Genomic DNA, 70,523 nt, shown 5'->3' with positions numbered 1-70,523 from the left:
ACACACACACACACACACACACACATCTCTCTCTCTCACACACACACACATGCACACACACAGGTGCACACATATATACAGATGGATACACTGGCACACACAGACCACACAGACACAGACATGATGTGTGCATGTGTGCACACATACATACACAACATCCAGACTTACACAGAGACATGGGCCTGACCTGGAATACAGAGACATACAGAGGCTCCCTGGGATTGGAGAGCAGGGCTGGCTTTTCTGGTGCCCTCACGCCCAGAGGACTTAGTTTCCCTCCCTCCCACCCATCTTTCACAGGAGCACAGCTGTGTCATCAACATTGGGGTTGGCAAGAACTTAGACATGCTCAACAACCTGATCAGCTTCCTAGACCCTGTGTTTGCTAAGCACCTAAGTGAGTGGACAGGGTTCATCTCAGTGGGGTTGGAACCTGGACAGTTGCAAATCCACCACAAACCGTCTCCAAGGGCTGCTGGGAAAATGACAGCCAAACACACCCTGTGTTTCCCAAGTGTGTAGTATGCTCTGGTGTCTGGCTGTCTGTTTCAGCTCCCTTGTGTGTGTCATCCATTTTCTCTGATATAGCCTTCTGCCTGGCACCCCACTTCTCTCCCCACAGAAGGAAAGGGTGCGGGGGCTGTGCAGTCCCTCTTCCCCTGGTTCTGCCTCTGCTTCCAGCGTGCTTTCAAGTCCTTTGATGATGTCTGGAGGCTCTGGGAGGTGAGGTGCTCTGCTGGGGGATGGCCCCTCCCCTCAGGCAGGCAGCAGGAGAGCTCTTTGGCTTTGTTGTGGCTTTAGATGGAGTCCAGGTGCTCGGGGTTTATTAGGTCAGTGACCCTGCTCCTGCCCAATAAGGAGGAAGCTAGAGCATCAGTTCATCCATCTGTTCATGAAGTCCCACCAACTTCACCTTTCTGGGCAGTCAGGGCAGAAGAAGGGGACTTACAGCCTATGCTGTGGACACCTGGCCTGCAGCTCACTTCCCTGCCTCCTGCCAAGTGCCTCACTCTGCTCTCATTCCCTCATCTCCCCGTTCCTCCGTCTTCCCATCCACCTGGGTGCTAGCTCCTTACTGAGCCTTCCCTCTGGAGGAGGTGGGTCCCCACAGACAGGTTGCACCTGCAGTTCTTTGATCCCAGTCCCCGTGGCAGATTAACCTCCCCTAAACACACCCACCACTCATCACTGCCCTGTCCAGTGGCCTCCACTGTCTACAGGACCCAGCCCAACGTTTAGCCTGGAAGGTTTAGCCCTATGACTCAACCCTGCTTCCCCCTCCCTCCTGACCGGCTGGTCTCCATGCCCAAGTTGATGACCACCCACAGGACCTTGGTGACACCTGTATTGTTGACAACCATTGTTTTGCTGAAGCTCCACTCAAATGTTACCTCGTTTTTCTCTTCCCTCTCTCTATCTCCCTCTCCCCTACTCATCCCTCTCCCCAATTTCTCTCTTCCTCCTTCCCTCCCCTCTCTCATTTTCTCTCTTCCTCCTCCCTGCATCTAATGAATTCCATGAAGGCTCTTTTTCTGATTCCCCCAGGAGCCTAGAACCCCAGCACAATGCCTAGAACCCCAGAGGTAGCTGTGAGCACTTGTCTGAGTGACTGAGTGACTGAGTGAGTGAGTCAGCAGTGAGGCCCAGGAATGTCTGACCCTGGGCATGTGGGTGGTGGGTACCTCACCATCTTAAGGGCAGTGCAATATCAGGCCACAGGGCACAGACCAAGACTTGCCCGCCCGAACAGGTTCTGCTGACGGGGAAGCCCTGCAGAAACTTCCAGGTGCTGGTGGCCTACAGCCTGCTGCAAATGGTGCGTGAGCAGGTCCTGAAGGAAAGCATGGCTGGTGATGACATCCTCCTGGTGAGAGCACCCTCTGGTCAAGCCTAGCCCCACGGCTCCTGGGGACCTCCCACCCCGCGCTTTCCCGGCTGAAGGCCCCAGGCTCATGGGGAGCTGGGCTTCCGTGCCCTCTTTGCCCTGGGAAGGATCATGATGGCAGCTGACATGTCCCGAGCACCACTCTGAGTGCTTTACAGATGCGCTCCTTTGAGCTTCACAACAAGCCTGACCCAGAGGGGTGATGCCCATCATCATCTTCACCCCTATGTTTCATGAGGAGTCCAAGGCCTTGAATGGTACTTAACCACTAGGCTTGACTGCTTCACAGTTAATTTCTTGGCTTTATCGTCCTCCTGTGGCAAAAGACCTACAGTTTCCCAAAATTTCTAACTAGTGCTGAAGTCTTTATTCAAAAACATCTTAGGTGGCACCCCAATTATAAAACAAGTCCTACTTGGTAACCTGTGAGATCCTCAGTAGAACCCCAGAACTCTCTAGACCTCAGTATGAAAACTACAATTACCATCTCCCCAAAATATAAATTTCCAGTGTTGGAATTTCAAGCACTGTGCCAGGTGGGTTAGGAAAAGATCCGGTGGCCCCAGTGACATCCATAAGTAGCGGCGTTGTCCCCTCAGCCTATGCCTGCTTCCTCCACCTTCTCCCGGCACAGGCCTGCAACAACCTGGTCGACCTTGATGCCGACGAGCTGATCTCTGCTGCCTGCTTGGTTTATGCGGAGCTCATCCAGAAGGATGTAAGTTGCCCCAGTTATTTGTCCTTCTCCTCTTCCTTTTCCAACCCCAGCCCATGCAGTTATATTCAGCTTCAGAGACAGTTTGTGCCACATTATCTATCCCCAACCCACAGGGGTTCTCTGGCGTGGTCTTTTCGCTGTTTTCACATGTAACTCACCTCCTCTAGCAGACTGCGCTTCCCAAAAGCACAGCCCTCACCCGTCATTCCCTGTGTCCATCCCCGTGGATCTGGGCCTAGCACTGAGCACCCAGGGACTCGAGAATGTCACTGGCTGGATGAACTGAAATATGAGAGCAGCAGACCAATGTCTGTTTCCCTCAACCTGCCAGACGCTCCTCTTCCCAGGTTCCAAAGCCATTAAAGGATTTCTTTCTCTGAGGACACACACAATGGACAGATGCCCTCAGTGGACAAGACAAAGGTGGTGCGTCAGCCATGAGGTCAGGATCAAGTCCGCTGGGGTGTTAGGGTGAGGGCATAGTTAATACAGGTGCAATACAAACAGCCTTCTGGAGTCAGTCTGTGGTGGGCAGTGTGTGCTAGGTGCTGAGGGTAGACAGGATTGTCCAATGAGAAAAGAGGCCTAGGAGGGGAGAAGAGAGATTGCAAGGCTGGAGGCATAAATGCTGGGAAGAGGTTGGATGGGTTGGGTCAGCAACTCCTCTGTGGCTACGAGTTTTCCAAAAGTGACAACAGTTCTGCACTGGGAAGCAAGTGGTTAAGGGTCTAACCAACTCTAGGAGCCTTTCCACCTCCTGTGAAAGAGAGTTGAATGGTCTAATAGGCTTGTCCAATCCATTGGACTCAGTCCTGAGAGGGGTTGGCATCTCTCATTCCTCCCTTTACTCCCAACACACCAATCCCACATTAAGCTGTTTCTCCAGAGCTTCCCCAGCAGTTTGTAGGACAAAGCCCAAATCTCTGGATAGCAGGTGATTCTGCTCCTGGTTACAAAGCCTCCTTCACAATTGCATCTTCATTTATCAGTCTGAAAATATCTCCTCAAATTGAACTATCCTTTTCAGCTTTATTCAATCTCCCCAGAGAATGCCACCTTTTCCCTGGCCAGGCAGTTCAGTTTCTCCCTGGGGCAGAGACTCAGCCACCCATGCTCCCCAGGTGAGGCCAAAGCTTAGAGCCTCCTGCCAGCCTGCCCATGCCTTGAGGGGTACCTGAGGGTAGACATGAATATTGACCAGAAAGGGCTGGGGTTGGTCAGTGCCCCCATAGCTGCTCGGTGTGTGCACATGTGTACACACACACACACTCACAACACACACAGCCCTGCCCAGGGGCTACCATTTTCAGAGAGGACTGATGAATAAGCAGAGGGATCCATTGGTTTTACTGTGGATCCTGGCCCTTGCGGGTGAGAGATAACCATCCTCCCACTCTTCGGCCAGCTGCCCCACCCTTCTACTCCCATCCTATCACTCTCAGTGACCATAACTCCAAAGGCACAATGCTGCCAATTCTGTCTGGTCTCCTCCCCTCGGGTGACAATCTCCCAGAATTCATTGGGAAGGTTCATATACTGTGCTTCTCCTTAGGTTTATGTTCCCAAGACAAGTTATTTAAATAAAGATTCCTGCATGGAATACAGTGCTCCAAGAACAATACTGTGTTTTTATTCTACCAAAGAACCAGAGTAAAAGACATCATGGGGAGCTAACTGTAGCCTTGGAAAGAGAAAGTCCACAGAAACATCAGATAAGCACTTTCTAGTGCTTCTTTTGGCCTGGTGGCATTAGTTGTTCTGTGGTTTTTGGTTGGGACATCCACTAAAAATTGGGACATCCACATAAACTAAAAATTGAAAGCACTCACTTTCTAGGCCAATAGTTTTAAAACCTGTTTCTAAAATCACTGATACCCCATTATAACACAGTCTTTCCCAGAAACCCAGTAGTTGATGTTGGGATGGGGAGCCCAGAGCCCTCCTTTCTGGGATCCCCATCAGACCCCTGCTCAAACTCACATCATTAGCTCCAAGGAACCTCTGTCCTACTGGGAGCATGAAAGCCTCTGTTGGTCTTAAAGATGAACTGGATTAAGTCTCAACACCAAATCATTCCAGATTCAGATAAATTCCAGGTGGTATAATGATGGACATAAATATCTTAGAACCAAACTTCTGTTAGCTCATCTGCAGCACTCCTGGCTGTGGACTTCTCACCATGGCTGAGCATATCATGGAGCCAGAACAGGCTTCTCCTCACTTGTTTATCAGTTATATAACCCAGTGGTATTTTTTCTAGGTCCAGTCAGGAGATAGAATTATAGGAAGAATTGAAATCCTAATCCTAAATTGCCTTTAATGTAGGGGCTGTACTAGTCTAAATAATATGTTAATTCAACACTTTCATTGAGTCCTTACTGTGAGCTGCCCATTGTCCAGGCACTGAGAATGTAGCAGTGGGGAAAAGAGATACAATCCCTGTTTCCATGACACTTAGAGCTGAATGAGGGCCACTCAACATTAAAGAATGTGTGATCACAAATTTCTTTTTGTGCTCTGAAAGACAGAAACACAGTTCCAGGAGAGAAGATACAAATTAGTGGTGGTGGCAGTGACATTAGTGATAATAGTGGTGATGTCCATGATGGTAGTGATGGTGGTAGCTGGGAGGAGTTGTGATGTCAATAATAATGGTGGTGAGTGATTGTTATAGAAATATCAGTGAGGACAATAGTAGAAATGTCAATGATGATGGTGGTGGTGCTAATGGTGACTTCAGCAATGGTGTAGTGTTGGCGGCAGAGATGGCCATGTAAATCTTGGTGATGATAATGGTGATGTCAGTGAGGGTGGTGGTTATCAGTGATGTTAGTGTCAATGGCATGGTAGGGTTGGCGGCAGGGTTGATGTAGTGTAGTGTGATGGTGGTAGAAGCTACTGGAATGTCAGTGATGACAGTGGCTATTGTTGGTGGTGTCATCAATGATGCATAGATTTGGTGGAGGTGGTGGTTGTGGTGATGTCAATGGCAGAGGTGTGATACCGAGTCTGCAATGTTAGAGATGAAGATGGTGGTGATTATGGTGGTACTTTGATCCAGTCATGGCCATCTCTGTATTGATATTGATGATGATGTTGGTGGTGATGGCAATCATGGTAGAGGTGGGAACAGTGATAAATTCATTCTGGAAAAACTAGTGCCTGACACATTTCCGATACAATATTTTTAAATGAGTCATAATGGCCATGAGCATAGAGATAAAGAAAATGGAGGCACACAGGCCTTGTCTAAGCTTTCTAAAACTTGGTCCTGAGCCTGATGTGAAAGCTTGGATAGGCTGTGTGCCTTCTGTGACCTCCCCCCACCTCTCCTCCTTTCACTCTTGTTCCAAGCCTCTGCCCTAGGGGTCATTTGCTCCCTTTTCTCTGGCCACCTTGAATGATGCCAAGCTCGTCTCATTCCTGGAGCCAGGATAATGGCTCTCTAGCTTCACAGAGGCGCATGAATGAAGATCCAAGTTCTCTGGGCCCCAGAGTCTGTGTTTTAGACTCAGAGGGAGGGAAAGGAGGAAGGCTCTGCGTGCACCCTCAGGCTGGCCAGACCTTAATCCACTGAGGGGGAAGGACTCCTCCCGCCTTTCAGGAGAAGGACACACCAGCAGGGAGGCCTCCACTGCCCCGCACCCAACCCCATTGATACGGCCATGCTTGGGGTAGAGCACTGGCCTCTCAAGAGGACGAGGAGGGAAGAAGAGGTGGATTTTTAAAAGGTGAAGGAAGAAAAGTGGGAAGTTTTAGAAAATGGGGGGCGGAATGAAATGGGAAGACATGTAAGCTTCCTTCTTCACCTAACTAAAGGCCATCACTTACATTAGGGACCATCAACAGAGCTATGAGTTCTGGTTGAACATGGCAAAGTGACTAATGGTGCTTCGGCCCTGATCCTCAGGGCTGATGCTTCTCAGTAATGAATTTCCCAGACCACCCTTTACCCAGCCCAACACAGACAGGTGTGCACATATATACTCCACACAGTCATGCAGCCCAGGCGTCCCTGGCGGTATTTTGTTAACCTGAGATGTAGCTATGCTAGAAAGATCTTTTTGTTTGCCTTTCAGAAGAGTCAGGATGTTCAGACCCATTTAGACCAAAGAAACTATCTTCTCTCTTACTGCATAACACATTCACACTGCCATGCACAAATACATACTCATACATACACACACTCATACCCACTCACACAAATACACACACACACACTCACATACCCAGACACACATACACACTCACAATACACACATACTCACACCCACATATACACTCATACACACACACACTCACATACACACACATACACACAGAAATACACAACACGCATACATACTCATACACACATATACTCACCCACACATACACACATACTCACACAAATACATTCTCACACATGCTCACACATGGGTGCACATACACTCACACATCCATTCACACACATACACACATGCACGCAGATACACCTTTATGCTGTCACCAAGTCCTACCGCTTCTACCTCTACATAGACTATTTGTTCAATTCTGCAACTGCTGGGAGAGGGAAGGTGGCTTCACCATGCTCTCTGGCCCCTTTCCCTCCACGTCTACACAGGCCGGGCTCTGTAGTCCAGAGCTCATTAGTGAGCTAGTCCCAAGGGGGCTCCCTGGCTCCTGCTCCTGCTACTGTCTCCACCAATCCCAGAGAGATAATCTGGAACTGCAGCTCCTACCCCTAAAGGCAGCAAGTTTTCCCCAATCCTACCATCCCACTGACCCTTTAGGGACCTGAGGGAGGGGACTGTGACAATGAGGAGTGGGCTGGAGTCCCAGGAGGTCAGGAATAAGGGCACTGTGGCCCCAACCCTCACAATAATTATAGCTGCATTTGCTGAGTAATCCCTGTCCCAAGGCCTGTGCCAAGCACTCTTTTTATTGGTGGGGACCTTGAATCACAGGGGTACACAGCCAGTGATGGCCAAGTCAGACTTTGAACACCGATGGTGAATCCCAGCGCCTTCACTCTTAACACGGCAGTATTAGTTCTGTGGCAACTCCTGTGTTCACCTGCCCGATGCCTGTAATGACCTTAGAACGTCTGGAGAAGGTCAAATTACAGCCAAGTTTACTGCATTTTGTTTTGAAACAAAGTTCAGGATGCTCTGGACAATCCTTCTCCAGTATGGGGCTCAGCTGGGGCTTTGTGGTTACAAGGAAGTCAGTGTGCAGAGGTGAGAGTAAGGAGTCCAGGAGGGACTACCACGCCTCTCTCCCAGGCACGGCAATGGCAGCAGCAAAGCTGGGAGGCTGGAGTGGGAGAGGAGGCTAGAGGATGGCTGCCCAGGAGCTGACTCCTCCCCATACCCGCCCCTGCAGACCCCTCTCTGGACCAGCCCCAGGTGTCTGGTAGATGGGATGGAGTAAGACCAAGGCAGAGACAGGAAAACTCCCCACCAGTGCCAAGTGCTCCTCGGCTACATGGGAGCCACCAGCCTCACTGCCCACGAGGGGAAAGGATTTATTTCTGAGAAGTCTCCTAAAGCACTAGCATCCAAACTGTCCTGCAGCCCCGGGGCTAGGCGAGCCTGCACTGCTGAAAAGAGGAGGAAGGTAGCAGCACAGAGGGCGGGGAGAGCCACAGCAGAAGCTTTTTAATCTCAGCTGCACATTAGGACCACCAGGGAGCGTTTTAAAAATAACCCAGGCCCGTGGCTCACCTGTGAAACCAGAGTCTCTGGGGGAGGGGGGAGCACAGGCACGTTTCAAAAGCTCCACAGGCGGTTCCAGTGTGCAATCAGGAGTGAACACCCTGCACTTAGAGCAGGTGTCTGACGGAGGGCGTGAGTGGCCTAACACTTCTCTTCTGCACAGGATGGGGTGGGGGACTAGCCCCAGGTCACACAGCAGAAGGGCCATGGTCTGCAAAGGGCAGAAGTGGCTGTGCAGGACACTATCTGAACTGATACTGAGGACCAGAGCTCATCACTGCAGCCAACCCCCCTCCATCAGTTCCACTCTAGACCACACCAAAGTTTCAGGCTGCCCTCTCCTCACTGGCTCTTAAAGAACCTCCCCACCTTCCCACCTTGAGTCTTCACCTGAATGACTCTAGAATTAAGCATTCCAAATTCTTTTCTAAAATATCACATTAAAGAGTCTCTTTAGGAAATTAATAAGTGATTTATTAGCCCAACCCTCACCTGCAGTGATATGCAAACAGCACCTGAACACCCACAGTACAGCACTCAGAAGCTGGGAAGAAATGGAAGGCAAATGTATGCAACCACTATGCAAACAAGGGCAGCCCCGGACTAAGGGCTTCAGTCTTTAACCAGACAGCAGCTGTCTCTTTCAGTACAGGCATGGCTGACAGAAGGGCTGAGCTGACGCCTGTCAAAAGCATCCTGAGGAAGGGTCAAGATGAGGGTGTATTCTGATATCTGGCTTGCTGATGGTCTCATCTGAGAAACCTAGGAAGGGTGTCTGCAGGCAGGATAATGTTCTCTGACTAGGCTCCTTGTCCAAGTCCCAGGTTCAATGCCAGGTGGAGAAAAGGTGATGGTGACAGGGATGGTGGAGGCCCTGGGAGAGATGATGTGGAACTGATAGGGTTGGAAATGGCTGAGAAGATGGCAGAGGTAGAGGTGAGAATGAGGAAGTCCCTGGTAACGATGGTGATGACAGGGGTGAAATGGGGTTAGAGGAGATGGTAGCATGGCAGTAAAGAAGGTAGGTATGTATAGTGGAGGTCATGGTAGTGGTGGTGGTCATGGCAGAGGCAACATCAGATGTGATGATGTGGATGAAGTGGAGATGACAGAGGTAATGCTAACAGCAGTCACAGTGGGAAGAATGGGGGAAGGATGGCAATGAGGAGGTGAGGGTGTTAGAAATTAGGAAGAGAATTGGCAGTGGCAGGGAGGTGGGGTATGAAGATCACTGTGGTGACCAATAAGAGGTGAGGGTGATGAAAAAGATGATGAAAGGGAGTTGGTGAAGATGGTTTCTCAAAACTCTTAAGCTCCTTGGGGAAGAGTGTTAGAGAACCATCATAACAAAAGCAGGGAGGAAGGGGGAAGGAATCTGAAGAGACAATGTCTGCTGTGATGGGAGGAGCAGGAGGTTCCCAACCATGGACCTAAAGGAAACTCAGAGACAACTTCTGGCTTCTCTTCAGCAACATCTCAGCTACATCCAGTTCCATTCGGTGAGGGTGGCAGACTTGAGGACTGCAAGTGGCCAGTGGGGTGACTGACCCGGGGTTGGAGAAATCATAGCCACTGGGCCTCAGTTTCCTCTTCTGTGAAGTTGGAGGAAGTATGAAAACCAAGTGAATAAGTGAGTTTGGTCTCTTGCTGGGGCAGCAGGCCCTTATCCACAGAGGTCCCTGGGCCGACCAGCTGTGCGCGTGCAGCGGCAGGAAGCTGCCTGTGGGAGGCAGGGAAGGAAGAGGTGAGTGTCAGAAACCAGAGAGCACGTGGTAACCAGGACTGGGGAGACATTGGCAAATGTCTTCTCCAGAGAACAGGCAATTGCCTGCTATCACTCCTCCATGGCCCAGGTCCTCTTCACTCTTCTGTCACCCTCACCTCACTTGGTTACTACATGAAGGTTGCCAGAGCTGTATCCCTAACACTCTCCTCACAGTTCACGTTCCCTCTGGGGAGGTCACACCCTAAGCCAGCTACAGAGTGAACTGGGTTAGTCCACATGCTCTGGAGTCAGACTCCAGATAATAGTTGTGTGACCCTGGACAATATGCTTAACCTCTTTGAGGCTCTGTTTTCTCATCTATAAATTAGGAATAAAAATATCTACCATACAGGTTGTAGTACGGGTGTCTATAACATGTTTAGTCCAGCTAACTTCAACTCAAAGAACTGGTAACTGTTCTGAGTCACGCAGGCACAGGGCAGACACTTCAGGAGTCGAGTGCACCAATATAATTTGTTCTTTAACCTAAGAAGCAGTAGCCACAGGAGAGAGCGCCTCTCCAAGACCTGTGGCTTCTGACAGCTGCAAGGTACAGCAGAGCCATCTGCTCCTTCCGGTGGAACCTACACTTGCACATATTTTCCTGTAGAGGGCGCACCTCCTCCACAAGCCAGGGCTCCATGGAAGACCAGGCTGCCCCAGGGAGAAAACACCCTGCCCAGATTGTGAGTCACTCTGCAATCCCTGTGCTCCACTGGGGTGAAGGGGTGAAAGAGGAGGAAGCCTAGACCTCTGGCCAGAGCTGCTTTGGGAGGCTGGAAGAGGGGCAGAGAGATGGAATCAGTTGTTGTTTGTGGCGCTTAGAGGTCCTAAGTCTTTCACTCTGGCTGCAGATTTGCTGAGGACTGGCCATTAGCTTAGGGCAGAAGAGCCATCAGGGTTCCCCTGAAAGCATCTCTGGGCAATTCCACACCCCTTTCTTTGTTTGGAATCCCTCCCCACACATACACACTGTGGTCCAGCATGATTCACGGTGAGCGGCCCAGCCGGTGGCCCATGTTTGCCTAGGGTGGCCTGAAGAGAGTGGGACTTGGCAGTCACCTCTCCTATCTGTCTATCAGCCTCCTCCCTAGGCCCACAAACCATACAGGCGCACACCAGGATGCCGCTGTTCCCATCAGCAGAGGCTCTGCTCTGAGCCACGCAGGCAGGGAGCAGTGACATGAGCCGTGCCCTCCTGCTACAGGGCCAGCGTCAGGGCCAGCAGGGCCATTTAGGACGCACACTAAATGCCTATCTGAACAAGGAGGAACCATGGACATGACTGAGCCAGGGAAGGAATGCAATGAAGTCTGGGTTGGAGGGTTCTGTGTGGGGCTGGAATTGGAGGCTGCCTCTGTTTTTCCTAGCCAATAGAACTATACTGTGTGCCACAAATGTGGTTTTTAATATTTTAGTAATTTTAAAAGTAAAATATTTATTTTACTAATATATTCATTGTTGCTTCAACATGTAATCAATACGAAGATATTGAGGTTTTTACATTCTTATTTTGGTATAAGTCTTTAAAATAAGTGTATATTTTATACTTTCAGCACATCTGAGTGTGACAAGCTACATTTCAAGGGCTCAGTAGCCACATGGAGCTAGTGGCTCCCATATGGGACAGTGTGAGACAGTCACTCACCCTTGTTGCCTCTGGTCCCCAGCCGCAGTAAGTGTGTGTGGACTGTCTGGCTCACAGGCTGGTGGTCTTCTGGGATCCTGAGCAGCAGTGGCTGAGGGATCTAATGAGCTTCAGGCTCTGTCCCTTTGATTACCTCCACAAGGGCAGCCCATGGAGCCTTCTGGAGAACCGGAACCTGCTCATAGCTGGATGGGCCATCCACCCTTGCCAGGGAGCTCCCTTGCCACAGGAGGCTGCCAACTGGGGCAAGCTCCACAGGATAGACACCCCAGAAGCCCTCTTCAAACCAGCCCTCGGGGCACTCAAGGCACAAGGCTGCACTACCAGAGCTCCCTGCCCGGCCCACAGCCCCACGTGAGGCTGGGGATGGCCCTCTGCCCTACTTGAGGGGAGGGACTTGGTGCAACTATAAGGGAAGTTAACAGTACCTGCAGAGTAAAAGAAGAGAGTACGGAAAGAGGTCCAGGAAGGCAACAGTCTGGGAAAAGGTCTGAACGTGGGATCTAGGGGACAGGCGATGACAGGGAGCCAAAGGAAAATTAGGGGAGAAAGAGAAAGGAGCAGCTGTTGGCCTTGGAGGTGTGTGTGCATGTGCGTGTGCGTGTGTGTGTGCATGTGCGTGCGTGTGTGTGTGTGTGTGTGCGTGCGTGTGTGTGTGATGCATGCTAAATGCCAATCTAAACAAGGTGGAATGGACGTTCTGAGCCAGGGAAGGAATGCAATGAAGTCTGGGTTGGAGGCATGCTAACTGGAGCCCATACAGAAAGGACCAGGAAGGAAGAGCTGAGTAAGGAAGTAACCACTCTGGGGTGATTATACATGGGATGAAAGGCACTTGTGACCTCCTGTGTTTGGCTCTAGTGAGCTCAGCCTAGGTTGGGGCCTCCGTGCAGAGTCTTCAGAGAAAACGGGTCAGAGGCTTTAAGGTGGGCAACCCAGGAGTTTCCAGGCTTCCTCTGCATGTCTCTAGGAGGGCCTGCCAGCTTCCACTGAGGGATTCCAATGGCTACTGTGGCTGTGAGTTGGGTAGGGTTTTGCTTCTCACTCACCTTCTACTCTGGACTCCAGAGTCTGAGGGCTAAGCAGTGAGCCCTGGGTTTCTGCAAAGCCAACATATTCACAGCCCACTGCAGACCATGCAGGGCATGTGTGAGCATTTTAAAAGGCTGTCCCTCTGGGAAGATGCATCCCTTTGGCAGATAGTGCCTTGTGCTAAAATGTGCCCAGAATGGGCTGGATTTCTCTCCCACCTCTCCCGTGGCTGAGACCCAGCACGTAAACTACATGGCCATGCATTGCAGTCCTGTATGATTCCCAGCGTTGAGGGAAACTGTGCCAAAGTGGTAAGTCACACCTGAAAAGCACAAGGAGACTTTCCCCCACCTCCCTTAGATCAGGGGCTCAGAGCTATGAGGGGACAGGATGGTGGGGAGGTTCAGGCAGGGTGAACTTGCTGAGCCCAGGGAATCAGAGCAGCAGTGTGCCAGGCTCCAAAGATGGCTACGTCTTGTCTCCTTGGAGCCAAGTGAACACAACTCTAGGAGACAGGCAGGGCAGAGAGTAGTTCTACTGAAAACACACACACACACACACACACACACACACAGGCCAAAGAGGTGAAGTGCCTCAACTGGCACAGTTAATAACAACATGGTGGGGCTGAGAAGCCAAGTCACAGGGCAGGGAAGGGGCACCAAGCAAACCCAGGGACTGTCCTGGCCCTGGTCTTGGGCACTCTTCACCTTTCCGAGTTTGTTTATCTGAGTTAACGTGGAGACAACCAGGGCTCTTCCCCAGGTTAAAGATGACACTGCACAGAGAGTGTTTAGTGAGTTACAGAAACTGGGACTAAGACCCCAATTTCCTGCAGGGAGAGATGTGGACACTCCTTAAAGGCCCACAATAGATGAGGAAGTCTAGGATGTGAGAGAGTTGTCAAAGTACCAGACCCGCAGACCAAAAGAAGGTGGCTCAGAAAGCTGTGCCCAGCCCCCTTCAGGACCAGGTGAGCACGGCCTGCTGAGAGCTCCCAGGGCAGCCCGGCCAATGACTCCATGTGGGTCCTGGGTCGGATCTCTCCCCCCACTTGGGGCAGCTCTGCAGGGCCACCTGGAGCCATCTGTGCCTTCTCAGCAGTGCAGCTGCCCCTCTGCCCACCTCTGCTTCCTTCACTGTGAGAGGCAACCCCACTCAAATCCCTGAGCGTAAACCTCCATCCCCGAGTGCTTCCCAGGTATAGTATTCCTCTCTTCTGGCCGCTGTAACAGATCAGCACACTTTGTGGCTTCAAACACACTCATTTCTCGTCTCAGTTCTGGAGGCCAAACGTCTGACTCAGCCTCCAACGTGGCCGCGGGGTTGGCTCCTTTGGGGGCTCTAAGGGAGAATCTGTTTCCTCACTTTTTCTCGCTTCTGGGGGCCTCCTGCATTCCTTGGCTCGTGGCCCCTTCTTACATCACCCCAACCTTTGCTTCCATTGTCATATCTCCTACTTCCTCCTCTGAAATTCTCGTCTTCCTCTTGTAAGGACCCTTATGGTTAAATTTAGGGCTCACCCAAATAATCCAGAATAAACTCTCCAGCTCCTGATCCCTAACTTTATCACATATGCAAAGTCCCCTTTGCCATTGAAGGTAACATCCCCAGGTTCTGAGGATTAGCATGTGGACATTTTAAAGGGATGGGGAGAGCTATTCAGCTTACAACACCAAGGAGCCAAACCAAAGAAAGCGGCCTTCTAAAGCTGGAAGGCCAGATGACAGTCTGATTCCATCAAAGAACAGTGGGAGGGTCTGGCTATGAAAGGACTGCCTCTGGAGGCAGTGAGACCTAGGTCACGAGATAACTAGCTACCAGGAGGCTGACGCAGGCCTAGAAGTCTTTGAAATCCAGGAATGCCTGCATTCTTTTTTCTCTACCCCTAAATGTCCCTCATTTTTGAAGGCTTGGCTGCTCCAGCCCACTCAGAACAGCTGCCTGCTCTCTGGCCTCCACCATGCTCCCTGTGCCTCCGTTGGTGCCTGCCCCCAGCCTGCTGCACGAGTGTCTGCAACTTCCTTCTCATTTTCTCACCCTTTGATGCCCACCATGGGGGTCTGTGCCCTGGAGAGCAGAAGCCTCGTCTGCTTCCAATAAATCACATAAATGCTCGCAGAACTGGGTCACCCTGAGCTAATCCATGACTCCCAGGGAGAAAGATGAAGTGCAAGGCGTCAGCCCAGTGGCCTGGCAGCTCAGTCGGAATGGGTACAGGCTGGGATGCTCTAGGGAGCCCACCTACACTTCCATCCATCTAGTGGTATTCTGCTGCTGCTACAGGCCCACCCGGTGGCTCTCCCTGGCTCTGAGCAACTCCCCAATCTGCTAGTAGCCCCCTTTGCCCAGCCCCAGGTGCCTTCCAATAGCTTTCCCATTTCCATATTTTTCAGAGTAGTTTACATCCTCTGTATTATCTCCCATAAGTCAGTCCCGTCTGGCTTCTGCTCCTTTCCCCCACAACACTGCCCTCCCCAGAGTCCCCAACAACCTTGGTGCTGTCCAATCCAAAGGCTCCAGCAAGGGCTGGCTTCTCTGCTGCTCTCCATCCTGCCCACCCTTTGGCTTCTTGGTTTCTCTTCAAAAGGCCATTCTATGGCCCTGGACTGGACTTGGCCCCCACATGGGTCAGACTGGAATGCTAGGGGCATGAATGTCCCGGGAACTATCTATAACCGACCAGAGGTGGGAGTTGGTAGACAAATACTGCTTCCTTGTCCCTCCATGGAACAGTTCTGAGGCATGTTTTGCATACTAGGGGGTCCCCACTGGGACTGGGCCAGGAGTTGCCCACAGCTGTGGCCTGATCATTAACACATCTTTTATTGACTTGCCTCTCTACCCAGGCTCACTTCCCTGCCTTCTCCTCTGCTTCCTGGAACCACCACCCAAACAAGTGAACAAGTGGCTTCACCCTAATCCTTGTCAAAACGCCTGTTTTCAACCTGGCCGGTGCACGCCAAAGGGTCTTGGGTTCCATTCCTGGTCAAAAGGTCATGTACCTGGGTTGCAGGTTCTATCCCCGCCCCAGCTGGGGCTCATTCAGGAGGCAACCAATATCTCTCTCTCTCTCTCTCTCTCTCTCTCTCTCTCTCTCTCTCTCTCTCTCTCTCTCTCCTCTCTCTCTCTCTCTCTCTCCCTCTCTCTCTCTCCCCCCTCCCTCCCTCCCTCCCTTCCTCCTTCCCTCTCTCCCTCCTCCCCATCCTCCCACTCTCTCTAAAGGAAATAGGGGAAAAGATCCTCTGATGAGGATTAACAAAAACAAAAAATAATAAAATAAAACAAAAACACACGCCTGTTTTCGTGGAAACCAAACTAAGGCAGCAACAGATCATGTTACTCTTTCCACTGCCAACCGAAAGAGACCAGGCTCCTTCCCTCAGTCTCCAAGACCCTTGATGGTCCTAATGTGTCTGCCTCTTCTGTATCACTTACCCCCTTTCCAGCCTAGTGGTCACCAGCACCATGCACCACCCACAGCAGCTGTGTCCCCCATATACACTCTGGCCCCTGCCTGCCCTAGAGTGCCCTTGTACTTTTCTACTTTATGCTCAATCAGCATTTTGTCTTGGCGGCCTTCCTTTGTGACTAGGGAGACAAATCTTGGACTTCCTGCCTAGTCAGCATACTGTGAAGTCAGCTACAAGGAAGAAGTAGCCAGGGTGGAATAGACTGTTGGCCCAGAGTGAGACCTTGTCCTGGAGAGGCTGCTGTGCCTGCAGCTCCCCTCCGTCCAAGGCCCTGCAGGCAGGCAGGAAGCCCCTTCCCCTTGCCCGGTGATCAGCTTGCACTGTGTTAACCTAAAAAATAAAAAGTTCTTTCAAAGTGAGAGGCAAACAAGCATTTATTTGAGATCAATAAGAACAGCTATCCTGCGCCATGGCTGGTGTGGCTAAGTAGATAGAGCATTGGCCCATGCACCAAAGGATTGCAGGTTCAAACCCTGGCCCTAGTCAGGGCGCATGCAGGAGGCAACCAATCAATGTGTCTCTCACATCGATGTTTCTCTCTCTCTCCCACTTCCTCCCTCCCTTCTACTCTCTCTAATAATCAATAGAAATTCTCCAGTGAGGATTTTTTAAAAAGCTATTCTGAGATGCAATGAATCAGCAGAAGCCCAAATAGTGCTGTGTTTAGGAGATGAATATTTATGAGAGGAGAAGGGGAACAATACATCAGTAGAAGGAAGATATTTTTTTTGTGTGTGCAAATAACATACATACTGATGTTAATTCTAAGCAATGTTGCTGATTTTTAGTCCAGAAATTATCAGATAGTCATAATAACTGTTTTTCTTTGCAAAAATTTTAAATATATTTATTGTTGATAGTATTACAGATATCTCCCATCCCACCCTTCCCCCTGCCTCTTTCTTCCCCCTTCTCTCAGCCCCTCACCCTGAAAAAAATTTTTGGACACAGTATTTCCCTAAGCCCCGTCAAAAGGTTATTTTGTCCTGTTTTAACATTCCAAGGTTTGAGGTATCCAGCTCCATTTTAAAGTGGCTCCATTTATATTATTGTTTACAACTGGCTCAAAAAAATGAAACTTGCATCTCTTCCCAATTCTACATTCACTGACATCAAGTTGGTATCTTGAAATCAGCTATGGTGAGAGTATTTACATCATGGAAATTGGCAAATACTACAAATCAAAGATTTAGTTTTCTTCAGGGAGCCACTACTGCTTTTGTCCCCATCCCTGCTCCCCACAACATGTGGCTCTGGATGTGATGAAATCCACACGATGTTTGCGGGTTCATAGCACAGATCCCAGCTCTAAGCTTCCTCTAGAATCAGGGCAGAACCAGCTTGGGGGAGGGATGTCAATTGGGCAGGACGATGCCAAGATGGATGTGGATGGAGCAGGGACCAGCGTGCAGCTAGGTGAGGTGGAAATCAGAGCAGGAAGGAACTGGGAGACCAGGGCTGTGTGTGTATGTGTGTGTGTGTGTGTGTGTGTGTGTGTGTGTGTGTGTGTGTAGAAAAGAGAGAAACAGCAAGGGAGAGACAAGGAGAGAAGGAAAAGAAAAACGTGGAGAGAGAAAACAAACAAAAAACAGAGCGAGGGGAGAAGACAGAGTAAGACAAGGTAGATAGAAAGAGGCAGAAACAGAGAAAGACAGCGTGAGAAAGGGAGAGTAAGACAGAAACGGCAAAAACCAAGGGCAAAAACAGAAGAATTCAGTGACAAAAGTGAAAACAGGGAGTGAGGAACAAAGACAATTAGCATCATGACAGGGCCTGGGAGGTGACCAGGCCCATACCTAGCTGACAGTGAAACCTGCTTCTACAGCATTCCGGCTTATTCCATGGAGCAGCTTTTAAGAGAGGCCAGAGAACCAGGTCTCCCCACAACCCCAGCCACCAGCCACAGTGGGAATACCTCCTTAGGTGCCAATCATCTACCAGATTAAAAAATGCTATTGTTTTTTGATTGCTTCTTCCATTCAGGAACTAAATCCCTCAGTAATTCATAATGCATTGCCAATTACTCACGTGATGAGCAATTTTAAATTAGGTAAAAAAACTTAGGCAAGTAAATTGCTAAGTGATTTGATTGTTTCTGAAGGAAATTCCCTCCTAGGGCTTTATTCTCCCTTCTGAATCAGTGGTGACGGGACGAGCAGATCTAGAGTCTGCCTGGAGGCTCTCCTGGCTGAATTCAGCACATCTGTGAGGTTAGGCTCCCCGATTCACACCCTGCTCCTTGCCTGGCGATGTACTGAAGTCAGCTCGTACTGATGCAAAAAAAAAACAACAAAAGATTTGTAAATCTTTTCCCAATTCTGCATTCAGTGGCATCATGTTGGTAGCTTGTCATTGGTCATGTGCCCTGACCAGGAATCGAACCGTGACCTCCTGGTTCATAGGTCGAAGCTCAACCCCCTCCTCCCTCCTTCCCTCCCTCTCTTTCTCCCTCCCTCCTTCCCTCCCCATAACCCGGGCCCTTACTCCCTATCAACCAATAAGCCCACAGAAAACAGCTAAATATAGTCCCTTATTCTTTGGCATCTACCAACTGACGCAAACTGTCCATGCTCTTTCATTGTTCAGTTGTCTCGTTCCAGTCATGAGCCATCTGCTGCTCCTGGAACCTCATTGGGCTGCTCTCCAGCCCATTTTTGTTGGGGTCTGCATTGAGGAAAAGTAGTTTGAGAGGACCAGTTTAGAAAATGTGAAACCAGCATGGACTTTGGAAAGACTAGTGTTCAAATCTTAGCTTCACCACTTCCTAGTGTGTGACCTCAGGCAAGTTACTTAACCTCCCTGAGCCTCATGGGCCTTGTCTGCACAGTGGGGCTAATGCTGCATGGCTCACAGAACTGCTGGGATGGTCAACCAGCATAATAGGTGTAAGCTTCTAGCCAAGACCTGGCACAGAGGGAGAGCTTGATAACAGTTCATCCCTTCCCGTCACACACTCTTTGCTTGTCCCACAGTAGAACAGAAGTCATAAAATTATGCCTACCCAGAAGATCTGTAAAATCAGTAGTTTGTTATGGACAGAGTATCTGTCCCTATGTCCTGACCCCGACCTTCCTCTTTGACACTATGGGGCAGTCAGATGTGCTTCCTGGGGAACCACACACACACACACACACACACACACACACACACAGGAGGGATGTGCACATCTGTCCACTTAGGGTGCAGGCGCACAGGCCATAGGCTAACTGGGGCAGGAGGAATGGGCAGGGAGGCGGGGAGCATGCAGTGTCCCCTCACCCCCAACATCCCTCTACCAGCCTGCTTCTGCACTGTCCTCCTGGGCAAGATGGACCGTGTGTGTGTGTGTGTGTGTGTGTGTGTGTGTGTGTGTGTGTGAAGAGGCTTTAGTGCCCTCTGCTGACAACAACGCCACCTGCAACCCACATTCAGCTCAATATAGCCTGTGTGGCAAGCACTGGGTGCCTGGGGGACTCGCCTCCTTTTAGTGTGGGAAAAGGGAAAACCAGAAGGGAGGAAGAAAGGAGATGAAGGTTCAAAGAGCCCCTTCTGTCTTCAAAGCCACCAGGATGGAGGATCCAGCTATGTGTCCACTCTGAGCACAGCAGCTGCTTACAGCAGAATCACCTCCTCAGATGCTCATACGCACCCTCTGAAGACCTCACAGGGACACAGCCAGGCCCCAGGGGGTCCCTAGGCTCTGGCTGTGATGCCTGTAAGTCCACACAACAGAACTACACCCTGGTCCAGGGAGCTTTTTCTACCACCTCTGGAAGGGCCAAGGCCCAGAGGTGGAGGCAGGAGAACTTGATGGTAAAAAATGTGGACTTGGGAGCCACATGACCTTGGGTTCCTAACCTTTCCAAGCCTCTGCATTCTTATCTTCAAAATGGATGGAAATAATACAGTTGCTGTGGGAATTAAATAAAAATTTGCACAGAGCACAGCCCAGGGTCTGGCACACAGCAGGTGCACAATAAACGCAGCTATTAATATTACTGCTATTGTCTCCCTTTCCATGGGCTTCATGAGGGGTGAAGGACACAGTGTGATCTGAACCGCTGCAGCTTACCAGGTACCCTAGGAGGTGGAGGGATGGTGGGGTCACAGTCCTGGTCTTTGTAGGCCGTAGGGTCACTCAGTCAGATACCCACCAGGAACAAGGGGTGAGACGGCCTGGTGGGCACTGACCCTCTTTCTCCTGGTGTCTCTTCCTGCTCCCCGGGAGCTGCCCTCCTGGGCCAGGCTCCTCTGCAGGGTGTGCATCTGGCCTCACGTGGACAGTGAGGCCCTTCTCTGGGACATTCAGACTTAGAGTCACTGGGAACCAGTTCTGTCTTGTGACAAAACCTTCACGTTACAGCTCTTGGAAGCTGTCGGGGCCATCACTTCTGTCTTGTGGACCAAACCAGTCTGCAGTGAGAGGAAAGAATGAGGCAGGAATAGGAAATGAGGGACTGAAGAGGTTTTCATGGTTCACACACCCCTGGTTCCAGATGCCACTCATGCCCACCTGTGTCACCACCCCAATTCCCACCGGGTGAACTACTAGACTCCTACTTAGATTCTGTGAGGTGCTCCAAGGTCCCTGCAGTAAGCCCCCACTTCTGCTCAAGTGTGTATGAGTTGGGCCTCTGTTACTTACAAGCAAAGGGACAAGGACATGCTCCTCAACTCTTTGGTCCCTGCTGCTTCTCTTCATCTTCACTCACAGACGTTCCCATTCTACACTTTCGTACATGCCCTAACCCTAACCCTAAAAAGTTCCAAAGCTGGTTTTCTTTTTGCTTTTAAGAAATGTTTTCTCAAGTGTAACATGTTTATTATAGGCTCAGTTTGTTGGAGAATAAACATGAAATTGTTTTCTAACATCTACCCCTCTTACCCAACTGAGTGGCAGGGCTCTGCGTGGCATAGTAGCTGCACTGTACAAGTCCCCGCATTCCCGGCTGTTAGAACAGTCTTGGTCAGTAGCAAGACTTGGTCCTGTTCCCCTCCTCCAGTCAACCCCACCCCTGCTCAGACAGACTGTGGCTGCCCTCCCCCTCTCTTGTATGGATCTCTGGGACTGGGGACTAGGAGAGGGATTGGAGTCTCATGAAACTGTCCTCTCCTGAGTGAGTTGTCACTGCTTCTCTGGCTACTCCAACTGTTCTCTGTTCAAAAGCTGAGGCCCTCCGGAGGGCCTGTGCATCCTTTGAAGTGAGGCTCCCCTGGGTGGGTTCCAGCACTGCAGCTGAGTGCAGCTCTCTCTGTAGTGCTCTCTCCGCCTCCTGCCTGCTCCTGTGTCCCCTTTCCCCTCCTCAGGCAGCTCCAGGTGTATCACAGAGTCCCCAGATGTAGCAGATTCCCACCATGCTAGTCTTGCCTTAAAATAAATTTCCTGTGGAGAGTAGCTTCTGCCAGTGACAGGACAGTTGTTCTCCCTTCCCCACCCCCACTGCTCTTACCCTCACCGCTGGATGCCCAGGTTGACAGAGAAGAGCCAGTGCAATCCTCTTGCCAGCTCTACAGAAGGAAGATGTGCGAATCTCTGACTGGAGGGACGCAGGGGCCCTGATGTCTTCATATTCCGTTTTGGGTCTTAGCGGCCTTGCAGAACAGGAGGAAAAGTGCCAAGCAACATCCTGTTATGCTGGCACAGGGCTTGCCTCCCTCTCAGAGCCCAGCCAAACTGATCAAAGAGCAAGGAAAGCTGATCCCAATCCAGGAAGGCGGGCGTCCGTGGGAAATGTGTAGGATGCAGATCTAAGGGAAACCCGAGGACTGATTCGCCACTCCAGTTTCGGAGAGGAACACTGTGCCAGGAAAGGCAGCAGCTGGGATGCTGGCAGCATGTGCCTCCTGCCCCCAATGTGGAGGGCCGTGGGCAGGACCTGAGCTTGCAGAGAATATGCCATTTGCATATTCAATGCTGTGGATCAACAGCCTGTGGAAAGGGTTGACAGGGAGGCCTTGGGGTGCATATGGTCACTAGTTCAAGTAGATAATGGGGGGAAGCTCTCCCTGAATCAGCTTCTCCCTGATTCCACATTTCTCCTGTCCTGAAAGGGTGGGTGCAAGTCTTGTCATGGCTACATCAGTTTCCTGGCACATAGACCCTGCCTGTGCCCCACTGGGCCTGCCCCAGCCAACTCCCAACTACACCCCCAAGTAGATCCCTGAGCTGGTCATAGCATTGGAAGTCTCTACTTGAGTGGAAAAAGAAGAACAGCGCGTGTGCGCGGCATGCACACACACACACACACACACACACACACGCACGCGCGCGCGCGCACAGCCAGCTGGACCCACAAGTCAATTCTAGATGAGTTGAAGGGATGTATGTCACAGGCAATTTGTGCCCACAGCCAACTGGTGACATGAGTTTGTATTAACCAGTCCATCAGTCTAAAATATAATCAGACAATTGGAAAAACTTCCAGGTGGATGGTGAGCTAAAGAGAATCCACTTGGGGAAAGTAATAAGCGTTTATAAACACCCATTTTTAAAGAAAAAGTCACAAACAGCAAACAAACACCTGCACATGCACATACACTTGCAAACTCATGGGGTCTTTGAAAAGACTGCATCATGAAGGGGGAAGACTGTGTCCCTGAAAGGGCAGAGGGAAGAATCCTTTGAAAAGATTTCTCACAGCAACACAAATAACTTTCAGACCACATCTGCTTTGTACTCACTTCATTTAATTAAAGTGTGAACTCTGAGAAAAGAGGTTTGAAAAACAAGACGGAAAGAATGAAATGAGAAGATGGTTGGCTAACAGGCAGGTAGAAATCAAAAGCAAATCATGTAAGAGCAAGAAAGGCTGTAAAGAAACTAATAATGTAGCTGCAGATTTAAAATTGCTTTATGATGGTAAAAAAAAACAAACACAGAACGGAAACTATAGAAAACTGAATTGTTAAGTGTGAAGAACAGATAGTTCTCTGAGAATGCAGGGGAAAGCCCAAAGGAAAAACTGAGGGAGGGAGCACAATAGACATCAAAGGAGAAACCAAACCAATGAAACAAAACAAGAATCAGAGAAGAGAGGAGACAACACTTCTGAGCTGATGAAAACCCTGAGCCTGTAAAGTTAAAAGGTGCGTTTTTACCTAAGTCAAATTAATAAAAAGAAACAAATAATTAGAAATACCATGCAGGATTTTGCCCATTTTTAAGGGTAAAGAAATAAGAAACAATCCACATTTATGAAAATGTATAATTGGAAGAGATTCCATGGAATGTTGGGAAGTGCTTATGTTGGAGGGGAAAAAGCTTCTGTCATAAAACAAACTTGATAAATGCTGAATGAATAATAAAAAAAAAGAACAAAATCTTATACTGAAGCTTTTTGGGTTTTTTTAAAATGTTTGTGTATCTTGTTAAATTAGTGACATTAGCAAGCACAGATTTCCAAATTTATTTGATGATGAACCCCTTTCCCATGTGTGCACTCATTGGAATGTACTTAGGGAACCCCTCTTCTACAGAATTTTGAGAGATCACAGTTTATCCTAAAATTTCAACAATCTGCAGGGGCTATCAGCATGAAGACCACAGAAAGACTTTCCTAATGTCAGAATTTAGAATACAGGCCATGCATGGCTTCACCTTTCAGTGGGGGGAAATGCTCAGAGATGCACTCTTAGCATACAGGAGTAAAACAAAATAAGCAAAACTATAGTAAACAAAAAATCAGTAAGGGGAAGTTGTTGCAATAAAAGACCTGGAAGTGAATGTTAAAAACCTGTTAGCCTCGACATGCTTCCCAGCCTAGCCCCTGCCCAGGAGGCTGACCCTCACAGAACATATTCCTCCAGACCCCCTGGTGGAATTCTGGGCTGGAGACTCAGGGCTGGGAGGAGAGTAAAGTTAGTATTTCCTTCCTGCTCCTTCCCTACGTTAATGACCTCTCTCTGGCAGTGGTGGGGTCCCCAACCACAGCTCTCACCTGGACCCATTCTCCAACACTCCAGCTCTCTCTGGGTTCCAGTCACACTGGTTCCTTCCCTGTCCCTGCAGCTCTGGGAATGGCTTCTGGTTACTGCTAGTAACCCTTCACTTTATCCACATTAATAGCCCTTCACTTTATCCACATTCGATAAGCAGACCCTCATTAAAGTCTCTTTATTTAAACCATCTTGGGTGAATGTTTCTTGCCAGGATCTGACTTACACACTTCTCAATTCTTTTTGTTAAGCTAGATCAACCCTGATACTAAAACCTGACAAATGACACAAAGAAAGACAGAATGGATAAATGAGTCATATACTAGTCTCACTTATATAGATGTAAAGCCCTAATAAAAATATAACCTGATCAAGTCCAAAGTGAATCCAATAGTACAGTAACAGAACACACCATGGGCACACATTCCTGGAGTGCATGGATGATGCTATATGAAAACTGTAGTGAACTGATTAACCACAGCAATAAGTCAAAGGAGAAAAGGAGTATTTTATATGCTGAATTGATGTTTGGTAAATGTCAACAACCATGCCTCTAGTGAACTGGAAATGATAAAAACATATTAATTCTCAAACCCACATCCAATACCAAAAGAGTGAAATGCAAGAAGCATCCCCATTAAATATGGGAACAAGACAAATATCTCTATCTTATATTCAACATTGTTCTAAAGATCCTAGCTAATGAAATTAGACAGAAAAAAGTATTAAAAGAGGAGAACAAACTAATTATGTGGAATATAGCTATCATTTTAGAAAAACTAGGAAAAGAAATACAAAATTATCAAAATAGAAGATTTTTATGAAGTGGTCAGTTATCTAATGATTATTAAAAAGCAGTATATTTTCCACTTCCTAATAACCTGTTAGAAAACATGATTTTAAAAGTGATGTATTAGTCATACACTGTGACATAACAAATAACTTTAGTGGTTTAAAACAAATTTATTATCTCACAATTTCTGTGGGTCAGGAATTGGGTGCGACCTAGCTGAGTTCTCTGTTTCAAGTTTGCTCACGAAGTACAATCAAGTTAGCCGAGGCTGTGGTCTCAGCTGAAGGTTCAAGTGGGAAGCCTACTCACATGGTTGTTGACAGAATTCCACTTTTTGTGGTTGTTGGGCTGAGGGCCTCAGTTCCTTGCCTCAGGGCTTCCCATAAGGCAGCTCACACATGGTAGCTAGTTTCTTCAGAGCAGGCAAGTGAGAGGGTAGAAAGAGGGAGCATTCTAGCAAGACAGAAGTCACAGCCTGCTATCACCTAATCTCAGAAGTAATATCCGATCACTTTTGCCACATTCTATTCATGAGAAGCAAGTCACTAAGTCCATCCCACACATAAGGAGAAGGGACTTCATAAAGTAATAATTACCAGGGATCCTTGGGAGCCATGTCAGAGGCTGCCTACTCAGATGCCATTGCCCCAGTTCCTGAAAAGGAGCACCAAACACTTATATTCATCTGTGAGATAAAGCTTCACTGAAGAACAATAAAAAAACACCTTAAAACAGAAGGGTATGCCATGCTCTTAGATGAAAATATTCAATGTTGCAAAGAAGTGGATTATCACATTAAGCTATAAATTTAATCCAATTCAACTCCCAGAGGGATGTTTAAGCTCTTTTACTTCTTAATTTTTAAAAACACTTCAATATTTAATGTCCTGACCAGCAGTTCAAACACTAAAAGCAAGGCATGTGGGATTTTTTTACCCAGAAAAACAAACAAACAAAAAGCCTAAACATGAAAGCAAACAAACAAAAATTCCCTAAATCCACATATTAAAAATGGCAGGCTTTTATAACAATAATTAAAGTAACAAAAACATAAAAAACTTTGTTTTTAATACATATACATAGTACAAGGCTGAAGCACATTTGACTTTTCTCTCAAGATTTGTATGAAAACACCCCACCGCAGCAACAATTTGGTGGGCATGAATATGTATAGACACACACACACACACACACACACACACACACACACACACACACACACACATTCCCCACCCCATGGAGTAATAAAAAAGGTACCTTCAGTTTATCAATTTGCTTTATTTTTAGGTAAGAGCTTTTCCAGGGAAAAGCCTATGAGTAAGGCTTTAGTGCTGTTGTTTTGTGTGCTCCTGGGACCTGTTGCTTTGAAAAAAGTTTTGGGGGGGGAAAAAAAAGAAAAGTTTGCAGAAAAAATAACAGAAACAAATAAGCCCTTCACTAAACATGCACCTCACCTCCATTCAGCTGAAGCAGGTCTCAGTCCCTATGCTGCAGCAAAAGCAAACTTGGGTCTTCAGGCATAGTAATATGGCAAGAAATGGAACACAAATGGTTTGATCCGATCCTATGCACCTAGGGGCTATAAATGATAAAGTTTTAGTGTTGGTAATGGAGCCTTCATTTTCAGATTTTAAAATGGTGACATGGGGAAAGGAAGAATAAAACTGCCTTTTAAAAATATATATGGGCATTATCCTACTTTGGTTGCTTGCTGAATAACAAAAGTGATTCAATTGCATTGAAGTCAAGGCGAATTTGTTTTTTGTTTTTTTCTGGAATCCTTTGCTTCATGCGTGGCACATTCTTATTGTTTTTTTAAGCTTCAAACCCAGAGGGCTTTTTTATTTCATTTTTGTTGATTTAGAATAAAATAAATAAAATCTAGAGTTCATCTACATGACAGTAGCAAAGAATATTTTTTAAAATAAAGGGGACTTGTCATAATAATTAAAATACCAGTGTAAGATTATCTGATAGGTCAATAGAATAGAATAGAAAGCTCAGTCCAACACAAAAATACTCAGCATATGATAAAATGGCCTTTCAGATCACTAGGAAATAATGAATTATTTTATGATTCATGTTGGGATAGTTGCTTAATTTGTTTTAAATTTATGGTCTTATTGCTTCCCACAAATGAAGATAAAATAAAGAGTTAAATAAATCCTGAGCTGTGTGGCTCAGTGGTTGAGCATCGACCTATGAACCAAGAGGTCACTAGTTTGATTCCTGGTCGGGGAACATGTCTGGGTTGCGGGCTCAATTCCTAGAAGGGGGCATGCAAGATGCAGCCCATCAATGATTCTCTCTCATCATTGATGTTTCCACCTCTCTCTCCCTATCTCTTCCTCTCAGAAATCTATATATATATATTTAAAAGAGTTAAATTAAAAAAATAAAACTACAAAACTTTGTATGAAACCAAAAACAGAGCGCAAATAGCCTCAGCAATCTTGATAAAATAGAACATGGGAGGAATCACAATACCACATATCAAGTTATACTACAAATCCACTGTACTCAAAACGCCCTGATGCTGACAAAAGAACAGGCATATAAATCAATGGAACAGAACAGAGAACCCAGAACCAAGCCATTATGCTCAAATAATATTTGACAAAGGAGGCAAGAGCAGGCAATGGAGTAAAGATAGTCTCTTCAATAAATGGTGCTAGGAAAATTAGACAGGTACATGCAAAAAAAAAAACAAGAAAGAAAAAAAAAAAACTAGACCACCAACTTACAGCATAAACAAGAATAAACTCAAAATGGATAAAAGACTTAAATGTAAGTCTTGAAAACATAAAAATTGTAGAACAACCATAGGCAGTAAAATCTCATACATCTCTCATAGCAATATGTTTACCAATACATCTCCTAGGGCAGTGGTTGGCAAACTCATTAGTCAACAGAGCCAAATGTCAACAGTACAACGATTGAAATTTCTTTTGAGAGCCAAATTTTTTAAACTTAAACTTCTTCTAACGCCACTTCTTCAAAATAGGCTCACCCAGGCAGTGGTCTTTTGTGGAAGAGCCACACTCAAGGGGCCAAAGAACCACATGTGGCTTGCGAGTTTGCCGACCACAGTCCTAGGGCAAAGGAAACTAAGAAGAAAATTTAAAAATGGGACTACATCAAAATAAAAAGATTGCCGACTACAGTCCTAGGGCAAAGGAAACTAAGAAGAAAATTTAAAAATGGGACTACAACAAAATAAAAAGCTTCTGCTCAGCAAAATAAACCTTCAACAGAATGAAAAGGGATCCCACTGAATAGGAGAACATATTTGCCAATGATACATCTGATACGGGGTTATTTCCAAAACATATAAGGAACTCATACAACTTAACAAAAGGAAGATAAACAATCCAATTAAAAAATGGGCAAAGAACCTAAGTAGACACTTCTCAAAAGTGGACATACAGAAGGACAAAAGACATATGAAAAATGCTCAAAGTCACTAATCATCTGAGAGATGCAAATTAAAATGACAATGAGGTACCACCTCACACCTGTCAGAATGGCTATCATTAACAAATCAACAAACAAGTGTTGGCGAGAGGATGTGGAGAAAGTACACTGCTGGTGGGAATGCAGACTGGTGCAGCCACTGTGGAAAACAGTATGGAGTTTCCTCAAAAAATTAAAAATGGAACTGCCATTTGACCCAGTGATCCCACTTCTAGGAATATATCCCAAGAAACCAGAAACACCAATCAGAAAGAATATATGTACCCCTATGTTCATAGCAGCCCTATTTATGGAACAGCCCAAGTGCCCATCAGTAGATGAGTGGATAAACAAGCTGTGGTACTTTTACACAAAGGAATACTATCCTATCTAATAAAAGGGTGATACGCAAATTGACCATCACTCCAATACACAAGATGGCCACCCCATGTGGTAAAAGATGGCCGCCCCCATGTGGACACAAGATGGCCACCACAAGATGGCCTGCAGGGGAGGGCAATTGGGGGGAACCAGGCCTTCAGGGGGGGCGACCAGGCCAGCAGGGGAGGGCAGTTAGAGGCAATCGGGCTGGCAGGGCAGGGCAGTTAGGGGTGACCAGGCTGGCAAGGGAGGGAAGTTAGGGGCGATCAGGCTGGCAGGGGAGGGCAGTTGGGGGCAACCAGGCCAGCAGGGGAGGGCAGTTAGGGGTGACTGGGCCAGCAGGGGAGGGCAGTTAGGGGTGACCAGGCCAGCAAGGGAGGGCAATTAGGGGAGACCGGGCCAGCAGGGGAGGGCAGTTGGGGGTGACCAGGCCTGCAGGGGAGGGCAGTTGGAGGGGACCATGCCCAGATTGTGGGCTCAACCCCCAGTGGGGGGTGTGCAGAAGGCAGTTGATCAATGATTCTCTCTCATCATTGATGTTTCTCTCTTTCCCTCTCCCTTCCTCTCTGAAATCAATAAAAATATATTTTCTTTAAAAATGCAGGAGATTCCAAGATGGCAGTGAATTAAGTGGAAGCTACACTAACTTTCTCCTAGGGCCTAACTGGAATTACAACTAAAATATAGAAAAATCATCCTGAATAACCAACTAAAGACTAGCTGGAGAGAATCCTTATAACCAAGGACATAAAAAGGAGGCCACATTGAAGTGTCCAGATATGAGGGCAGGCCAGGCTCCCACAGGCAGCAGCTGAAGTTCCAGAAGGAGATCTCAGCTGCAGGGGTTTCCCCCTGAAAAATCTGGGGTCTAAACACCAAACCAGGCTCCCCAGACCAGAGCACCAAAATGGGGAAAGGTACCCACATACCATCTGGCTGTGAAAAACAGCAGGGTTTCTATCCACCAGGGAGAGACAGGTGGGCATGCAGGCACCCTCTTAAAGAGCCAACACACAAAATTTCATGTGCAGCCACTCACCTTGGGCTCGGGCAGAAGGAGAGCAGAGTGGACTAGAACTGTGCTGAGGCATGCAGAGGCCATCTTTCTCAGGTAGACTTTTATCACCAAGGCAGTTTTAGCCTGGGGGGAAGCAATTGCCACACTCATTGAAAATCCTCTCACCCCACCCTTTGGAGTTTACACTCTGATGAGGTCTATAACCTGAGGCTCATAAGTGACTGAGACTATCAGCCTGCAGGCAGAGGTGGATCTCTGGGTGCTTTCATACTTTGTCTAATCTGCTTATGGGCCTGGGACTAGGAAAAGCAGACCTTGGTGTGCAGCTTGGTCCTTCCCACATGCCCTCAGCCCCAACACAGGGAGCCACAAGCTGTGGATTGCTGATAGCTCCAAACAAGTTACTCAGGACCAGTCACAAACAGCATCTGCCATTGGCATATACTAGAGACCCTCTGAAGAGGACCAAAACCAATAAACCCAGAGACCAGCTTCAGACAACCACAGAGCCCACAATCCAGGCATGGGCCCTGATCAGGAATCAAACTGTGACCTCCTGGTTCATAGGTTGATATCCTATCTAAGAAAAGAGTAATATGCAAATTGACCATCACTCCAAGACACAAGATGGCTGTCCCCATGTGGTCAAAGATGGTTTCCCCCATGTGAACACAAGATGGCCACCACAAGATGGCCTGCAGGGGAGGGCAGTTGTGGGCAGTTAGGGGTGACCAGGCCAGCAAAGGAGGGCAGTTGGGGGTGACCAGGCTGGCAGAGGAGAGCAGTTGGGGCAGACCAGGCCAGCAAGGGAGGGCAGTTGGGGGTGGGGGAGACCCAGGCCTGCAGGGGAGAGTAGTTGTGGGTGATCAGGCCAGCAGTTAGGGGTGACTGAGCCAGCAGAGGAGGGCAGTTGGGGGAGACCAGGCCTGCAGGGGAGAACAGTTGGGAGGGACCAGGCCTGCAGGGGAGGGCAGTTGGGGGGGGGGACCAGGCCTGCAGAGGAGGACAGTTGGGGATACCAGGACAGCAGGGGAGGGCAGTTGGGGGGACCTAGGCCTGCAGGGGAGGACAGTTGGGGGGGACCAGGCCTGCATGGGAGGACAGTTGGGGCTGGGACCCAGGCCCTCAGGGGAGGGCAGTTGGGGGGGACCAGGCCTGCAGGGGAGGACAGTTGGGGGGGCAGGATTGCAGGGGAGGGCAGTTAGGGATGACCAGGCCAGCAGGGGAGGGCAGTTGGGGGCAACCAGGCCTGCTGGGGAAGATAGTTAGGGGTGGCCAGACTGGCAGGGGAGGGCAGTTAGGAGTGACCAGGCCAGCAGGGCAGGGCAGTTAGGGGCAATCAGGCTGGCCGGGGAGCAGTTAGGCATTGATCAGACTGGCGGGGAAGTGGTTAGGGGGTGATCAGGCTGGCAAGCAGAAGCAGTTAGGGGCAATCAGGCAGAGGCAGGTGAGCAATTTGGAGCCAGCAGTCCTGGATTGTGAGAGGGATGTCCAACAGCCCTCAAGGGGTCCCAGATTGGAGCGGGTGCAGGCTGGGCTGAGGGACAACCCTCCACCATGCACAAATTTCATGCACCAGGCCTCTAGTATATATATATATTAGTACACCCACACACACACACACACACACACACACACACACACACTGATTTGTTATTCCACTTTTTCATTCATTCATCGATTGCTTCTTATATGTAACCTTATCAGAAATTGAACCCAAAACAGCTTCACAAGCAGTATATCCATAGAGAGATATTGGCAGACTCCAAACCCTATTAAGGTGAATTCTGCTTCATGTGATAATTACCTGCACAACAGCCTGCATGCTGTGTTTGTGGTTGAACCTCACTGTCAGTCAGCCTGAGGGTCAAGCTCACGCACATTAGCAATCAAGACTCAATTACAAGAGTAGGGCCCACACAATGTGCATAAAGGACATTATTAGAGCACCAAGGTCTGGTGATCAGAGAGACTGTGCCACTGGGTCCTGCAGGTCACCTACTACATAAGGCCACCCTACCAAGACTGGAAGTCATTGTAGATCTACCTAATATCTATATATGTAAAAGCCTAAGCAACCAAATGACCGAACGACCATTTGACCGGTTGCTATGACGTGCACTGACCATCAGGGGGCAAACGCTCAATGCAGGAGCTGCCCCCTGGTGGTCAGTGTGCTCCCATAGTGGAGGCTCTACTCAGCTGACTGACGGGCGCAAGACACCAGGCTCACAGCTGGCAAGTGCAGCTGTGGCAGCACAAGCCTCTCCTGCCTCTGCAGCAGCACCCTACCGAGCAGCAGCAGTGGCAGGTGCAGCGGGGCTGGGATGAGCAGGAGTGGCACGGTGCCCAGCCCAAGCTCGGGCTCCTCCCTGGTTGCCTGCCACTTCATGCACTACTACATCCCCCGAGGGGTCCCAGATTGCAAGAGGGCACAGGCCAGGCTGAGGAACCCCACTGGTGCATGAATCCATGCACTGGGCCTCTAGTATAGAAATAAACCCAAACAAGCAGCCCAAATGGGAAGAAAAAGAAACCCCAAATGAAAGAACAAGTAAATTCTCCGGAAGAGCTAAATGAAATGGAGATAAGCAATTTATCACATAGAGTTCAGAGTAATAATTAAAAGGATGTTCAAAAGCATGAAAAAATATATAGAAACTATGAAAAACATGCATTTGGAAATGAAGAATGACATAGCAGAAATATGGACTACACTGGAAAGAATAAACAGCAGATTAGAGGAAACCAAGGATCAAATCAGTGAATTAGAAGACAGCATTGAAAACAATCACTCAATCAGAGAACCAAAAAGTAAAAACAATGAAAAACCAGGACAGTTTAAGGGTGATGTGAGACAACATGGAACATGACAATATCTGCATCATAGGAGTAACAGAAGGAGAAGAAAGTGAACAAAGGTGAGAGAAACTGTTTGAATAAATAATGGCAGAAAACTTTCCTAATCTGGTGAAGGAAAAAGTTATGCAAGTTCAAGAAGTACTGAGAAGAACCCAAAGAAGCCCATGCTCAGCAAGAAGAACCCAAAGAAGCCCATGTCCAGACACATCATAAATAAAATGCCAAAAATTAAAGACAAAAGGAGAATCTTAAAAGCAGCACAAGAAAAGCAATTTGTTACCCCCAAAGAGCTCCCATGAAGCTGTCAGCGGATTTCTCAACAGAAACTCCATAGGCCAGAAGGGAATGGCATAAAGTATTCAAAGTAATGAAAGCAAGGATCTGAAACCAAGACTACTCTATTTAGCAAGGCTTTCATAAATACATGGTGAAATAAAGAGCTTCCCAGACCAAAAAAAAAAAAAAAGGGGGAGTAAAGGAGTTTTATTACCACCAAACCAGCATTGCAAGACATATTAAAGGGACTGTTGTAATAAGAAGAAATAGAGAGAGAGAGAAACATAGGCATAAAGAATAAAAATGATCTATTAAGCTGTAAAAACAGAGGTCTCTCTTACCCTTTGGGGCAGCATGGATGGACCTGGAGACTATTATGCTAAGTAAAATAAGCCAATCTGAGAAAGATAAATATCAAATGATCTCACTTATTTGTGGAATCTAATGAACAAAATGAATTGACCAACAAAGTAAGACCTAAAGCAGGGAGGCATGGAACAGACTAACATACTTCAGTGTGGGGATTGGGGGTACTAGAAGAGATAAACCAAAAAACTTATATACTTATATACATAGCCCATGGACACAGGCACTAGAGGGGAAAAGACCTGGAGGGGTGGGTAGGGCCTTGGAGGAGGAGGATAAGGGGGGGGGGTGTGGAATGGGAGATATCTGTAATACTACCAACAATAAAAAATATGTATCTAAATTTTTTTAAAAAAATTTTAAAGAATAAAAATGGCACTAAATAAGTACCTAAGAATAATAATCTTAAATGTAAATGGATTAACTACTCTAATCAAAAGACAAAGGGTAGCTGAATGGATAAGAAAACATTATATATAGATAGATAGATGATAGATAGATAGATAGATAGATAGATAGATAGATAGATGATAGATAGATGATAGATAGATAGATAGATAGATAGATAGATAGATAGATAGATAGATATAGATAGATAGATACACACACACTATCTGCAAGAGAACCAACTCAGAACAAAAGACTCACACAGGATGAAAGTGAAGGGATGGAAAAAAATTTTCCATGTAATTGGAAATGAAAAAAAGCAGGGGTAGCAATACTTACATCTGACAAAATAGACTTCTAAGCAAAGGGCATAACAAGAGATAAAGAAGGTCACTACATAATACTAAAGGGATTGATCCAACAAAAGGCTATAACCCTGATATACATATATGTACTCAATATTGGAGCACATAAATATATTTTAAAAAACTATTTGAGGACTTTAAGATGGAGATCAATAGCAATATAGTCATAGTAGGGGACTTCAACGCCCCACTGACTTCATTGGATAGATCTTCCAGACAAAAAAATCAACAAGGAAACAGTTATTCTAAATGACACACTAGATCAGATGGATTTAATAGACATTTACAGAATATTTTGCCCTAAAGTTGCAGAATATACATTCTTCTCAAGTGCGTGTGGAACATGCTTAAAAACAGACCACATGTTAGGACACAAAACAAGTATCTACAAATTCAAGAAGATTGAAATAATATCAAGCATCTTCTCAGAACACAATGGCATGAAACTAGAAATCTGCAATAAAAACACTTAGAAACATTGGAGACTAAATAGCATGTTATTAAACAATAAATGGGTTACTAATGAGATCAAGAAAGAAATGTAAAACTTCCTGGAAACAAATGAAAACAGTCTTGACACAACAGAAGCAGTTCTGAGGGGGAAGTTCATAGCACTACAGGCCTACATCAAGAAATAAGAAAAATCTCTAATAAACTATCTAACCCTGCTATAAAAGAATTAGAAAGAGAACAAGGAAAGCCCAGAGTAAGTAGAAAGAAGGAAATAATAAAGATCAGGGCAGAAATAAATGACATAGAGACCAAAAAAATCAATGAAACCACGAGTTGGTTCTTTGAAAAGATAAACAAGACTGATGAACCAAAAGCCAGACTCATCAAGAAACAGAGAGAGGACCCAAATAAATAAAATAAGAAACAAAAAGAGGTGAAGTAACAAATGATACCACAGAATTACAAAAGATTGTAAGAAAATATTACAAACAACTATATGACAACAAATTGGACAACCTGGGCAAAATGGACAAATTCCTAGAAACATATAATCTTCCAAAACTGAATCAGGAAGAATTAGACTATCCGAATAAACCAATAACAACTAATGAAATCGAAGCAGTAATAAAATAAAATAAAAACTCCCAGCAAACAAAAGTCCTGGACCAGATGGTTTCACAGGGGAGTTTTATGAAACATTCTAAGAAGAACTAACACCTATCCTCAAACTATTCCCAAAAATTTCAAGAAAAGAAATATTTCCAAGCTTTTTTTTTTTTTATGAAGCCAGCATTATCCTAATTCTAAAACCAGATAAAGAAACTATAAATAAAATTACAGGACAATATCCCTGATGAACATAGATGCCAAAGTCCTCAACAAAATATTAGCAAATATTAATGAATTAAAAAGATTATTCACCATGACCAAGTGGAATTTATCCCAAGGATGCAAGGCTGGTACAATATTTGCAAATCAATAACTATGATACATCACATAAACAAAATGAAATATGAAAACCATATGATCATACCAATAGATGCAGAAAAAGCATTCAACAAAATCCAGCACCCATTTTTGATAAAAATTCTCAGCAAAATGGGAATAGAGGGATCATACCTCACGCCCATATATGATTACCCTACAGCTAACATCAGACTCAATGCAACATCAGACTCTCATAGCAATTTGACAATGGGCAAAAACTACAAGCATTTCCCTTGAGAACATGAACGAGGGAGAAACCAAGATGGCGGCATAAGGTATACACCTGTATGTGCTGCCTCTCACAACCACACCAAAACTACAACTAAAAGTCAAAACGACTAGCACCCAGAACCATGGGAAAGCTGGCAGAGTAGAAGTTCTACAACTAGAAGGAAAGAAAAAAGCTCATTGAGACTGTGTAGGAGGTGCAGAGGCACGGAAAAGCAGAGGTAAGGAGGTGCGCAAATCGGGCTGGTGACTGGGTGCGCTGTTTTTTTTCAATTGGAGGGGAGATACAAGCTACTGACTGCTCTGAACTCCAGTTTCCAGCGAGACTCTGGGGAACCAGACTCCTACGGGGAGAAACTGGACTGTCTGGCATTGGGTCGGAAAGTGAGGGTGGCTTTCTCGCAGACGGGCACGCAGGAATCATTGTTTACTGCACTGGGGTGCGGGACGCAGGGACACGGAGACACAGAGACAGCTGACTGGCAGCCATCGCTGTTTGCCACGCCCTAGTGATTCCCTGAGACCCTGCCCCATCCAATTTACAAACCCACCCGAGCTATGTGCAGCAGCTTTTGCATATGAATGGCCTGCCCTTTTGCAGCTTAACCTAACAAACTGCAGCTGAGTTAGACAGCTCCAAAACTTCCAAACCCCAAACAAAGATGAGAAATCTTCAGATCTCGCTGTAGCTCCTGCTGGGTGGCCTCAGACAGTAGCTGACTTGCACCTCCTTGGAGATCCAGGAGCCAGTGTACCTAGTGGTCAGTGTGAGATGACACCAGATTTCAACTCCTCACATACATAAGTGACACACTCAAGAGGCAGACTCAGTAAGCACCAAAGCCCCACTGAAGCAAGTCCTGCCCCATAAGGGTGTCTCCAGCATAGCAGTTCTTCCATTGTAGACACAGCTGATCCTCACAGCCAATTGGCCTGGAGGTCAATTCCTCCCAGTGTACCAAAAGCAATCAAGGCTTAACTACAACAAGACTGTGCACCCAGCCCACAAAGGGGTGCACCAAGAGTGTCCACCTCAGGTGATTGGGGAGGCTGAGCCACTGGGCCCTATACGTCACCTACCACACAAAGCCACTCCATCAACACAGAAAGCAGCCAAAATGCGGAGACAAAGAAACATGTCACGAATGAAAGAAATGGAGGAAAGCAAACTACTGGATATAAAGTTCAAAACCACGGTTATAAGGTTACTCAAGAATCTTCTAGAAACCACCAAGAAACTTAGTGAGACCTCCGAGGAGCTTAGTGAGAATGCCAAAAAAATGGAAAAGGACCAGTCAGAAATTAATCATACACTGTCTGAAATAAAGAATAATATACAGAAATCCAACAGTAGACTAGAGGACCCCAAGAATCAAACCAAAGATTTGAAATATGAGGAAGCAAAAAACACCCAATCAGAAAAACAAAAAGAAAAAAGAATCCAAAAATTTGAAGATAGTGTAAGGAGCCTCTGGGACAACTTCAAGCGTACCAACATCCGATTTATGGGGGTGCCAGAAGAAGAGAGAGAGCAAGATATTGAAAACATATTTGAAGAAATAATGACAGAAAACTTCCTCTACCTGGTGAAAGAAATAGACTTACAAGTCCAGGAAGCTCACAGAATCCCAAACAAAAGGAATCCAAAGAGGACCACGCCAAGACACATCATAATTAAAATGCCAAGGGCAGAAGACAAAGAGAGAATCTTACAAGCAGCAAGAGAAAAAGAGTTAGTTACCTACAAGGGAGTACCCATACGATTGTCAGCTGATTTCTCAACAGAAACTATGCAGGCCAGAAGGGAGTGGCAAGAAATATTCATAGTGATGAACAGCAAGAACCTACAACCAACATTACTCTACCCAGCAAAGCTATCATTTAGAATTGAAGGTCAGATAAAGTGCTTCACAGACAAGAAAAAGCTAAAGGAGTTCATTACCACCAAACCAGGATTATATGAAATGCTGAAAGGTATTCTGTAAGAAGAGGAAGAAGAAGAAAAAGGTAAAGATAAAAATTATGAACAACAAAGTGACAACAAATACATATCTATCAACAAGTGAATCTAAAAATCAAGTCAATAAAAAAATCTGATGAACAGAATAAACTGGTGAATATAATAGAATCAGGGGCATAGAAAGGGAGTGGACTGACAATTCTCGGGGGGAAGGGGGCGTGAGGGGTGCGGGAAGAGATTGGACAAAAATCTTACACCTATGGATGAAGGACAGTGGCGGGGGATAAGGCATGGGGTGGGGGGGGGGTGGAATCAGGTGGAGAGGATCTATGGGGGGAAAAAAGAGGAACATCTATAATAATCTGAACAATAAAGATTTATTTTTTAAAAAAGAACATGAACAAGACAGGGATGTCCGCTTTCATTAATCTTATTCAACATAGTACTGGAAGTCCTAGCCACAGTGAAAAAAAGAAAAAAGAAAAGCCATCAAAATTGGAAAGGAGGAAGTGAAACTGTCATTATTTTCAGATGACAGGACATTGTACCTAGAAAACTCTAAAGACTCCACCAAAAAACTACTTGATTTAATTAATGAATTCAGTAAAGTAACAGGATACAAAATTAACAACCAGAAATAGATGGCATTTTTATACACCAATAATGAACTCTCAGGAAGAGAAACTATTCCATTTACCATTGCAACAACAATAAAAAAGATATCTTGGACAAGGATGTAAAAGGCCTGTACTCAGAAAACTACAAGACATTGAAAAAAAAAATAGAGGATGGTACAAACAAATGGAAGGATAGACTGTGGATTGGATCATTAAAATGTCCATACTACCCAAAGTAATCTATAGATTCAACACAACTCTTATTAAAATACCAATGGCATATTTCACAGATCTAAAGCAAATACTACAAGAATGTATATGGAATCAAAAAAGACCTGAATAGCCACAGCAATCTTGACAAAGAAGAACAAAGTCGGAAGGATCACAATACCAGATATCAAATTATACTACAAAACCATTGTAATCAAAACAGCCTGGCACTGGCTCAAGAACAGGCATATAGATCAATAGATAGAACAGAAAACCCAGAAATGGCCCAAGCCATTACACTCAATTAATATTTGACAAAGGAGGCAAGAGCATTCAATGGAGTAAAGACAGCCTCTTCAATAAATGGTGTTGGGAGAACTAGACAGGTACATGCAAAAACCGGAAAACTAGACCACCAACTTACACCATACACAAGACTAAACTCAAAATGGATAAAAGACTTAAATGTAAGTCATGAAACCATAAAAATCCTAGAAGAAATCACAGGCAGCAAAATCTCAGACATCTCTCATAGTAGTATGTTTACAGATACATCTCCTAGGGCAAGGGAAACTAAAACAAAAATAAATAAATGGTACTGCATAAAAATAAAAAACTTCTGCCCAGCAAAATAAACCTTCAAAAAAATGAAAATGAAAAGGGATCCCACTGTATGAGAGAACATATTTGCCAATGACACAGGGGTTAATTTCCAAAATATATAAAGAACTCATACAACTTAACAAAAGGAAAACAATCCAATTAAAAAATGGGCACAGAACTAAGTAGCCACTTCTCCAAAGAGAACATACAGATGGCCAAGAGACATATTTAAAAATGCTCAAAGTCACTAATCATCAGAGAGATGCAAATTAAAAGGACAATGAGGTATCACCTCATACCTGCCAGAATGACTATCATCAACAAATCAACAACAACAAGTGTTGGCAAGGATGTGGAGAAAAGGGAACTCTAGTACACTCTGGTGGGAATGCAGACTGGTGTAGCCACTGTGGAAAACAGTATGGAGTTTCCTCAAAAAATTAAAAATGGAACTCCCATTTGACCCAGTAATACCACTTCTAGGAATATATCCTAAGAATCCCGAAACACCAATCAGAAATGTATGCATCCCTATGTTCATGGTAGCGCTATTTACAATAGCTAAACTCTGGAAACAGCCCAAGTGCCCATCAGTAGATGAGTGGATAAAAACGCTGTGGTGTATACAGTGGCTCAAGAAAAACAGAGAAAAAAAAGTAAATCACTTTCACTGTCTACAGCTGTTCTCTCTTCACACTATTAAGTGTACTGAACTGATCGTGTAAACCAGTCCTCTCTAGCCCTCCAGTTTAAAGGCTAAGGGGGCAGAATGGGCACAGATTAACAGAGGGGAAGGCCAGTCAGTCAGCCATTGGGAGCAGAGAAGCAGGTGCTAATAATAGACCTACTCTTGTGCAAATATGAATTTAGAAAGGGCACATGGGAGTGGGGGGAGCTGTGGTACATTTACACACAGGAATACCATGCAGCTGTACAAAAGAAGGATCTCTTACCTTTTGAGACAGCATGGAGGGACCCGGAGACTATTATGCTAAGCAAACTAAGCCAGTCAGAGAAAGACAAGTACCACATGATCTCACTTATATGTGGACTCTAATGAACAAAACAAAGTGACAAAATAGAACTAGAGATATGGAAGCATGCAATAGACTAACGAATCTCAGAGGGAAGGAGTGGATAGGAAGAGATTAACCAAAAAATGCATATGCATACATGCATAAACCATGGACACAGACAATAGTGAGGTGAAGGCCTGGAAAGGGGGTGGAAGCTATGTCACCTCATTTAAATCCTTATAGTTGTTCCCATTTTGCAGAAAGAAAAAAGGCACGGTGAGTCACACAGATCACAAATAATGGGTGGAACCAAACCCAGGCCCTCTGAGACTCCTATGTAGCATAGGTAGACATGAAGATTACAGCATCATTTATAAGAGCAAAGAAAGTAAAATGAAATCAAAGGGAGGCTTTAATTATATTATGATTATCCACATAACTCAGTCATTTAAAATCTTGTCGAAAAAAAATAGTTTTCGGTGTAGCCAGTTGCTGGCATAGGCAGAACTTCAAGGAGCTTCCAGTCAGAAGGTGCCAGCAGCTGTGATGTTCCATTTCTTCAGCTGGGCGGTAGTTCCACAGGTGTATTCATTTTGGAATCGTTCATCAAGCTGTACACTTTGTGCACTTTCTATACGTATGTTACAGTAGAACTTTAAGGCCCTGGTCAGGTAGCTCAGTTGGTTAGAGCATCATCCCAATATACCAAGGTTTTGGATTCAACCCCCGGTCAGGGCACATATAGGAATCAACCAATGAATGCATAAACAAGTGAAACAATAAATCAATGTTTCTCTCTCTCTCTCTCTCTCTCTCTCTCTCTCTCTCTCTCTCTCTCTTCAATAAATACAATTTTTAAAAATAAGTTATTTTTTTTAATTTAAGTTGCCAGATGTTTCTTCTGGAATCAAAGAAGCCCCTGGAGCCCCTCTTGGTCCTGCAAACATAGGTTGTAGCCACCAACCGCTCCATGGGGCGTTTGCTACCAACCTCCCATGGTCAGAGAAAGTCTGTCCTTCCTGCCACAGGAAGGAAGTGGCTGGAGTCCTTCATAGAGAGAAATAAGGCAACCCCACCACTGCACCTTCCCATCTCAATCATTGGGTCAAGATGTCCCCATTTAGACTTGCGTTTCTCCTGCCAGAGTGAAAACTGAAGATCTGGCTGTTGGCTTGTATCCAGGCCCAGTCCTAGAGAAGATGAGGTTTCAGTAGGAGAGGAGCTGAGGCTGGAGCCTTGCCTGAGCCAGTTCCCCACCGCCCAGGCAATGGGAACAAAAATGAAGGGGAACAAAATCTTGAGTACCTCCTCATCTGGGTAGGCAGGCACTCCTGTGATCAATATGAATACCAGAAAGAAAAGTGGGTCATGACAGTTACCCTTTCTAAATTTCCTATCATTGATGTATTTCATTTGTAATCTGAATTGAAAAGCTATTTAAAGCTGTGGTCCCTTCCTCTTCCAGCCCCTAGGTGGGCAAAACTGAACTCGTAGAGGATTCCTGGAGGTGGGGTCACTTACACTGAAGTACAGGAAAGAACCTTATTTTGTCTGTCCTATGGCATACAATAGGAGCTAATCCATACCCATGACCCTCATCTTATTTCACCCAGAACTACGTCAGTGTCAGGCATGGCCGTCAGCACACGTCTGTCAGCACTGGCCCTGAAGGCCACACTCCTCCTATCACCTACCTCTACCCTTGACCAGACCACCTGCCTCCCTCACCACAGGGAAAGAAGCAAACTGCAGGTGTCCCACAGAAAGCGGAGAGCAAGCCACCTCACAAAGGTGACACCAGGAAAGTCACAGACAGAGACAGACAGATGGACAGAGACTGAGGAAGATAGAAATGTCTCAGAGAGGTCACGAAGAGGCAGCACATTGTCTTCGCCTCCACTCAGGACTCCTCACGCTGTTCCTTCTGTTCATTTGTATCAACCTCACTAGCCTACAAGCTCTTTGGGGACCAGACAGGTTTGCTTCTCTCTGTAACCCCTGTAGCCAGCCAGGTGCCCAGGGAACATGATGACAGGGGAAGTGAGTGGATAAGTAAAGGGATAATTGGGAGAAACATTAGCAAATGGAATAAGAGAGATGTGGAAGAACTGAGACTGTGAGACCCAGAAGCAGAGTGAGACAGACAGAAAAAATGATGGATGGATGGATGGATGGATGGATGGATGGATGGATGGACTGAAAACAGAAACAAACAAAAAATCTAGAGATCCAGAAAGAAAGAAGGAAGTTAAATACAGAGGCAGGAAAACAGAAGCAGAGAGGGGAAGGAGAGAAGGAAGAGCCTTCCTTAGAACCAGAGGGTTTCCACCTCAGTTTCCCTGCTAGTTCTCCAGGATCAGCCCAGCTGCAGCCTAAGGGACTGAGCATCCTCACTGCTCTTACCAGCACACTCCTTTGGGCAGGGGACTGTTACCTCCTTCTCCCCACTGCACAGGGGCTGAGCTCCACCCCCCCACTTAGACACAAGGGGCTCTCCCACCCAGGAGACCCCAGGCCACAGACTGGACCTCCTCCAAGGAAGGCCCCGGGGCAGCGGGGATGAGAATGAGTTTTCCCCTCCTCCACCTGGCAATGGTGACCCCTCCCCTGATCTATCAGCTCCCAGGGGCTGGCGGGGGTGGGGATGGGAACAAGGAATGCACCGTTAAGCAGGCCCCAAGGCCAGGGCAGCCTGTTGAGAGGAGGAGAAAGTCAGGAAGGGGAGAAGCTGGCTAGGCTGGGGGCTGAGGAGGCACTTCCTGACTCCAGAGCCTTGCCTTGATGCCAAGACTGTTCTGTTAGGGCCAGTATTTCCAATTCCCCAAGAACCATGGGGGAGGGGCCCAGAGAGGCCCTTGCTGGGAGGAAAAACTGAGTGGGAGATGGCCAGAGCCACCAAATTCCCATGAGTCCTAGAGAAGGGTGGGTTCCTTCCCTTCCCCTCTCACCCCATCTGTCTCTGACCTCACCTCCCCCACTTCCTGGCTTCTCTGAAGTTCCAACACTAAAGAAAGATGCTTCCAAGCCAAAGGTCCCCAGCCCCCTCCATGCCCCTGCCCCCGCTGCCTGGGCTCTACGGACTGAAGCACGCCCCCCCCCCCCCGCCTCCCCCACCATTGCACTAGATGTGGCTGCAGGGGAAGGGTGGGCTCAGGGCCCAGCTGGCAGTGGTCACTCGGTGGTCCTCTCCCTGCCGAGGCAGCAAATTCTGTGCCAGCTGCCAGACCTCACTCAGCACTTCCTCCAGCCCACTTTCCAGAGAGGCTGGGGCTTCCACTCCCAATTCAGCACAAAAACCATCCACGGCTCTTCCTGGGCTGCCCACCCAGGTGCCAGGGCCTGGGCTCAGCAGTTGGGGATCATGGGAGGAGGAGGATACCCAGCTCCGCCCAATGTGAGAGACAGGGCAGGAGCACCAGAGTCTGCCTTACCCCTTCCCAACCACAGAAACACTCTGACCCACAGTGGGTCTGGTTTTCCTCTGCAGAGCAGTGAGGCACGTCATGGCTCCCATCCCTTCTCTGATCCTCAAACTCTCTGCTGGTCTTGTTCCCCCACAGCTTTTTCAGAGCCTGGGAAATCTTCCACCAAGGGCAAGAGACACTGACCACTCCATTGGAGCTTCAGCAACAGACAGCCCAGGCTAGAGCTGAGCACACAGTAGGTGCTTAAAAGTCATGCATAGTCAACAAGCTTTTTCAGCCCTGTATCACCGTCTCTTCAAGGTCCCTTGAGACCAGTTTCTAGTGCCAGGGACTGGCAGCAAGCCTTAACCACATGCCTGGGTCTTAAAACTGTGGGTGTGAATCCTGGCCTGTGGGGGCAGGCCTCCAGAGGAGCTGCCTGCCTGCTCCACCTCCAGACAGCTCAGGACCAGCCCAACCTGGGGACTCAAAGCCCTCATTTGACCCAAGCCCTGTACCCTCTACAGCCTGTCCAGGTCTTTCTCAGTTCCCCATTGTGCAGGCCTCAATCGATTGGTGCTGGGACACCTCCAGCCACTGAGGTAAGGTGTTGCCCTTTGTGGAGAGGTAGAATCACAAAGGCTCCCCTGGGCTCACGGAGATGCTGGGCCCTGTCAGCCACAGAGCCCTGGGGAAACCCAACTGAAGGTTCATACTGGGCAAGGAAGGATGCTGACGACAGGTAAAAACAGGAAAGAGACAGGGAAAACGGCAGGGGGGGAGGGCACCCTTGAGAGATGAGCCCCTTCCTTCTCTCACAGTCCAGAGAAAAGAAAGAAAATAGTGGCCACATGGCTGGCACTATGCTGGGTACTTTTCATAATCTTCTCATTTATTTTCCCAATATACCACAAGAAAGGTATTACCCCCAGGCTATAGAGGAAGACTCTGAAGCTCTGGCAGCTTCATTGGTTTCCCAGGACAGAGGCCTGGCTAGGCCAAGACCCTAGCTCCGTCCTCCTGGGGACCCCAAGTCTTCAGTCTCAGCAAGGGGCTGGCAGGGCCGCAGCTCCGGCCTTGGGAGACTGTGCAGAGGCCCAAGCTGTGTTCAGAGCAGTTTATTCAAACAGAGCCTAACAGGAAACTTGGCTTCTCTGACTCATTCTGATTCGACCTTATTAAGAAAAAAGAAAGAGGAGCAGGAGCCAGCACAGGGTAGGGTTTCGTGCCAAGAGCTGGCTCAGAGTTAGAGGCCTGCTGAGCACAATGGCCCATGCCCTGATCTCCCCACTGCTGGAAAGCCCTGAGGCAGCCCCTGCCTCCTGCCTGGTTTGCGAAGAGTTCTGCCTTCTCTCCTCTAGGCCAGTGAGGCTTCCCTACCTCCGTACTCCCTCCATTCCTCCTCTTCCCTTCCCCTCCTGCCTGGGGGTACTCTGAGGCCTCTTTCCACTTCACCTCCTCCTCCTCTTCTGGAGCTGCTGCCCATCTGGCTGGCAGGAGGGCCCTACAAGACCCCAGGGATTCCAAGCAGCTGAGGCCAGCACTGCAGGGGGCAGGCAGGAGGGAGGGTAGGCTTAACCCTCCAAGTCCCAGTGATCCTCTGTAAGCTGGTTTTGCATCTGGCTTGGTGTCCTGAGCCAAACCAGTTGCTTCTTGCAGGAGTCCTGTCAGGAGTCTGAAACCAAACCCCACACTGCAGAGCTAAGGGACCAGTATTGAATGGCTGCTGGCTAGGTCATGAGCATTTAAACGGTAGACGGATACTCCGAGTCACCTGAACCAGCTCATCCTAAAGCACAGGGTGATGGGTGAACAAATGCTGGCAGGGGAGCAAGGGTTCAGGATCGCTGAGGAATGTCCATTCTGGCTGTCTCCTCCACGGTGGACTCCAGGAGTTCCCAAAGTAGAAGGACAATCTGCAGTGGCCAGGGTAAAGGCAGGGTCTTCCTACCTGATTTATAAGCACCAGAGGGGGATTTCTGCTCTCCAGTTCCCAGGGGCAGGATTGGAAGGCAGAAGGCAGTCCAGGGGAGACATTCAGAATTTGATTTCTTAGACACCAAAGTGTTCAAACAGGACTAGGCCCATTCTCCTGCATCTTCCATGATGCCATTCTATGTTATAGCACACGATTCTCCAAGCGTCCCCTGTCCCACAGCAGACAGCCCTGGGTCTCATTTTATCCACTCAGGATATGTCCAGGCTATGTTGACTCAAGAGATACAGAATAGAAACCATATCTAATGTGTAGGAAGTCAATGTCTCTTATGATTTCACAAGTTCTATTCAAAACAGGGGTATAGGCCCATTCTATAGACCAGGAGGGTAAGAAAGAAAAAGCTGAGCTCCAACCCCTTTGTGTTCAGGCCGCAGGCACCCTGAATTAGAGGGTGGTCCAGCTAGGCTTCAGCATCTCCCCAAGAAGGCCCATCAACAAGGAGGGTGTCTCGTAGCTTTGGGGAAGGGAATGGGAGCCCAGGGATCCTAGTGAGCGGCTGGAGTTAACAGGAGTCAGGGGCTCTTCAAGCCCACACAAGAAGCAGTAAGTTGGAGAGGAGGGAGTCTGGTCCAAAGCAGAAAGAAATGGCCCTTCAGCCCTGTTCTGCCTGCCTGGGCCCCACTTGCCAGGCCCGTGTCCCCAGAGCCCCCTCCTCCTCCAGGCTCCATTCCCTTCCTAGGAGGCAGGTCTGTGGCTTGGCTGGGAGCTCCAGGGACTGAGGGAGCACAGCAGCTGTGGGACGGGCCACATAGCTAAAAGCCGGCGGGCCATAGGGCCCTGCGGAGGAGACCCCAGCAGGCAGACCAGGCTGTCCAAAACCTCCCAGCACTCCGGCCTGTTGCTTATTCATTCAGAGTGGGAAAGCGCCAGCCCGAGGCCGGCCAGTGCCGGGCTGCCCGCGTCAGGCCCCCCAGGCGGCCCTGCCCGGTGCCCCGCAGAGAGCCTCGCGCAGCCTGGGGCACCGCCCCTGCCCTGCCCTGACCCCTTGGCCTCGAAATGCTGTCATCGGAGGAGCCGTCCCGCTCGGACCAAGGCCAGGATGGACAAAGCTAGAGCGGCGGCCGGCAAGGAGCCATCCCGTCCTCGAGGCCGTGGGAAGAGAAGCACGCACAGGGGGCCACTCCCGAGAGCCTCTCGGTCCACCCGGCCTCTTCAGAGGGGCCGCCATGGCCCGGGCCCCCGCCGGTTTGCAGGTGGGAACCCTGGTGTGGGGCGCCTGCCTCTGCATCCTGGCACACGGGCAACAGGCCCCGCCCGGGCAGGGCCCGGACCCGGGGCGCTGGCGGCAGCTGATCCAGTGGGAGAACAACGGGCAGGTGTACAGCCTGCTCAACTCGGGCTCCGAGTTCGTTCCCGCCGGCGCGCACCGCGCCGAGGGTAGCTCCCGGGTGCTGCTGGCGGCCGCCCCCCAGGCCCCGCGGCGGCGCAGCCCAGGCGGCCCCCGGCGGCGGCAGGCGCCGTCTCCGCCGCTGCCCGGGCGCGTGGGCTCGGACACCGTGCGCGGCCAGGCGCGGCACCCTTTCGGCTTCGGCCAGGTGCCGGGCAACTGGCGCGAGGTGGCCGTCGGGGACGGCGCGGGCCTGGCCCGGGCTCGCACCGCGGTCTCCCAGCACGGGGGCTCCTCGGTGTCGGCCTCGGCCTCGGCCTTCGCTGGCACGTACCGCCAGCCGCCCTCCGGCCCGCAGCAGTTCCCCTACCCGCAGGCGCCCTTCGTCAGCCAGTACGAGACCTACGACCCGGCCGCGCGGACCTACGAGCAGGGCTACGTCTACTACCGCGGGGCGGGCGGCGGCGCCGGGGCGGCGGCCGTGGCCTCGGCGGGGGTGGTCTACCCGTTCCAGCCGCGGGCGCGCTACGAGGACTTGGGCGGAGCGGGCGAGGAGCAGCCCGAGCACTCGCCGCAGGGCTTCTACCCGGCCCCGGAGCGGCCCTACGCGCCGCCGCCCGCCGACGGCCTGGACCGCCGCTACTCGCACAGCCTGTACCACGAGGGCGCCGCGGGCTCCGAGCAGGCCCTCCCCGACCCCGGCCCCGACGCAGCGCAGGCCTACGGCGGCGACCCGGCCCTCGGCTGGTACCCGCCCTATGCCCACCTGCCTCCCGAGGCCTACGTCCCTCCGAGGGCCGCGGAGCCGCAGCCCCCGTTCCGCATGCTGGAGCCGCCCTACCTGCCGGTGCGCAGCTCGGACGCGCCCCCGCCGGTGGCGGAGCGCAGCGGCTCCCCGCAGGGCCGCCTCAGCGTGGGCAGCGTGTACCGGCGCCCCCAGAGCGGCCGCGGTGAGTACTGCCCCGGCCCAGGCCTGTGCCGGTACCCCTGGGCCCTGAGGAACCGCCCTGGGCGCCGACCCGCCCGGTCCTTTTCTCCGAAGGCCCGCCCCGAGCCCAGTGGGGACCCCCCAGGCCCCAACCGACAGCCCCAGTGCACCCCACTCCCAGCTCCCGCGCCCGCATCTCACCGGTGCCAGCCTCTGGGCAGGCAGGCCTGGGCCCTGACCCTGGCTTGAGGGGCGGGGGTGGGGGAGGAACTGGTCCGGCGTGGAGAGGAGGCACCTCCCAAACCTGGCTTGAGTCATTTGGGGACCCAGGGAAGGAGCCCTCTCCCGGCCTCAGCTGCCCCTCTGTCCGCCTCGCGGGGTGAAGCAGTGAGCAGGAGGGTGGGAAAGGCCTCTGGGGATGCCTCTGGAGGTGTGGCGAGGTCAGTCACCGGGCTGAGTGAGTCTGGCCGAAGGAAGGGGAGGTTAGAGGGGAAGCTCTGCCCCAGGCAGGAATCCAGATTAATGAGAGAGGTGCAAAACTGAAGAGGCCGCCAAACACTCAGTAATTGAGATAAGTAATATTTAATGTATTTTTTAGATCAAAATAATGCAAAAATAATTCTGTGATGAGGTTTTAAGTAGAATCAGTAATGGACCATGCCAAGCCAAATTGGAGCCCAAGGCAAACTGAAAAATCAGCAATCCTGATGTCTTTATTTGAAATTTTGATATTTTGTTCATCACAGGTTTTTTGCATTGATTTTGATTTTTTAAAATATTGTATCAAATATTGCTTATCTTGGTTACTGAGTATTTTGGCGCCCTCTTAAAGTTTGTACCCCAGGCCGGTGCCTCCTTCATTAACTAGCTCATCCTAGTACTGGCCCTGAGAAAGTCTTAGAAGGCCACTGTGGATGGGCCTCCCTCTGGCTTTTTGGGGATGGAGGGGTGACGTTCTGACTGGAAGGCCCAAGCCATCTGCACACAAAGACGCAGTGCGGGGGCAGCCTTCCTTCTTCAGGTGGGCAGCTCCTCACGTGCTCTTAGCAGGTGGGCTCCTGCGCCAGGGCCCGCTAGTGGTCTGGCCAGAGCTGGCCAGCTATGGGCCCACCCTCTGTCTTAGAATTCCACTTCCTCCTGTTTCTGCAAGTCCAAAATCCACCTTGGTCCAAGTTTTCCATTCAGTCTCCAATGCACGTGTGCTCCACTCCTGCCATACCTCTTTCAGGCTGCAATCAGTGCCTGCTTCTCTCTCTGCGCCACAGAAAACCAGCCCACCGGGTGAGGGCGGAGGCCTTCAGGCCCGGGGGCTCAGGGGCCGCACCCTCAGCCTTTTCTCTGCTGCCTCTGTCCGCACAGGGACTGCTGCCTTGTCTTCAGCCATACTGACCTTGGGTGAGAGGCTGCTGCTGAGGCAGGGGTTCAGGTCAGGGCGGTGCTCCTGTCTCCTAGGGCAGTGATGGGCAACCTTTTGAGCTTGGTGTGTCAGACTCCGCCAAAAAACTGAGCATAACTCGGGCAGTGTGTCACTTTGAGGAAAAAACTAACTTCAAGACTCTAGTCGCAAATGTGTCATCCTCAGGAGCAGCAAATGTTTCATCCTCGGCATGCAGCTGCCTCAGCGGCCACGTGTCATCAGAAATGGCTACGCGTGTCAGTGCTGACACGCGTGTCATAGGCTCGCCATCACTGGCCTAGGGGCTGCTGGAACCCAAGGCTATAGCTCCTAAGAGGAGTGTCCCCACAGGTAGCACCACTCCCTCACATCCAAGGCATAGCACTCGAGTTGGGTGCTGATTCCCAGTTTGAGAATCTGCAGGAGCTGAAAAAGGACCAAAATGGAGGGCCCGCTGCGGTGTGATGAAGGGTGTACCCTCATGGTCCTCACTGGGACTTGCAGCGCCTGCACATCAGCTGCTCCTATAGCTCCTTGGAGGGGAGGACGTTTTGCCTATAAGGTGCTAAGTTTTGGTGGCGGCTTTTCTTAGGATGGGACTCAGTGGGACTCAGCCAAAGGCACCCCACCTCTGGGCAGAGGAGAAAACCAAAGCCTCAAGTTCCACAGCACTGCTGGCAGAGGCAGACCTGGGGCTGGACATATGTGCTCCAAGCCAGTGGGTACTCTAGCCCCCATTTTGGCCTGTCAGTTTTTAAGGTTCAGAAGGGACCTGCCAGGGCAAGGCCATGTCTGGAGTGGAGGTACTTGCTGCTTAGCAGGGCCTCCGGCCATTGCCCCTGAGCTCCACAGCTCTTTTGGATTAAAGACATTTCTCCCCTGACGGTAGTACGCTAGAGGCCAGGTAGAGTGTGCTGGTCTGCACCAAATTTAGGCCCTGCACTGGGAAGCACAGAAACGAGGGCATCTCAGTACTGTGATTGGGCAAGCATTGGGGGATGGACTATGGGAGGTCAGAGGAGGAGTCTCCAAAATCAGGGCCTGGGGACTCAGGGAGGACTTCCCAGAGAGGAGGTGTCCAAGCATTGCTGCAAAGGATGGCCATCAGCACCCTCCCCTGCTCATGAAGGGGATGGTGTGTGGGGTGGGACTGTGTGGAGTGCAGGCTAGTTTGAGGCTCAGGGAGGGAACACTACCTTCTCTCCTATTATTGGTCCCCCTCCTTATTCTGCTAGGCCAGGACCATGGAAAATCCCGGTTCAGGGAAGGCCAAGTCTTGTTCTTTAACTCAGACCCCCAGGCTTGGTGTGGGAGTCCAGGGCAGATTCTCCAAAGCTGACCTCATTCCTCCTGGCCACACAGCCGGGGGGCTGAGGCCCAGCCCTGGCAGCCTGAGTGTGTGGGTGTGGATGTATCCTCACAACACTAAACACATGTGCGCACCACCCTCCTCCCTCTATCTGGGTGGTTTCCAAGTGCCTGTCCAGAACCCGGTTTCTTCCTGGGGTGCCTTGACCCTCTCCCTCTCCTCCTGGGCAGGGGTATCCAAGAATATCTGACTCTGAAATGTGTAACTGGAGAGAAGACTAGGAAACAGAGGCTCAGAGAGGGTAACATACTTTTCCTGGCTGTCCACAAATCCATGAGAGGCCTGGAGGGTGGCCACCTGCTTCCTAGGCCCGGCTGCATCCCCTTTGCTGTGTCTCTCCCTCTCCCACAGCCAGGCCTCCCCTCTCGGGGCCTCCTTGCCCCCGCTCCTGCCTCCCCACAGCCTCGTCTTCTCTGAGCTGGTGGTCTTAGTGCTGACCCCAGAATACCACAGCTCTTCTCCTGGGGCCTCCCGCTCACACCCCTGGCCTGATTCATCAGCTCTGGCAACCCTATGAAAGCAACATGGAGCAGGCGGCCTGGGCCCTCCTCCCAGGACATCTCTCATGGCTTCACCAGCCTAGCCTGGCAGAGGTTCTCCAGCCCTGCCCTCACACAGCCAGTCAGAGGCTAAGAGAGAGCTATGGTTTCCTCCTCCCTGATCCCCTGGTCCCTGCCCCTCCCTTACCTGTCCATCTAGCACATGGGGCAGATAAACCCTTGCATTGCTGACCATGTTACTCTCCTGCTCAAGAAGGTCCTATGGCTCCCAAAGCCTTCAGGACAGAATCTAATGCCTTGGCCTGTGGCTCCAGGACCTTGAGGTACCTCCTTCCTTTAACCGCCTCCTCCTCCTCTTCTCAAGCCTCTGCAGCCCCATGGGAACTCTGCAGCAGCTAGGCCTAGAGGGTTCCTCTGCCTGCACACCCAAGGTATGTCTGGGGTGCTCACTCTCCATCCAGTGCCCCGCACTCAAGAGGCCATACATGGTCCCTTAGTCCCTGACAGCAGCCCTGGCTCCCTGCTCACGTCCCTACTGCCTTCCCCTCCAAGTCATCTACCCACCTTCTTGGGACTTGGAATAGATGCGGAGAAGGACAGAAGCAGTCTCCCCCAGTAAGCATCCAGAGCTAGAGTCCCAAGTCAGAGATGATGGTAACAACTTGGCCATTTGCAGAAGAACACCTGCTGAACTTAGTGGTTTAAATGTTTACTTTCATTCATCCTCACAGCCTCCCAGAGAGGTGAAGATTATGGTCCTGTAGTACAGCTGAGAAAACTGAGACTTAGGGAGGTCTCATTGCTAGATGCAACTGAGCCAGAGTTCAAACTGAGACTGTCTTCTCTGCATTGCACAGAGATGACCCAGAAGGACCCACACTCCACCTGCAAACTGAGCAGGCAGTGCAAAAGCCTGGGTCTCCTCCACCAACGTCCCCTCTCTGGGCCTATTCCCCTAGTTGCAGCAGGGGAGGGGGATATTGACGCTAGCATCTATTGGGCATCTATATATATAAAAGGCTAATATGCAACGTGTCCCTGTGGGAGTTTGACTGGGAGACCGGGAGTTCTATTGCTCGTTATGACGTGCACTGACCACCAGGGGGCGGCGCGGAACGAAGGAAGGCCCTGGCCGGCAGCCGGCAGCTGGGGAAGGGAGACCCCAGCCAGCAGCCAGAAGGCCCTGATCAGCCCTGATCACTGGCCAGGCCTAGGGACCTCTAGTTTTACATATCTTAACTCTTGCAGCAATAATGAGCCAGGTACTGTCATTCACCCCATTTCATAGATAAGGTGACAGGCTCATTTGCTAATTGTTACACAGCCTCTTAGTAGTGAAACCAGGATTTGAGTCTGTATGATTTCCCCATCCTGAGTTCTTAATATCATATATTATTACTTTTTAAAATTTTGTATATTCTTGCTTACTTTAAACACTTCATTCATTTGGTCAATCAACAGATATTTGATTGTCAACTGTTCCAGGCAGTGGTTGTGACAGGAGGAGCTGGGACAATGAGTACAAAAGGCTTTGGAAGTGAAGAGTCCCTCAGCAGTGTGGTGTGATCCTTGTCATCCTCACTCCAGACTTCAGACCTTTATTTAACAAACACTCATCTAGTGCTTCCGTAGTGCCTAACTCTGTCCTGGGTGCTTTATAATTAAAGTAACTTAATCCTCATAACAACCCAAAGTGTTGTTACTCCCCATTTTGCCAATGAGGAAACTCAGGCCCTCAGAGGTTGACTTGCCCACGGTCATATAACTGGTGACTAGTGGAGCCAGAATCCCAGCTCAGCGCCCCTTCTCCTTCCCTGAGGTTGTCTCAGTGCTCCTTCAGAAAGAAAGGAGTTTTCAGGCCAAGGAAGCTGTCATAAAGGGTCAAATGGGCTGTGGAGACAGGGACCTGGGTCTTCCTCCTGATTCCCTGTTTGTCAGTCAAATGCCACTAGTGTGGGAACAAACAAATGGTGTCCTGGCAGCCTCGTCTCAGGCAGACTTCCTGTCTCCTCTCTTCTCGTCCATTTGCAGGGTCATATCCTCTCGCCCCTGCAAGAAGAGATAATTCCTATTTTAAATAATAATAGCAGCTGATATTTATTGAACACTTACCATGTACCAGACATTATGCCAAGTATTTTTATTGTCTCATTTAACTCCCCCAGCAACCTTGTGAAATAGATAGCATTATCACCCCCATTTTACAGACCAGAAAACTGAGGTTCAGTAACTTATCCAAGTTCAGTAACTTATCCAAAGTCTCAGAACTCATCAGTGGCCAAGCTTGGGCCCAGGCTGACTCTCTACCCCACTGAACTGCCCCTCAGGGAAGCTATGTCTTCGTGTTCATGGTTTCACTCAGGTCTGGACCCCCTGAAAAACCAACACCTGGAGTTTTGCCTTGAATCCACAAGTGTCACAGAGCCTTTTTGGGGTGAAGAGTCATTAGGACCTACTGGCACCAGGCTACTGCCACACTTGGCCTGGGGGTTCTGGCCTTTTGTCCCCCTCCTCCCTCTCTCTAACTCTAGGGGCCCCTATTTCAGTGTCCTCTCAGCTCTGAAGGGGCACCCCTCCCCAATAGTCCCAGCCCGAGTTCACCCCACTCCTATCCAAGCCAAGAACACATGGAAAACTCTTCAGGGCAGTGGCTGAAATGGCAGGAGAGGAAGAGGGGGGAGAGCTGGAGACGGGCGGCCGGCCCAGGCGGCCCACAGCTGCTTCCAGTTCCCATGCAGGCATTCCTGCTGGGCAGCTGCTGGCAGGGCTCCGAGGGCGGCTGAAAGGAGAGGCTGGGTCTTGTCCTCTACTCCGCCCTGACCTAATGGCCGCCTTGCCGCAGGCAGCTGGACCCAGAGGGCCTTTTTGTCCTGGATTCAAGATGACAGGGCTAGAATTGGGCCATGGTTCCTCTCCCACCTGCCGATGGCACCCAGAAATCAGGAATTTCAGTATCATCTGGAAATGGGCGATACTGGTGTCAGAACACCAGAGCAGAAGGAAGTTTGGTGGGGGAGGCACGGCACAGAGGCCTGTGCCATCAAAGCCTCGGGAGACGATCCACCCTGCTTCCTGCGCCTGAGCCCATTGGTACCTCGTCCTTGTTCAAAAGGAGACTTGGAGTCACTCCCAGCCTCTGGTTGGTAGTAAAGTCTGTGCCCACACAGGCAGATGCCATCAGACCCTTTGTGGGGTGCAGGTATTTGCGCACATGCCCGCCAAGGATGTCCAGGTGCCAGGCCGTGAGCTGAGTGCAGGGAACTCAGGGGTGTCCCATACTCATCCCTGTCCTTACAGAGGCCATAGCCTGGCAGCCAGAAACCAGTCACACAGGATGCAGTGGCCCAAGCCCACCTCCATCTCACCTGTCTCTCAAGTTCCCAGACCCGCTGTGCGCTGAGACCTGAGCCCACAGCTGGGCTGCAGGCAAAGCAGAGCCCCTCCCACCCCCGGGTGCTCTCATCTGGATGATCATTTCATGAGGACATTCAGCTATTTAACAACATTATTTGTGCCTTATTATGTTCTGGGCAGTGGTCTAGAACTAGGTATTCATTAGAGAAAAGAAAGAGACAACATTTTGCCCACGTGAATCTTGTTTTCGTGCATAAACATAATAAATAGGTAAATAATAGAAGATGGTAAGTACTATCCAGGGAGGTCTGGAGTGTGGGCAGGGGGAGGCAGGTTGCAAAAGTGGTCAGAGTGGGCCTCATGAAGGTGCCATTTGAGCAGAGACATGGAGACGAGTGAGTGAGCTATGCAGCTGTCCGTGGGGAGAGCGTTCCAAATAGAGGAAACAGCCAGTACTGAGACCACGCGGCAGGAGTTCCCTGGGGTTTTCAAGTGTGTGCCGGTGTGGGTAGAACAGAGTGGAATGGGATTGGCAGCATAATAGGAGACAGGCCAGGGAGGTAACAGGCTCAGACCATGGAAGACCCTTCATGCATCAGGAAGCTGTTGCAGGGTTTGAGCTGAGCAGTGACATTGAAACAGAGGCCCTGACTGCTAGGCTGGGAATGGACAATGGAAAGGTAGGCCAGAGACTGAGAGGCGGCTAGTACAGAAGTCCAGGCAGAGATGATGGCAGCTGGGCAGGGTGGCAGAAATGGGGGTGGTAGGAAGTCAGATTTAGGATGTGTTTTGGAGATAGAGCTGATGGGACTTCCTGATGGACTAGATGTAGGGTGTGAGAGAAAGAGAGGAGTCAGGCATAACATGAAGGTTTATGGCCTGTGCAGCTGGAAGAATGAAGTTGTTAGAAGCTGAGATGGGAAGGCTGTGCGAGCGGGTTTTGTAAGAATGGTAAAAAGTTCAGGTCACTGTGAAGGATCCCAGGGGCAGAGAGGGAACTCAGGGAACTGAAGCATCCAGGAAGACTTCTGGAGGTGGGGTCAGAAGCACTGAGCAGGACCCACAAAGATGGGAGGGCAATGAGGTGCGTGAGGAGGAGGCTGAAGGCTTGGCCAGAGGGGTAGGTAGCTGACCTCCCTAAGGTCAGCCTCCTCCCAGCTCAGCCCCTATCTGCTTCCTGGGCAGTTTGCTCAATTGAACAAACACTGACAGATCCCCTTCTCTGAGTCGGGCCTGCCCCACAGAGTGAGGTTGTCACTGCTACTGGACGGTGTCTCCCAGTTGGGAAGGGGCAGCAGATGTGTGCTGGGAGGGGGGTCAGGGTAGTGGCAGAGGGATGGTCAAGACTGACGCGCGTGCAGCAGAGAATTCCATGACAAGGGCACTATGGTGTCAGAGGCCAGGGCAGAAAAGGTCGGTTATGCTAAGTAGATGTCTACTGATCCTTAGGGTTAAGAGAAGATCTAGAAGGTCGGGTGCAGTAAGGCCAGACCACCCTGAGAAGTCTGGGCCTGACCTTATGGCATCACAGCTCCTTTGCCCGGGCTGCAATTGCCCCTTCATGGTGGGGCACTGTCAGGCCCAGGCTGACAATTTAATGTTCTCGTTATTAGATGATAACTTCATAGGGCACAGAGCTGCCCGCTCCCACCCCAGAGGCCCTCTCGGCTCATCTTTATTCAAGGCTGTGCTCTGTGAGCATTCTGCTCTCCTACCTGGGGCTCCTCTGGAGTCCGGCTGCCTGAGCCAGAACATCGCTGCACACACATTTCACAGCCACTGCCCGTTCCTGCTGGACATTGTTTATCCTCCAGCCCGGCTCAGGCTACTTGGCATTCTCATCTCTTTCATCGGCTTCTTGTGAGGACAGATTTCCAGAGACAAGGTTTATATAGCCCATAGAAAGGGGGAAGTCAGCAGGGAAATAGGTGAGGTGTGGGGAAGCAGCAGGAATGTAACCACAGGCCCTCTGCTCTGGGCAGCCTCCACGAACCACTGAGCAAGGAAGTAGGTCAGACGTAGAAGAATCTCCTGGCTGTTAATGAATCGTCCGTAGAGGTTGTCAGAGGTCTTAGACTCTTACCCAAGGCTGGGGAGTAGACTGAATAGATCCTGAAAAGTATTTTAATCTCCAAGTGTTTATGGAGCTATCAAATTATGCTCAAGGACCGCTTAGTGCAATCTCCCCATTGTCCATATGAGGAAACTGAGCCTATGGAAAGGGAAGGGACCTGGACAATGAGGGATTGGGGCAGGCTAGTCCTGAGCACATTGTGAAGGGGCTGTGGATCCCCCACAGAGGAGCCTCTAGGGACAGAGCCAGAAAACAAAAGCTGGCCCTTGTCCTTGGCTCTGTGTCTTCACTGCCCTGTAGGGTCTAATGGGCCCTTCTAGGCTGAAGCGTGTCCCAGACCAGCAGCTGCCTCTGGAATGGCCGTGGGACCCGATTCAGTTACATCCAGCCCCTCCCCAGCCAAGCAGCCTGGCTTTGGCCATCCCAGGGGCCTTTGCTGCCCTTTGACTCAATGTTCCCCACTCTGGGCTAGGCTCTAAGCAGCCTGAATTCCTAAGTGCATGACCCCATGGTCAGCATGGAAGAGTGCCCACAGGGGCTCAGCCCAGGGCTCCAGGCCATGAGTAGAATAGAAGACAATTAGATCTGAAGAAACAGAGGCAGTCAGGCCTGGAGTGGGCCCAAGCCTGCCCAGAGTCACACAGGACATCTGTGACAGAGTAGGGTAGAAGCCAGGCTCTTGTCTACCTCCTGGGAGCAGAGGGCCGGATGCTGATGATGACCAGGGCCTCCCTGGGTAGCCTGAGCAAGACCATCCTTTGGGTGGTTAACCCCATCCCTGTGGGTCTATCCCAGGATACCATCTAGATTGGCCATGGGGCGGAGGATGCATACTGCAGAGTCCTATTTGACAATGACAAGCAATGAACTAGATAGATCTTAAAAGTTTGCATTGGCTGAAAACTCGAGAATCAGAATGAGATGATAAGAAAATATCAATTATATGCTTTAAGAATACATAAGCACTGCAGACTTTCTAGAGACACAAATATTCAAGGACATATCTAAGGGTCAGGGCCCAGAATGAAGGTTAAAATTTTTTATTACAATTATTACTGGGCCTTGCATAGACCAGTGATAATGGTTAGTTTGCTCTGAAGTGAGAATTACGATTAATTCCATTTTCTGCACTTATAAAAACAGGAGTCTCCACAAAAAGTTCTCATTAGAACTCACTTAATAGAGTCTCCAGTGCCACATCCAAGGGCTGGATTACTCCATACATTCTGAATAAAATATCCCAAACCCTCCTCTAATCCATAACTTGACTGTGGTGATATTTGCATTTGTCAAAACTTGTCAGACTGTGCACCTAAAATATGTACATTTGAATGTGTGTAGATGAAATTTCAAAAGTGTTCATTTTTATTTTAAAAAAAAAATGAATGACAAGAGGAGTTCTGGGAGGGGCTTAGGACCCAGGATCTCCTGGAGCTGCCCGAATCCCTGTGCGACTGTGGCAAATTCATTGCCTTTCTGAGCCTCAGTTCCCTCAGCCCCTCCGTGTGCCCTGGCATCTTGGGGGGGACAGGGTGAGGAGCAGGCTGTGGATGCTGGAACAGTAAAGTACAGTGGGCTCTCTGCCTCTGGAGATGGGGAACTGGAAGATAAGAAGGCTGGCTGAGGGACTTGAGCGTCTGCAGACTTCGGTGTCCTTGGGGGTGGTCCTGGAACCAGCCCTCCTTGGATACTGAGGGACGACTTTATTACTCCGCTAATCATTAAAGAAGCTCACGTGACAGAGGCCTTCGGGATGGGCAGTCCATCAACCCCTGCAACATGGGGATAGGAGTGTGGGGTTGGCGATGGGTCTTCCCTGCCAATGGAAGCAGGAGGCACCCACCTGAGCCTGAGATTTCTCAACAATAAGAGGAAGATCATCTATGGCCAGGGTCAGGGCTCAGATTGTAACCAGCAGCTCAGAGGTGTCTGCCCACATGTAGTACTCCACAACTACCACCACACACACACACACACACACTCACCCCAGCCATGGCTCTGGAGGTTATTTTAAAAACCTGACCACACTCCGCTACAATAAAAAGGATTGTTGATGTCAAAGTGACTCCTTTTAAGGTGTGGTTTTTGTTTTGTTTTTTTAAGTACCACGCTTTAGTCTACAGTCTGGAGACAAACAGCAATGAGTCTGAGGTTCGGAGTTGTTGATAGGTGTCAGACCTCAGTGTGTGGTTAGGATTAGGGCTCAATAAAGGACCAGGGTCAGGCAAGAGTCAGAGGTCTGTAATGGCACTGACCTTCATTGGCCCTGAATACCCCTAGCCTCTTACTCAACAGGCTCTTCTAACTTCCCTGGACTGCACAGCTGGCTCGTGGACTGACCTAGAGAGGAAAGGCCAGGCCAGAAAAGCTTTGTGGAGCCATCTGTGCAGTGTTTATTGAAACCGAGCCTGCGATGGGGGAGGCAGCTTCTGGTGCCAAATGCTGGATCTCATGAGACTTCAAGCCTGGCTGACCACCCCCACATGATAGGGGGTGATTCCTGTTTTCCTCACTTCTCCTTCAGAGGCTTTTAGGAACCAGTGGGTGAGAACCAGCTGGACACCAAGGTATCCCCTTGCTTTGAAGGCCTGAGGAGCCCTTGGAAAATGACTGCAGGCATTCCTGGGGGCTTGAGTAATGGGACCTAGGCTGGCCAAGCTGGCTCCATCAGCCAGGAGCCACCTCATCCTCACCCACCCCAGTGCTCCAAGCTTTCTCTTCATTCCAAGTAGGTGAGGTCACACTGGCTGCCTGGACTCGGTTCCCACATGAGGCTGGGGCCCCAGGTTGGGCAGGAGTACAGTCTGGGAGCCCAGGGGACATGTGAGGGGTGGTTTGCAGGAAGACACCTCTGTGAAAGGCTTAGAAGCCAGAGTGCCCTCTCCTGCCTCATTTTCTGGACCTAAAAGCTGACAAGAGTGTTTTGGTAGCCAGAAGAGGGAGCTGGAAGCCTGTACACAGGTCAGAAGTCCCCCTGCCTTGCTTGTCCCCCAAGAGCAGAGAACTTGAAAGAAGCTAGGAGGAGCTTACAGCCTTGTTTCATCTTTATCTGCCAGAATCCCTGAAGCCTAAGAGGGGAGAGGATATAGAGGCCCAGGTTCACTTTTCTGTAAGTCAGTGACGCAGCAGGGGCCCAGGGCTCTGGAGTCCCCCTGCCCACCTCCCACCACACCCCATGCCCCACCACACCCCATGCCCCCCCACTCCCACACTCCCAGCATCAAGATCATTGCATCTTTATTTCATGCAGATGGGGTCTGGACACTGGAGTTTGGTTTCTACTAATTCTTAAAAGCCTTAGTGGGAATACCTTATTCTTGGAAGGGTTGAGGAGGAAGGAAGGTCGGATGGACAGATCCTGGCATATCCTGAGAGCAAGTGATCACAGGGGCTGGAGAAGACCCCATACTTCCCTGGAGCCCTTCGGGGGAAGAAGCCAGGTGCCCTCGGGTTGGAGGCCAGAGGCTGCAGACAGGGGAAGCGGGGAATGGTCCTGTCTGGGGGAAGATGACTGGAAGAAAGGAATAGGGCTGGGTGCCCAGGCTGAGAACCCTGCCTAGTCAGCAGCCTGCTCTGCGGATATGTTTTCCTTCTAGCCCATCCCTTCCTGCCCACCCCTACTCCTGCCAGCCATCATTCACCTGGCTCTTCCCACAAGCCTGCTGGGACTCACTTGGGGCCAAAAGCAGTGGGAAGATAGCTCTTCCACACTGAAGAGCTATCTTGGTGGTTTATGAAAAAAGCTAGGCACGAGGAGCAGAGGGTGTCTGGAGGCTGATGCAGAGGCCTGGGGAATAAGGACATGGAGGAAGGTGTCTCTGTCAGGAAATTACTTGGTTCATGCAGTCTGGCCTCTAGGTCTTATCCATGCTGTTCTCCCTTACCAAGAATACCCTTCCCTCTTCTCTGGCTCTCCACATTCTGCCCTGTCCCCTAGCTCTTACTCATGTCCCAGCTCTGCTAGCAGGTCTCAGCACTCCCACAGCACAGAGCTCCAGAGGTAAGCTCCTGCTCCCTGACTTTGCTGACCCACACCTGAACCTGGGGAGAAGGGCTCACACCCCACATCTAGCCCAGGCTGGGAGGCCTGTGTAGAGGAAGAATGACAAAGGGTGTTTGGGGCTGGGGAGGTCTCTGGGCATTAACCATGGCCAGCCTGACTCTCAATGTCACTCTCTTCTTCCCTCCTCCCTTTCTCCCACTGCTCATTCCCAGGTCTCCCTGACTTGGTCCCAGACCCCAACTATGTGCAAGCGTCCACCTATGTCCAGAGAGCCCACCTATACTCCCTGCGCTGTGCAGCAGAGGAGAAGTGCTTGGCCAGGTAAGGAGCTGAGGATGAAGCTTGGAGCATTGGGACAGTCCCTAGGAGTCACCCAGAACCCACTTGCATGCCAGGCTGCCAATGTCCAAGTGCCCGACTGGCCAAGTGTCTGAGCCTCTCAGGACCTGGTCCTCGTCATCTGTGAGCTTTGCCTGCTACAAGGGAGTCAGGAGGGGAAGGGAACAAACTTTTATCCAGCAATTGTCACTATACAAAGAAGCTTCCTTTTACTGTGGATTTTAATCTTCATATCAGCCCTGAAGGTGTGTGTTGAGCAGGGCAGGAAACTGAGGTGCAATGACAGGAACTAAAACTTTTCCTCTCCAAGCTGCCTTCTGAGAAGGTTCCTTGTGGAGGGCCCAGGTTCCCAGTGCTTCTTTGAGGACCTGGGAAGTCCTCAGGGAGACCCAGGACCTGGGATACAGCAGTGACAATGGGCATGGGTGACAAAGAGGCCTCAATTATGTGTGGCACCAGAGAGGGGAAAGTGACCAGTTTACAGGACCCCAAAGGTGAGCACAGCCAGCTCTCTATTATTCCCAGGCGATTCTGCTTCCTACAGAGCTAGCTTCTAACCTTATAAACAGTGAATATTTTGTTCAAATATGTATGCCTTGGGGACACCTCCCTGTGCTAAATAACTAGTTCAGTATTACATTGACCTGCTTCTTTTGTTGACATTTCTCTGTTCTGGAAGCACCTAGTTTTCTTAATTACCTGCTTTGTTTAGACATTTGAACTCTTTATTTACTTTTATTTTTTTTAGTATCTGGAAAGCCCTTTGGAATCTAAACATTTTCTCACTATGGAACTTCTAGTCCACTGCCACTCAGAATAGCTGACCACAACTGTTATCTCTGTGACAATATAAGGATATTACACCAGGATGCAGCTCAACTCACTGCTTCCTTCATCAAGAAAATCTGGCTTCAAAAAAGGCACTGTCAGCTTAACTAAACATGGTGATGAGGAATGTAGGTGATTTACATGCTGGTGCAAGTTCCTTACCTCATTACAGACTGGCAACAAAGAGTGTGAGCTAGCAACAATCCTGGACCACACCTTGAGTACCACTCAGTTGTTCATGGAAAGAGAACGCAGTGATGACGCTCCTGCTAGGGTTCCTTCCGCAGTGAGGAATTCAGCCTCCGTGGCAATCCATGAAGGCTGAGTTTTGAGGAGTTTGAGTCAAAACCCAACTCTCACTCCATCTTCATTGGAGCATCCCGTGTGTCCAGACCTGAGTTCCTGGGTGGGCTGGGAAGGAGGCAACCGGGCCCAGTCCTGCAGGGGATGTCCTGGCCCTGCCAGAGAGACATGCCCCAAGGACAGAACCAGGCAAGGGGAGAGGGAGGAGAGCTAGCACGAGCATGTGCAGGCTGGCACCGGCTGGGCGAGGTCAGAAGGGCTGAGGCATCGGGGGAAGCTGGGTGCAGAGTACAGACCTAGAAAACCAGGCACAACTGAAGCCCTGGAACACAGAGCACTCGGATATCATCGGAAGTGTGGGCTGCAGGCCGGTCGGTGCCAGATGGCCAGCAGGACCCAAACAAGGGAAGGGACTTGTTCCAAGTCTCACCACAGTGTGTGGCCAAGCTGGTCCTAGAACCTTGGTGGTTTCCCATGGTGTGCTGAGCGGGGCGGAAGGACGGTGTGGAGCACATCGGGGGAAGGAGGGTGTCTGTTCCAACCCAGACACAATGGGTTCCAGGCCGCCTCCAGACAAGGCCCAGGGCCTTATGTCCTGGCAGAGAGGAGCTGCAGTGCCTGTTGTCCAGACATCCTCTCAGAGAGAGCTCATTCCCACAAATGGCCACCTTCTGCCTCTGGACTTAGGGCCCAGACCTTAATGAATGCCAGAGAGGTGCTCCTGGGGACAGCCAGGACAGCCATCTCAGTTGGGAATTGGGGTCAGTAAGTGAATTGGGAGTCAGCAGACTGCACCAGAGCCATATCTCCTGAACAGAAAAAGGCAGGTCGGTGAAGCCATACAATCAGGTAGAGGTGACCTAGTGACATGGACCTAGCCTGGGGAGAGTGTGGATCACTGTTAGAGCTCACAAGCAGTCAAGATCTCTTTAAGTGGAGCAATCAGAGCAGAATTCCTTAGGCGGAGGAATTGAGTTGGCCTAGGACAGTGGTCGGCAAACTCATTAGTCAACGGAGCCAAATATCAACAGTACAACGATTGAAATTTCTTTTGAGAGCCACATTTTTTAAACTTAAACTTCTTCTAACGCCACTTCTTCAAACTAGACTCGCCCAGGCCGTGGTATTTTGTGGAAGAGCCACACTCAAGGAGCCAAAGAGCCGCATGTGGCTCGCGAGCCGAGGTTTGCCGACCACTGGCCTAGGAGGCTGAGCGAGTTCTTAATCAAGCAAACAGCATGGGCGAAAGTATAGATTAGCAAAAGAATTAAGTCTGTTTGAGGCTTTGACATTGAAGAGCCTGAGCCTGATTCTTAGGACCACACCCAAGATGTGACACACTTCAGTCAACAATTATGGCTCTGCTCAGAATCTCCTGGATAGGCCCATTTTTACTGTTTTTTAAAAATATCTTTGTATTGATTTCAGAGAGAGGAAAGGAGAGGGAGAGAGAGCGAGAATCATTGATCCTCTGCCTCCTGGGGATCGAGCCTCCACCCCAGGCTTGTGACCTGACTGGAAACCAACCGGCTGACCTGGTGCATGGGATGACGCTCAGCCAACTAAGCCACACTGGCTGGGCAAAACCGGCCCAGTTTTTAAAAAGACCTCTAAAGATTTTTCTGTGACCCCCCACAGGGCTTTCTCCAGCTGAGACTCTCCTGCAGGCACCAGGGACCCTCAGAGGCTGCGTCAGACCCGAGGCTGCCAGTCTTATGGAGAGGGGAGAGGGCTGAGCCTTCCCGCAGTGCAGGGGAAGGATAGCAGGATCATCAGGGACAAGTTGGCTCGTTCTGGGTTTCAGTGCCCTGGTTCCCACTCCCACTCCCTATTTCCACCTGTCTCTGCAGCACAGCCTATGCCCCGGAGGCCACTGACTACGATGTGCGGGTGCTGCTGCGCTTCCCCCAGCGGGTGAAGAACCAGGGCACAGCGGATTTCCTCCCAAACCGGCCGCGGCACACTTGGGAGTGGCACAGCTGCCACCAGTGAGTGGGGCCAGTGGCCTCTCCCACCCCTCCTCTGGGCTGGAGGACTTGCCCAGCTCCCCCCCTCCATTAGTGCTGGGGGAGGGGGAGGTGCTGGTAGGAGGGCCCATGAGGTGTTTTCTGCCAAGAATCTATCACTGGGGCAAGAGTTTCTCAAAGGAGCCTTAACCAACGCTGGGCTGGAAAAGGGGACTTGGAAGAATCGTCTTTAAGGGATGGAAGTGTCTACAATAAAGGGCATTTGCCCAGGGAGGGGAGTAGCTGCACGAAAGGAAGTGAGGAGTTCCGAAGGGGTACTCTCCTAGGGTGACCTGGCTGTTGGGGACAGGAGAGATGCTGCCCTGGGGACACAGGAGAGCAGGAGCCCAGACGGGTCAGGAAGCTGAGTCACAGCAGGATCACTTGGGCCCATCTCAGGAGGGGGATGGGATGGGAAGCGGCAGGGTGACTAGGCCTTCTCTGTTCTCCTGTCCTGTGCCTCCAGACATTACCACAGCATGGACGAGTTCAGCCACTACGACCTGTTGGATGCAGCCACAGGCATGAAGGTAGCCGAGGGCCACAAGGCCAGCTTCTGCCTGGAAGATAGCACCTGCGACTTCGGCAACCTCAAGCGCTACGCATGCACCTCACACACACAGGTTGTGCTAGAGATGCAGGGCAGGGGCCTAGGGTGCAGGGTGCAGCCACACCCTGGGAGCTGGAGGGACAGACAGTAATGCAGCCTGGGCCAAGCTGAAGGGCCAGTGCCAAGGCCCCTGGCCACTCAGCTCAACAGAATGGGGTTCTTGCCAGTCCTTGGGCCACCACAGGGCCCCGTGGGGACTCCCCCCTCCCCCAAGCAGACCCCTTCCTACATCATTCCCAGAGTGTCTCCTCATGCAAAGAATGGAACATTCCAACAGAGTAGGATGGCATGGTGTTCCAGGTGCCTATTTGTCTACCCAGCTCTATCTGTCTGTCTGTCTGCCCAGACACCACAAAGTGCCCATCTGTCCTCCATCCATGCCCTTCTTCATTTGATCCCTGTAATCTGGTGCTTATATTTATTATCTCTCTGGTCCATCCTCCCTGTGGGTTTAAGGAGGAGCAGACCCACTCTGAGCAGTTGCCCTAGACCAGGGTCAGGGCAAAGCACAAAGGAAGGAGGCCCCTGGCTGCTGGCGTGGTCATGAGGGCCTCTGAGGAGCACATAGCACCTCACCCTCTACTCTGTCCTCAGGGCCTGAGCCCCGGCTGCTATGACACTTACAACGCGGACATCGACTGCCAGTGGATTGACATAACTGATGTGCAGCCCGGCAACTACATCCTCAAGGTGGGCCGCCCAGCTGGGAGCACCCCTCCAGCAGCCTAACGCTCACACCCGTGTCCCCACCTCTGAGATCTGCTTCAGCTTTGGGGCATGTTCCCCTCTTCCCAGCATCTGAGAAGGGGCAGCATCTTGGGGCATCTTGCAGAGGTCTGCACTTCCCACCTGAGGTCTCAGTCTGGGGCAGATACAGCCTCTTTCTGTAAAGACACCGCGGACCCCTGGGCCGGGTGTGGTGGTGTTAGAAGAGGTGATGACTCTGTCTTCCCTAAGCAAAAGGGGACTTGGAGAGCCATGTGGCCCACCCCTCTGTTTGTGGTCAGTGAAGGCCATCTGGAAGAGGACACCACCCTCCGAGAGAAACCTTCAGCTCCTCACAGTGACCCTGCAAAGCCTGAGGCTCCTGTGACTGAGTCCTTCCAGCCTACACTCCACCTCCAATGCTCACTTGCTCCACTGCCCCTTCCCTTGGTGGCGGGGCGGGGGGGGGCGGGGAGACAGGTAGAAAAGCACATTGAGGACACACTGCCCAATGTGGTATATCCCTGCGCAGGCTGTGCAGGACTGAGTCTCATGACACCACCTGGGGAAGGCAGATCTCAGCCTCCCTTCGCACAGGTGTGAAGTGGGGGTGGGGGTCATTGCGCCAGGTCCCCGAACCACTGTTCCACACTGAGGTTCAGAGAAGGAGGAGCAGTGAAGACGGGCGTGGGAGGCGGCTGACCTTGCACGAAGGTGGCTGCTGGGGCCGCAGGCAGAACGGAGCAGCCCATCCTAAGCGCCGCTCAGGAGGCTCGTGGGCCCCTCCACCTCACGCAGGGGCCAGGGTTTTCCAGGGCATTCTGTCCTTCATCCATCCACTCACGAAACGTGTGCAAAGGCCCCTATGAATTCTGGGAACTGGGGATTCAACCCACATAAGCAATGCACAGTTCCTACCCTTAAGGAGTGTATAAGGACGTAAAAGTAACATCTTCCCACCTGACTCAAATGTTCTGCTGTATTTGCTGGATGCAGCCTACCCCAGGGAACCTCCCCCCCCACAGTAATCCAACATTTGAAAGGCTCCCTGTGTCGGGACAGCTCTTCAGGAAGAGTGCGGGCTGTGCTTGGGCCACCATCTCAGTGCGTGCCGGGCACCTTGGGCTCCAGGGCAGGGGACGCCACCTGGCATCCGACAGGCCTTCAACGGGTCATAGAGACAGGCATGTGTGGTGAAAGGCTGAGAGCCTCGGAGGTGGGAGACCAGGCATGGGATCCCTGCTTGGCCCCTCCCTCCCTGCTGTGTTCCTGGTGGCAGTGACTCAACCTCTCTGACCCCGAATGCCCCATGCTGCGCTGTGGGGCCCACCTGGCCTGAGCTGTGGCTCTGGGGAAGCTTCCCATCTTCTGATAAGGGTGATCTGATATGTTCTTTGACTATGACTGTCTCTTCTCTCCTCCCTCTGTCTCTCTGCATCTCCCCATGTCCCTCCATCAGTGTATCTCTGTTCCTGTGTCTCCACTTCCCTGTCTTCCTCTCTTTGTCCCCTCTGTGTGTGTGTGTGTGTGTGTGTGTGTGTGTGTGTGTGTGTGTGTCTGTCTGTCTGCCTCTCCACCACCTTCCCTGATAACCAAGTGAAGCACAGCCCCCTGACCTTTTCTCTGTTCCCTCCAGGTGCACGTGAACCCCAAGTACATTGTTTTGGAGTCTGACTTCACCAACAACGTGGTGAGATGCAACATCCACTATACCGGTCGCTATGTTTCTACCACAAACTGCAAAATTGTCCAGTAAGTGCTTCCCGCCCCGCCCCAGCCCTTTCCTACCTGGGGAGCAGCTGGCCACACAAAACACGTAAGATACCTGCACTCTGAATCACCTTGATGGCCAAACACGGCTGCAGTTGGGCCCAGCCCACAGGCTGAACAGGGGACCTTGTCTGTGCCAGCCCCAGGCTGAGTGCCACGGTGGGGCCCGGGCTGCAGTGCCGACCTGCAGTGTGGCTCTCCGGTTCCTCAAGTGGGAACCAGCAGGAGGCAGCTTTGCTGGTGGACATGCGCAGGCTCTGCAATCCCACTTCTGTGACTTCCTGGCTCTGTGACGTTGAACAGTTCACCTCACCTCTCTGAGCTACTTTTTCACTAGGATATAAAATAGGCATTTTTTATATCCCACATGGGCTTCTAAAGAATATTTAAAGGCCTTATGTCTGTGTGTGTGTGAGAACCTTCCACAGTAGCACTTAATGAATGGTAACTGTGATCATAGTGTCCTTATCAAGTAGACTGAATTAAACAGTCCCAGGTTAGGAGTGATTCTGGTTGGAATGAACCATCATCAATCTCTGGGCCCCACCGTTGAGGTGATAAACTCTGGCTCCCCTGCTCCCCTGGGCCTGCGGCCCTTCCCCCTGAGCCCCTCACATAAAGGCTTGGAGAGGCTCCGGTCTTGTTAGAGTGTCTGTGACACACCTCTCCAGCTGCTGGCCCAGTGCACGGGGAGCTGGAAGGAGCCTTCCCACCTCTGGGTTTCAATCTTGTTTCTGAAGAGGAAAAAAGGCTTAAAAAAATTTACTTAGAAAGGAAGTATTTCTGGTATTTCTCTGCCTAGAAAACAGTCTGGGCCCAGCCAGCATGGCTCAGTGGTTGAGCATCAACCTATAAATCAGCAGGTCGGGGTTCGATTCCCACATGCTCAGGTTGTGGGCTTGATCCCCTGTGGAGGGCATGCAGGAAGCAGCCAGTCAATGACGTTTCTCTCTCCTCAGTGTTTCTATCTCTCTATCCCTCTTCCTTCCCCTCTCTCTAAAAAAAGTCAATAAAAACATATTTCTCAAGGAAGGCAAGGGAGGGAGGGAGGGAGAGAGGAGAGAGAGAGAGAGAGAGAGAGAGAGAGAGAGAGAGAGAGAGAGAGAGAGAGAGGAAGGAAGGAAGGAAAGAAGGAAGGAAGGAAGGAAGGAAGGAAGGAAGAAGGAAAGAAGGAAAGAAAGAAGGAAGGAAACAATCTGGGATGCCCCGGCTGGTGTGCTAAATGGTTAGAGCACCGGCAGAACACTGGCCATGCACCATAGAGTCTTGGGTTCCCAGTCAAGAGCACATACCTGGGTTTCGTACCTGGGTTGCAGGTTCATTCCTGGCCCTCTGTTGGGGCCCTGCAGGAGACAACCAGTTGATGTGTCTCACATCAGTGTTTCTCTTTCTCTCTCTCTCTCTCTCTCTCTCTCTCTCTCTCTCTCCTCTCTCCCTCCCTTTCTCCTTCCCACTCTTTCTGAAAAGCAATGGAAAAAAGTATCCCCTGGTAAGGCTTAACAACAACAAAAGGAAGGAAGGAAGGAAGGAAGGAAGGAAGGAAGGAAGGAAGGAAGGAAGAAAGAAAGAAAGAAGAAAACTATATGGGGCTAGGGCTGTGGTCGGCAAACTGTGGCTCGCGAGCCACATGTGGCTCTTTGGCCCCTTGAGTGTGGCTCTTCCACAAAATACCACGGCCTGGGCGAGTCTATTTTGAAGAAGTGGCGTTAGAAGAAGTTTTAGTTTAAAAAATGTGGCTCTCAAAAGAAATTTCAATCGTTGTACTGTTGATATTTGGCTCTGTTGACTAATGAGTTTGCCGACCACTAGGTTAGGGTGTGGGGAAGGGGTGGTGCTGAGACCCTGTCCTGGGTGGGAGTCCATGAAACTCTTCTTGGACCTGGGCTGAGGGGCCCCTCTCCCCAAGCCCAGATTACTGAGAGGAACCAAGCCTGTGCCTGCCGTCCCACGTGGGAGCTGGGTTGTGGAGGGAAGCCTTTGGCAGGGGCGGCAGGGGGGGCTTGCCAACAGTGGAGTGAGAGGCCCACCCAGAAACCTGCCTCTCTTCTCTCCTTAGGTCCTGATCTCCGAGAAGGTGGACAAACTGCCAACCTCCCGCTTCCCAAAGCAGGTCCTGCTTACCAGGCAGCCTCCCACCAGGACACACCTGGCCCAAGGGGTGCAACCCCACCCACCACAGGCAGGGGCAGCTGAACACAGGGGCATCCCTCTCTACCGGCCTCAGGGAGTGACCTGGACCGAAACCACAGGAATTCTGGGTGCCAGGCCCAATTTCATACTTAAGTTTTCACTACAACATTATTTTGTTGGTTGTTGGTTTTTATTTTTTATATTTTGACCATACCACAGAGCAAGATTGCCCAGACCTGGGCTGAATAAAACAAGGTTTTTCTACTCTGTGGCTCTGCATGTGCCTGCCACTGGGCTGGCCAAAGAGAGCTGGGTGGGCCCAGGGGACAACATGAGACTTCCTTTTTCTCCCAGCAGAATTCAGAAAGAGCAGCCACTACCCACCAGGACTACAGCTTGACCAAGAGGGCATCAAGCCCACTGTGGAAACTTGAGGAGGTTCACCCCAAAGCCAAGTCCTCTGTGTAGGAAGAGGATCCCCCTGGGGGAGGGATCTCTGCTCAGTCTCCCACTCCTTCCCCAGCTGCCCCCTGCCTCATTCTACCAGCCACTTATTCACATGTTGAGCACCTACCGAAAGCTGGGTCTGTGCTTAGGCAGAGCACACACTGGAGAATCAGACACAAGTCCTGCTCTTAGAGTTCACAGGAATGGAGTCGAGAGCACACCAGACCTAGTGAGACAACTCCTGGGGGGAAGGTGGAGTCTTCACACGGGAGGTGATCTCCCCAGGAAGGGAAGGGACAGGGTATACTGGGCAGAGGCTGATGGAGGCGGAAGGCAGAGGTGCAGGGAAGCCCTTGGCTGCTGCAGCCCTTCCTCTCCAGCTCCGTCTGTGGTCTTCCTGAGGTCCTGGACACGGAGTCGTGGCAGGAAGAAGCAGGAGGGTGTGCCTCCCCGCTCCCTCCCCTCCCACAAGCCCTCAGGACACCTCTGCACCCACCTGCCCCCCTGCCAGCTCCCTGCCTCCCCAGGGGAGTAACTAGTAAAAGAAGGCCAGAGACATCCAAGAAGCAGGGCTTGGTCCAGGGCCCTCCTTCTGCTCACTGGCTCTGTGACTCTGGCAAGTCATGCTACACCGTGGGCCTTGGTTTCCTCAGCATCACGTGGGAGCACTCCTGCCAGGCTCACACGCTGAAATGGAGAGCCAGCCCACTGCAGCCACAGGGACAGCCCTGGGTGAGCTGCAGCGGGCTGCACCTAGCCTCCAGGTCACTGTGGACCACTGCCTGTTTGCATCCAGTGCCCCCGAAGGAGAAAGTAACCCCCCTTTTGGCTCTCATGCAATTCATAACTCAGGGTCCCTGACAGCAACTAGGTCTTCCAATGGGGTGGGGAGGGAAGGCTTCTTGGAGCCATGCTGTGCTGCCAG

The 70,523-nt window shown here is 50.0% G+C and overlaps 2 protein-coding genes and 1 long non-coding RNA gene across 5 annotated transcripts in view; 2 read left to right on the top strand and 1 right to left on the bottom strand.

Moving 5' to 3' along the window:
* Positions 1 to 3,111, top strand: part of TBC1D21 (TBC1 domain family member 21) — a 12,505-nt gene extending 9,394 nt beyond the window's left edge. The window contains exons 7-11 of one of the 2 annotated variants that reach the window (XM_008157074.3): positions 301 to 397; positions 623 to 723; positions 1,751 to 1,867; positions 2,520 to 2,603; positions 2,951 to 3,111. In XM_008157074.3, the coding sequence (XP_008155296.1) occupies positions 301 to 397; positions 623 to 723; positions 1,751 to 1,867; positions 2,520 to 2,603; positions 2,951 to 2,983 (432 nt within the window). In that variant the 3' untranslated portion in view covers positions 2,984 to 3,111. Of the gene's footprint in view, positions 1 to 300; positions 398 to 622; positions 724 to 1,750; positions 1,868 to 2,519; positions 2,604 to 2,934 lie in introns of both variants that reach the window. The other variant, XM_054715631.1, reaches the window with a different exon arrangement.
* Positions 3,112 to 25,531: 22,420 nt separating this feature from the next.
* Positions 25,532 to 47,737, bottom strand: LOC129149192 (uncharacterized). Its single transcript, XR_008556179.1, has 3 exons — positions 47,678 to 47,737; positions 26,379 to 26,503; positions 25,532 to 25,578 (listed from the first exon to the last, which is right to left on the bottom strand). It is a non-coding gene; the product is annotated as an uncharacterized LOC129149192 (long non-coding RNA).
* On the top strand, positions 46,600 to 69,415 carry LOXL1 (lysyl oxidase like 1). 2 transcript variants are annotated; one of them, XM_028133464.2, is made up of 7 exons: positions 46,600 to 47,786; positions 60,673 to 60,781; positions 63,781 to 63,918; positions 64,403 to 64,559; positions 65,141 to 65,236; positions 66,888 to 67,003; positions 69,078 to 69,415. In XM_028133464.2, exons 1-7 carry the CDS (start codon positions 46,676 to 46,678, stop codon positions 69,082 to 69,084), a joined length of 1,734 nt encoding a protein of 577 aa, XP_027989265.2. In that variant the 5' UTR covers positions 46,600 to 46,675; the 3' UTR covers positions 69,085 to 69,415. The 2 variants fall into 2 exon arrangements, with proteins under 2 accessions (XP_027989265.2, XP_054572683.1); XM_054716708.1 differs by lacking the exon at positions 69,078 to 69,415 and having other exon boundaries at positions 66,888 to 67,007.
* The last annotated feature ends 1,108 nt before the right edge of the window (positions 69,416 to 70,523 follow it).

The sequence above is a fragment of the Eptesicus fuscus genome, chromosome 5, assembly GCF_027574615.1.
Source record: "Eptesicus fuscus isolate TK198812 chromosome 5, DD_ASM_mEF_20220401, whole genome shotgun sequence".
Taxonomy (NCBI): domain Eukaryota; kingdom Metazoa; phylum Chordata; class Mammalia; order Chiroptera; family Vespertilionidae; genus Eptesicus; species Eptesicus fuscus.
Note: the sequence above shows the minus strand (reverse complement) of the source record. Positions and strands in the feature narration are given on the sequence as shown.

Coding starts and splice junctions, on each gene's coding strand:
- LOXL1 (XM_028133464.2), top strand. CDS start 46,676: ATGGCCCGGGCCCCCGCCGGTTTGCAGGTGGGAACCCTGGTGTGGGGC. Junction 47,787..60,672: donor GCGCCCCCAGAGCGGCCGCG/GTGAGTACTGCC, acceptor GCTCATTCCCAG/GTCTCCCTGACTTGGTCCCA. Junction 65,237..66,887: donor CCGGCAACTACATCCTCAAG/GTGGGCCGCCCA, acceptor TGTTCCCTCCAG/GTGCACGTGAACCCCAAGTA.